Genomic DNA, 60,948 nt, shown 5'->3' with positions numbered 1-60,948 from the left:
TTAATATTTGTTCTTTGGAAGCCAGATACGCATGTGATAAAGATAAGTGTGTCGGGGCTGGGCTGGTGGCGTAATGGTTAAGTTCACATGCTCAGCTTCAGTTGCCTGGGGTTCGCAGGTTCGGATCCCAGGTGCAGATCTAGCATTGCTGGTCAGGCCACACTGTGGCAGCATCCCACATACAAAACAGAGGAAGATTGGCACATGTTAGCTCAGCGACAGTCTTCCTCAAGCAAAAAGAGGAAGATTGGCAATGGATATTAGCCCAGGGACAATCTTCCTCACCAAAAAGAAAAAAAGATAAGTGTGTGGACCATCAGGAGAATCATGGGAATCTGGGAGCCCAGGAAGGAGACCAATTCACAGTGTCCATCACCCTGGATTGTTCCAAGGGACCCAGTGGACTGTCCTGCCAAGGTCCTAGGGTGTGAGTCTGGACTGGAGAGCCCAGACTCTGGGAAATATAATGCTGAGAGAAAGGGAGTGGATGGGGAGATACAAGACCTCCTGTGGGTAGAGGGTGGGGTTTCCAGAAAGTCAGGAAGATTTGATAAGGCAGGGATCAGAGGATGGAGGTGCTCTGGCCGAGGAGACCAATCTGGAAGATGTGGAGGAGGATTAATAACTGAGGGCCACCCTGGAGGGGATCCCTCTAAGAGTGCAGTTTGCTGGGGGCTTTTTTCCCCATGGACCACAGGCTAGTTCTGTACAGTGAATGTTGTCAAATTCCTTCCCTCGCGGGTTGTCACCCTCTTAGGCTTCTCCCAACCTCTCAGTAAAGTCTCCTACAGCCAGCCCACTTGTATGGTGAAGAGTGGAAAGAAGCGAGGTTGACACAGCTGGAGGGAGGTGAGACCTGGTGGTTCACCTGGCCTCTGCCTAGGTGACCAAAGCTCCAATCATCCCGGATACAGTTAGCGGCAGGGGGAGTGATGTTCCCAGGAGCAGTGGACGTCAGTGGACCACGTGGATGTTGCTTACTAGAAGGGACATGGTTCCCCATGAAATCTGCAGCACCTAGACAGTACTCCGCACACAGGAGTGATTCAACAAATACTGGAATGATACTTTGTGGCCTATCTTCACCAAATACATATGAATATCTAATAAATACACAAAAAGATGCTCATAATCACTACTCACTAGAGAAATGAAAATTTAAACCATAATAAGCCATCATTACACACCCACCAGAATGACTGAACTTAAAAGGCCTGACATATTAGGGTTTGAAGGGATATGGAGAAACTGGAAATCCCATACGTTGCTGATGGGAATGACAAATGGTGTAGCTGCTTTGGGAACAGTATGGTAGTATCTTGTAAAGTTAAATATATTCTTACCAAACAACCCAGAAATTCCACTCCTGGGTATTTACCCAAGAGAAATGAACACTCATGTTCACACAAAGACCTGTATGTGAATGGTCTTGGTAGTGCTTTTCATAAATTATCAGAAACTGAAAGCAACCCAAATGTCCATCAACTGGTAAATGGATAAACAAATTATACTATGGAATACTGCTCAGCCACAAAAAGGAATGACATATCAATAGATGTAGCAACATGGATGAGTCTCAAAAATATAATAAGACAAAGAATTAAACAAAAAAGATTCTGTACTGTATGATTCCATTTATATGAAACTCTAGAAAAGGCAAAATTATAATGACAGAAACCAGATTTGCCTAGGGCTGGGGGAGGGGGAGGAAGAGATGCATTCCAAATGAGCAGGAGGAAATGTTTTAGGGTGCAGGAGCTGTTCTCTATCTTGATTGTGGTGGTGGCAACATAATTGTATATAATTATCAAAACGCATCAACCTTCACACCTAAAATGGGTGAATTTTATTGTATGTAAATAATCAAATACAAATTTTAGGTAAACGCCCCCCCCCCCCCACCTACATACATCATGGGCAAATTTATGAAAACCAATGATAAGAAGAAAATCTTGAAGGCAGCCAGACACACAGTAGACATAACAAAGATAAGAACCACAGCAGACTTCTCTTCAGAAACTACGTCCTACAGTGGCCAATGGAGGAAAACCTTTAAAGCACTGAAAGTGAAAAAGGTGGACCCAGAATTCTATAGTCAGTGAAACTATCTTTCAAATGTGAAGGTGCAGTAAAGACTCTCAGACAAAAAGTAACAGCATTCATTGTCAGCTGATCCGTGCAAAAAGAAATGGTAAAGGAAGTTCCTCAGATAGGAGAAGCACCATCTCAGATGGAAATTTGGATCTACACAAAGAATGACGAGCACTGAAAATGCTAAAAATAAATGTAAATAAAGGTTATAAAGGTATCCATTAGAAGACCTAAAGACAGGCCACAAAGCTTCCGGATTGCTAGAAGGATCTGCAACGAGCCTGTGCCTGGTGGATAGAGAACGACAGACACCTGGTATAACGACAGGGCGTGGCTTCGTCCTGGTGACAAAGCGCTGTCACGTTAACTCCCTGGGAGTTAGGGAGGCAGGCTGGCACATCACTATGCCAGCTTTATAGGAACAGACAAATGGAGTTATCTGCCCAAGAAACCGTATTAAGTAACAAACAGCATAGGACATTTTCTATTCTGTGTTTTTTGAGATAACTTAGTCCAGTCCCCTTGAAACCTGTGAAACGGGCAACGGTAATTTTGGGAGCCTGGAATCGTGGTCACCTGTAACACCGGGCGAACGTGCGCTGCTTGCCGAGGCTGTCGCGACGGTGGAGGGACACGGCGCTGTCCTTCAACCTGCAGGCTGAAGCCGCTCCTCCGCAGACCCGGCTTAGCGTGCGCGCGCAGCCGGCAGGCGGTGGGCGGGGCGCCGGGCGCGTCCGTTGCTAGGGCCGCGCCGCCCCGGCGACCGAGCGCCGCGGCCCCGCGCACGCGCCGTGGCGGACTCCGGTGCACTGTGGGATGGAAACCCGAGCGGCGCTTCGAGGCCGGAGCGGGCGGCGGCGGCGGGGCCGGAGGCGGCCGGGCGGCGGAGCTTAGGCTCGGCGGGCGGCGGGGCGCCGGCGGCGCCGTCATGAACGCCGCGGTGGTGAAGCGGACGCAGGAGGCTCTGGGGAAGGTGATCCGGAGGCCGCCGCTGACGGAGAAGCTGCTGAACAAGCCCCCGTTCCGCTACCTGCACGACATCATCACGGAGGTGGGCGCCCGGCCGAGGCCGGGGTGCGGGCCGGGGGTCGGGGCCCACGGTGGGGGTCGCGGCCGGGGTGTGGGCCGGGAGTTGGGGTCGAGGTGCGGACCGGGAGTTAGGGCCCACGGTGGGGGTCGGGGCCGGGGTGCGGGCCGGGGGTTCGGGCCCGGGTGCGAGTTTGGGGTCATGGTCGGGGTGCTGGCCGGGGGTCCGCGCCCAGGTGTGAGTCTGGGGTCAGGGTGCGGGCCGGGGTTCAGGGCCTAAGGTGTGGGTCAGGGCCCACTGTGGGGGTCGGGGTTGAGGTGCGGGTCCGGGATCCGGGCCCAGGTGGGGGCCGGGGCGTGGATGCGGACCAGGGGTTCGGGGCTGGAGATCGGGTTGGGGGCCGGGGGGTGGGGGCCCAGGTGCAAGTCGAGGTCGGGATCAGGGTTGGGCTCAGGGTCTGGCCTCGTGTTGCTATGCGCGGCGCCTGCCCGAGGAGCCGGGCCTTTGGCCTGGCCTGCAGCCTGGGGGAGGCGAGCGCTGGGCCCAATTCCGCGGTGCCTCTGCACGGAGTTCGTCGCCCTCACCCCTGGTCTCCCCTTCTCACCCATCCTCCTGGGCTGTCTTTTCCGGGAGTCTCCTGGCCCCTGAGGGAGCATTCTTTCTTTCCAGCTTACCCATGTATCTGTTAGAGCACATCTTGCATCCTGCCTGGCAGAGCTGTTTCTGAGATTTTTTTTTTCCTGCAGTGCCTAGCACATGGAAGGTGCTGAGAAATCCTGGAAGAATGAAATTATTCTTTTTTATACCCCACTCCCCCAAGTTTCCCTCTGCATTGCTCTGAAAAGTGGTCACTACATATTGGATACTTAATAAATACCTGTGGGTGAATTTATTGAAGGTGGTTGTAGGGGGACCTGAAAGGAAAAAACTGTAAAAGAGCAGGGTAATATTTGCTGATAAATGGCACAGCGTGCCTCCAGTCAGGGTTGATTGTCTAGAGCTTCTCCCTAGTGGATGGTGAATTCCTGAATGATGGATATGGTAACTCGTTTGTTGGCATATCCCAGGTGAGCTGCACTGGGTACCGTACACAGAAGGTGCACAACAAACATTCATTGTTGAATGGAATCTGTCAAGGCCCGGGTAACTCAGAGTGGCAGCGCCCATTTCCATGGTGCACCTTGTGGCGGGGGGAGAGTATTGAACTTGGGAACTTGGTCATGCTCTGTGGGAATTAGGAATCGGGTTGAATTTGCAGGTTTCCAAGGCTGCTAACCTCCCGCCATGTTGGTCCTCAAACTTTATTTCTTACTCTTTTCCACAGGTTGGGCATCTTACTCTTCCACAAACTTGGCTTTACTTGTTTCTCCCATCTTAACTTAGCTTATAGTGTCTCTTATAGTCGGCCTCTGTGCCGAAAACCCTAATAGTGCTTAAACTTCTCTGGAATCCCAGCCACATCCCAAGGGCTGTCTTGACTGGCCACTACCTCCTTCTGTGCTGGTCCAGCACTTACACCTGTCCTGGACAGTGTTTGAGGAAGGGACACGGCTGTGTGCTGCGTTACCTCAGCCCTGTGAAGTGGGCAGGTAGCATCCTCCAGCCCAGGAGAGAAGAAGTCACTTAGCCAGGATGTGAGCCTGGCTGACTGCGGCCTCACGCTTTTATTTTCTGTGTTAATCCTGCCTCCCCACTGAGACAGAGAGCTGGGAAGGAGGCTAGGGGACGTGCCCCATCCTGTGGGTCTTAGTGTGGCGCTGGGCTCATGGTGGCAGCTGTCCCCACCTCCTGGAACCACTCGTCTGCTCTTCTTCCACAGATTTTCCCTAATTTAATGCCCAAATTAATTTCTCTACCTGTGTAAAGATAAATATGTTAATTGTCACCACTTGATAGAGATATTAGAATGATTGACATCTCGGAAAGCATTTTTAGCTAATAGGTGAAGAGCCTCTATGAAAATTCTTACCTCCTCAAGCATTGTATTCAACTCACCATATCAATATTTTAGCTACACCTAAACTAATTCTGCCTCTTTTATAAATTGATGCATTGATCTTGTGACATTAATATCTCTTGTTTCTTAAAATTATTGCTCGCAATTTTAACTGCCGGCAAACTGGGAGAAGCTCACAAGAGACAAAATGAAAAGTTTCCAGGAATATTAAGTGCAGGATAATCTTAACATTCCACCCATCTTCTCAGGAAAAATAATAGCTCAGCTCTTAAGTAGTTTGATGAGGGATGAAAGGTAGCTTAAGTAACAGCTGGCTGTAGCTTGGTGTCAGGGAGGGAGCCTCATATGAGGGACGGACTGTTTATTTTTTTTTCCAAACATGTCTTGCGGTAATAAATATGGTCTGTATCCACCCAGGACACACACATAGACACATGTTCCTCCTTACTACGTATGGTGCAGTCTGATATTTATTTTTCTGTTTCATTTTTTAAAGAATGCTTTTTGCTACCCATTATGTTCATTTTACCATGACTTAGCGCATTTTGAAAAACTGTGGTCTGAGAGAACCCAGGGCCCTGGCCGTGTGTGGGGGTGGGAGCAGAACAGAAAATCACTACCCAAAAGCTCCTTTTAGGGGTCCTTGGGAGGTACGGGTGGACTGAGGAGAGAGCAGCACAAAAGTGATACTGCACACAGCGCCCCTCTGTCCCGGGAACTGAGCAGCACAGTGGGGAGAAGGTCCTTTCCGTCCAGCTTCAGGAAACCCAGGCCGAGAAGTTCCCTTTTTTCGAGGGTCCATTCTCTCCACTGAGCCTGGGCGACCCTTGTAAGACGCCATTCCCTGCTTTTGACCCTCTCAGGGCCTCCTCGTGGTCCTTAGGTTAAGTCTGTATTCCTAAATGGCTTCGAAGGCGCCCCGGGTCAGGCCCCTGCCTGACTCTGCCTCGGGCTCCTTCTGTCCCAACCTTCCTTTGATCGTGAACAGGACCCTCTTGGCCCTGGGCCTTGCGGGAACTGTTTGTTATCCTGGCACGTGCTTCCTAGGTACTGCCTCCTCCAACTCTCCTCCTGTCAGCCTCTGGTCTCCGTTTAGACAGGATTTCTTCTGGGAGGTGTTCCCTGACGCCCCTCGCCCTTCCACATTTGGATTAGGTCCTGAGCTGTGCTCCCTTAGTGCCCTGCGAGTCTTTATGACGTTGGCCTGTCCCCACAGCCCGGCGGGGTCTGCCTGGTACAAGGCCTCGCCCATGGTAGACACGCACGTGTTTGTGGAGTGAGTGAATGAATTAGATTCTGGGTGCGGACAGCTTCTGACGGCCCCGGAGTGTGGGGCTCGGTGGATGAGGCTGATGGAGAGGCTGTCCTGTGGGGTGCTGACCACGCCTTGCGTTATCTTTTGAAGGTGATTAGGATGACTGGTTTCATGAAGGGCCTCTACACGGATGCTGAGATGAAGTCTGATAATGTTAAGGTGGGTTTGGGGGGTTCCTCCCCTCACATTAATGAAGGTTTTTTTTTTTTTTAGCAGTATAGCTGTGTACTGTGGCATGTATCATTTATATGCTGATATATGATCGGAAGACAAGTGTGATTAATTTGTGAATTGCCGTATACCCTTATTTCATTTTCTCATTTTTGGCTACTTCATATCATGCTAATTATAGCCATTGAGAAATGGAAGTAGTGTTTCAAAGGTCCATGCTGGCCCGTGAACTAAAATTCAAAGCTTTAATGGATTGTTTTTGTTTTGTTAAAAAGAGTCAGTATTTCTAAATGTGGTGTACATCTAAAAATAGCTTTTTATATAAATAGGAACTGTGCTTGTTGAACATACTGAAGACAGTACAAACTCTTTCTGAAGAATTTTAATGCTTACTTTTTAAATGGAAATCTTTCAGGATAAAGATGCAAAAATTAGCTTCCTGCAGAAGGCCATAGACGTGGTGGTCTTGGTTTCAGGAGAGCCACTATTGGCAAAACCAGCGCGCATCGTGGCTGGGCATGAGCCCGAACGCACAAATGAGCTGCTCCAGAGGATTGGAAAGTGCTGTCTCAGCAAGGTAGTGCTGCGGCCCTGCAGCCTTAGATTCAGCAGAGCTGAACGACGAGCAGTGGGGGAGCAGCCTGAACGGAGTGGGACGGGTTTGAGGAGGGAGTTTCTGGCGGCGTGTGTGGAACGCTGCGCTTTGAATCTTATCCCGCCTGTTCTGGAGCCTCGGAGTTACAGGAGAAGTAATGTAAAACTGTGCGGTGAAACGGATAAGGGCATGTTAGGCACAAGTTCTACGAGCTTCACGTGCAAGGGAGGGAGCTCCACGGGCACTTTGCTCACGCCCAGGCCTCCACGCCCTGAATTCCTTCTCGTTTTGGGCCTCCATTCAGGCCAGGTGACTGTTTCCTGCCAGGGCCGGGGAGCTCCAGCCAGAGGTGCTGCTTTTCTTCTTCTGTGGGGCTCTGAGACGTCCCTGTTCTCTGCTTGCCTTCCCAGCCTCCGGGGTCGGCCTCCCTCCCTCCCTCTCTCCAGGCTGTTGTTTGCAGGGCTGTGCTGCCTGTTTCCCTTGTGCGGGGATTGAGACCCTTGCCGTGGGCTGGGAGCTTGGCCTCCCTGGCCTCATGGTCCAGCCCAGGCTGCGTTTGCCAGGACGCTGGAGGAGGTCTGCGTTTGGTGATGGGAGCAGATCATCCCCAGGGCCTGCCTTTGTGGGAACCGAGTAGCCCCCGAGGGGAGCGGAGTTGGACCTTTACCAAGAGCATAGCAGACACAGCCCTGTGTACCTCATGGGTTGTGGGCTGAGGGCTAACCTTTGATGTTATTAAAGTGGGAAAAGGTGGGTTTCTGCCTGGACAGTGGCAGTGGGGGTGCAGTGGGGAACCTCGCCCTGGTCTGTGTCCAGCCCTCAGGCTTGGAGACGCAGAAGCTGATTTTGCTAGTGCTCTGACCCCAGGCCCCACCCCTGCATCCTTCATGTTTCTCCTCTTTCTAAAAAAGAGACTCCTGTCTTGTCTGCTGAATCCTTTCCGGGCTTCCTGTTGCCTCAGGCACAGCCAGCGGCTCCGTGGCATGGCTCACGACCTGCTGCCACTTCCTCCCCTCTGGCTCATCTCTCTCCCACACCTGTACCCACACCACCCGGTCTCCTGCACGGGTTGTGCTCCCTCCTTCGTGCTGCTAGTTTCTCGGTGTGGAGCTGCTTCATCTGGCAGCAGTGTGGGATCAGCTGCTCTTCCCGGAGCCCTGACCTGTCCTCCCTCCCGGGCTGACTCGGTGCCTCTGTCGTGTTCCTGTGGCACACTGACGTTTAATCATTGTGTTTGGCCACCTCCCTCAGTACACAGCATGTCCTCCGCCTGTGGTCTAGCACCTGGTGTGTAACGGTTACTCTGTGCGTCCTTGTGGAATGAGTGAGTGTGTGAGGCAGGGGCGTTCCTGGTCGGGGGTGTTGAGGGGCTGTGGAGGGCGGGCCGGGGTGCCGCAGGAGGGGTTTGTGCATTTGGTGGGGCTGGAGTTAGATCACGCTTCAGGGCCATTTCAGTGCTGGGCCTCTGTGAGCCTCTGACAAGTGTGAGGCAGTTGTAGAGCTGTGGGGTCAGCTTTGCTGTCCTTGAACAGCACACACGTCCACACTAGACGGCTTGGGTAGAATTTAACCGGGTTCATTTAGCTTGGGTGGACTGCTATTAAGGACTGAAGTGTGGAGGTGATAGTTATAGGAGATGCTGTGCTTTGTGATAACATTTCCTTTTAATATTTTATCCTTTCGTTCATTGGATTTCATTGGTAGACAAAGAATCCATGTAGTGAGCTGTCTTTGAATGTCGACATTCGTATTTGTTACGTGTGCTGACCTCATTTTCACCTTCCTTTTCATTTCCTCACACTCGGCCAACAAGCTCTCCAGTGACGACGCGGTGAAGAGAGTGTTGGCTGGAGAGAAGGTGGATACGAAGGGAAGGATCTCGCTGACATCGAAATCTCAAGAATGGGACAATAAGAATGCGAGAGAAGAGCCCAAAGTTCATAAAGATAAAGAGGTGAATTGCAAGTTGCACGTATCTGAAGTGAGTCTTTTTGTAGTTCAGGTAAAGACATCTGTAAGTGATATTGTTGACTTTTGCTTTTTCAGGATAGAAGAAACTCTGAAATAAATGAGAGAAGTACAAGCAGAGATCGAAAACAGAAAGAAGAATTGAAAGAAGAAGGCAAACCAAGAGAAAAGGAAAGAGACAAGGAGAAGACCAAGGAGAATGACCGCGACAGACATAAAGATGCCGAGAGAGACAAGCACCGAGAGGGAGAGAGGGAGAGAACCAAGGCCAGGACCAAGCCAGAGAGAGACCGAGACAGAGACAGAGGCAACAGAGACCGGGACAAAGATGGGGACCGCGAGAGAGAGAGGAAGAACGAGGGAGGAAGGGAAAAGGAGAGATGGAGAGACCGGGAGAGAGAGCGCGAGCGAGACAAGGGCAGGGACAGGGACAAGGACAAGGACAGGCGGAGGGTGAGAAACGAGGAGCCTTCCAGGGACCCCGACAGGGAAAAGAGCAGAGAGCATGATAAACCGGAGAAAAAGGTAAAGTCCTGTTTGAAAACTTCTGCCTTTGACTTAGAGTTTTTCTCTAAAACGATTTTTGTCTTGATTGTAATACGATTAGGAAATTGATTTTCTTTATTGTTAAAGTTAATGACAAACTTGGATTCCTCGTAGAAACCCAAAGAGGTACCAGATTTGGCTGGGTGTTCTAAGATTGACTGCTTGTTACCTCTGGGCTGCAGGTGTGTGCATTCGGGTATCTTTCTGAAGACTTTGGAGCAGCCTACCTTAGCGTTGTGAGCAGTCTTTACAAGGCAGCCTCAGCTGTGTGTGGGTTCTTGGGGCCTGGGCGTGGCGGAATTTATTATGAATTAGGGCTACTTTCTAAGTCTTTTAGGCATTGGCAGATAAGTACAGTAAAACCTCAGTGTACTGAATTCGTATTTAATTAAAATTTCAGGTAAATTTAGGATTGGCCAGAAAATTTGTTTGGTTTCAGTATTTTCTAAAAGTGCAAGTTACTTTTGAGCTCTCTGTGGGTAATGTAGGTCTCCCGTTAGGGCTAGTGTTGCAGATGTTCATGGGGACATCGTATAATTGTCAGGCGTCCTGGAAAGGTTCTGCAACTCTTCTGGGCTCCAGCTGCTAGAAAGGAGGAAGCCGAGGTCTGGAAAGGTTCGCCCAGGATGGGTGGGCGGCCGTGAGGGGCAAGGCCTGAGCTGGTGCTTGTGGCCCTTTCCTCCTGAGATGGCCGTCTCCGTTTTTGGCATTGCATCTCAAGGGTGCTGTCCAGGGAGATGGGTGGGTCCGATGGGACTGACCCTGCGGGAGTCCTGGAATCTGGTCTTCGGTGGAAGTTGGTGTACGCTTGGTTTGGTTAGTAAGTGAGCTGGCGTTCTCCTGGGAGCCCGGGGTCCCCCACAGGCGCTCTGGAGTAGTGTGCCCTGTTGTAGATGTTCCCTGAAGAGTTTTAGAAATAACAAAGACATTCCCCATCTTTTGCCTTCTTTTGGAGGTCTAAGGAAAAGTGTTCTTCACTGGCCTGATTTTTCTGGGCCGCTAGCATATTCTGGTATATTTTACTGTGCACGAGGCGGTCCCTGAATGGGGTGACCTTCTCAGCTTCCAGAGTCTTCAGATCAAGTGTTCCTATGTTATGTTTACTGAAATTGCTGATGCTGTGACTGGTTTTTTAAATAGACAGTTCCAAGGAGAAATTTTTACAGGCTATATGGGACATGTTGGAGCCAAGTGCAAGGGATGGTTCTGTTTAAAAGTGTGTGAGACTGGGGTGAAGGGACCATGTTCCTGTGCAGAGCTGGTCCTTATTCGGCTGAAGTCGGATTTGTGTAGAGCTTTGGTGGTGGTTTTGCTTGCCGGCTCTTCTGTGTAGATCTGGGGTCCTTTATGGAGCGGGAGTCCAGGAAGCAGCATGCCGTCTCCCCAGGTGAGCAGCGCTGCCAGGTGGTGAGCTGTGGAACCTCCCAGAGAGCCGAGCACCTGGAGACGTCTGTCAGGGCAGCTCTGGCAGGCAGGGGGCTCAGTTCCAACCCAGGCTGTGCCAGACTCTCTTCACCCTCTGGGCGATCCCTTGAGGCGCCTCCGTTTGGTTTCTGCCTGGCGGAGACAATGATGGGACATTGTCAGCCTCCCTCTGGGTTTCTCTGAGGCAAAGGGGAGCCAGTGGGCGTGAAGGCGTCTGGAGTGGTGAGAGTGTGTCTCCGTGTGGCCTCAGGCCCACGTGGCCGTCTGGGGCTGGGTCTCCTGCCCTCTGCAGGCTGCTGCTCGCAGAGCCTGCAGCCAGGTGATTACCGCTGCTGCACTCTGGACCTTCGGAATTAAGTTCTGAGGACATTTAGTCCTGGAAATACTGAACAGGCGGCCTTGGCTTTTCAGTCTTCGCGGAGGGAAATCCGAGTGATTGCGTCTCTCCTGCTCCTTCTGTCAACATGTGTCTTCAGATTTGATTTAAGCTGGGAGATTTTTTTGAGGTGTTGATTTAATGTGTGTACAGTTTTCATGTAGTTTATGTTTTGAGCGTGCTTTCCTGACATAGGGTCCGAACACTTTGCTTAAAAAGAGCTGCTCCGTTTGAAGTTGCCCCACTGTCAGAAGACAAGGATGGGAGCAGTTTTTTCGTGGGTGTTGGAGGTTTCCATTGTCACTCCTCCCTCATTTCCGGAGTCCCTGTGTTTCACTGGAATGTTCGCAGGCAGTTTGGCCTCACACAGGGATCCGGTGTGTCCTGGGGACGCTGTTTCAGGCTGTTTCCTGAGAGGCGCTGCCTCTGACGCCCCTGCCGCCTGGTCTGCCCCCGCCGGGAGAGACCTTGGAAGGCCCTCGGGGTCCAGGCGCAAGACGGGCACAGGTCATCAGAGCTGGAGTGTGACGGGCGCCCTGTGGGAAGGGGGATCTTGTTGGTCACTGTCAGAGAAAACATCTTCATGTGTTTTTACATGCTACAGACTTGAATCATTCTACAATTTGAAGAAAAAATCTTTTTTTTTTGTAGTCATCAAGTTCAAGGGAGGTGTCTAAAAAGTTGACAGATGGCTCTTTTAAAGACTCCAAAGCTGAAACAGAGGTAAACTTTAAAAAATAACTTTCAGAGATGTAAACCCGTAGCTGTGTTGACATAGTCACTGCTGTGCCGTCGTCTTCTCCTGGGCCCCTGAGACGCGGGAGGAGAGTGTCGCTACCTCAGACTCACACGTAATAGGTCCGTATGTATTTTGTGGTGAAAGTAATGATGAAAAGCTGGTGGAATGGATGGGGGTGTTTATCCTGAGGTGTTCTGTGGTGGCCTCCTGGGATTCCTTATAGCTTTTTTTGACAAGCATGCTATGATGGTGTATGAAGGGACAGGGTGGTCACTGGGGAGAGGATGGAGGTGGCACTTAGGATGAGTGTGGGAGAGGATTAAGTCACCAGGCAGACAGGGAAAGGGAGGGCCAGCTGGAAGAACCCCTCCAAGCTCTGCCTGGCCTGTGCGGGACCCTGCAGTGGGTTTCCCATGGCTGGGGCTCATCATCCCCATGGCGGCCATCCTGGGGAGGTTAGATTCATCCCAACTTCGTAGTCCAATTCGCGTCTCAGAAAGCATATCCACGCAGCTGCAGGGAAGATGAACAAGGTGTGGAGTGGAGGCTGGGAGGCTGGTTTTGAGGCCGTTATGGCAGGTTGAGAGAGGTGGCGAGACAGGAGCTGTGCCAGTGGTGGGAGGGATGGGATGTGCTAATTTCTCTGATCTGTGCTCTCTTTAAACATAGTGTGTATGTTTTTACTCAGAGTTATTTACAAATGCATTGAAGTAATTGAGCGTATAGCAACAGAGGTTGAGTCCTCATAAACACACCCGATAAGACAGTGATTCTCAAAGCCTGGTCTGCGGATTGCTTACCTTTTAGGGCTGCACAAAAAGATGGAGTTCTAAATGCAGAGTGAGAGATGTCTCAGCTCCTTCCAGTTCTCTCTCGGGTCTCGGGTGCTCCGTTGTGCTGAGTCGGAATCAGTTCCCCTTTATTGTGGATGCTGCTGTTGCGGCTCCTGTGTGTTCTTCCCCAAGCAGAGCTTGAGTAATGAATCTGCTCATGGTGTTGATGTGTGATGCGTCAATTAATTTTTTTCATTCTCTTTTCTTTAAGACTGATATTTCCACTAGAGTATCCAAGACAGTGACAACAAAGACATCAAAGCGGCGATCCCAAAATTCAGTGGAAGGTACTGCAAAATTTACCGTATAAGTAGCTGAAAATATCGATATTAATTTTTTTGCCTTAATCATGGTATCTAGTAGGAAAGTATCAATGGCTAGACAGCAGATCTGCCATAGGGAGAATGAAGAAAGACCCTGTGACAATGATGAAGATATGTGGCTTTTACACACACGCACACACGGACACACATGCATATGCATGCATACATACATGTGTGAGCTCAGGACACTGGAGCGGAGGAGCACCTCTGTGCTGGAGATCCATGTTGCAAAAAAGGATGTGATCGAATTTAATTTTCCAGAAATATTTATCAGTCATCCCTGTTTCATTGACACTTGTCTTTTGAATTGGTAGGCAAAATTTAATCCTGATGCAGGGTGGCCATAAAGAACATCCTGCTCTAAGACAGATGATGTTTACGCATTTAAAAAATAGCAGAAATTATCATTGGGAATCAAGCTAGAATCTAAAAGCTGAAGCCGAAGCAAACAGGCCTAGCCTGGAGTTTGCCCAAGGATGGTTCCTCATTGTGACAGACCAATAAGTAGGGAAAAAAGGCCAGTCTGGTGCTGGAAAGTACTGCTGGAAGCTTTGAACTGAACAGTAAAATTAGTTTGAGGGAGCAGTGGTCATTCCTGAAAAGCCAGCCTCTTCCTAAAGTGTAAAAGCTAAAGAAGTGTGGCAAAATGTAATAGTTGGAATTTTTCATTTAGAAATTAAGCTTAAATGCTCAGTGTCCCTCTCTCACAATAATATGTGATACTTTAATGAACGTTTTTGTGCCAGAAACTTCTTCTCTCTTTGGGTGGCCTCTGTCGGGCAGGTTGCCAGGGGCCTTATTGCTGGCACAAAGGGCATGGATGTTTGCAGCTTTTGGCTGCAGTGCACCACTGACCGGACCCTCTACCCCACCCCTGCTCCAGGGTCTTAAAGGCGGGCTGATTTTGATAGATGAAAACCAAAAAATGCTCTCTCTTTGTAATTCCTGGTGAAATTGCACATTTTTTCACGTGTATTATTAATTTTATTGACTTCCGTGACGCGTCTGTTCCTTCCTCTGCCTGGCTCCTCATTGCCCTCATTGGAGCCTCAGCGTTCTTCTACCTAATTTGCACGAGCTCGCTGTACGTTAAGGACATCTGCCAATTTTTAAATAAGTGTTTGTTTCTTGCATTTTCCAGCTCATTTCTTCTAGTTGTTTGGTTTCTGACTTGCCTGGATGTTTACTTTTTGGGCACTGGAAGCTGCCGGTTCTTTCCTTGGAGTTTGTCCTGAGACGAAGATTGGTTTTATCACACATTTTATATTTAATCTTTTTGGTTATCTCTTATTTTAATTCATGGTGTAAGGCGAGGCTCTGACTTTGTTTTTGAGAATAGCTTGCCAGGTGCTCCAGGAGCGCGTGCTGACAGTACCCTTCCCTCCTGCTCTGTGATCCCCCGTATACCTTTTGTCCTCTGTGGTCTGTTTTTTTTGTTTTTATTTTTTACTTGCACTGTTTTCTGTTTGACTGCTAGTTTCCTGTTGTTCTTTTCAAAAAAGTTTTAAGCGATTTTATTGCTTGATTCTTCCAGATGTATTTGAAAACGACTTCATGAGTCAAAGAACCCAGCTCCCACAAGATGCGAACGTGGGAGGATGTAGCCGGGCTTGTGTTGAACTTACACTTTTGTTGTTTTGGGAGGATCGGGCCCCTCTAATCTCACGTTAGTGCAGGAAAGTGTGTGTGCACGTGCTAGGGCGTGTCTGTCAGTCAAGGGTTGTGTCATAGTTTGTTTGGTCTTTACTGTTTTTGGAAATGGTGTCTTTCTTCCCCTCGTTATTTTTTAGCGATTATTGTTGGTGTGTAGGAGCCTTGCTGATATTTGTACTGTATCTTAAATCTTGCCTTGTGTTGAATCCTAGCTCCTCCGTTGATATTTTGGATTTTCTAAGCTGACAGTCTTTTGTTCTTTTCTAACAACTCGGGATGTTTGCATCTGAGTTGACTGGTGAGCTTGCGCTTTAGGGCCCCTCTAGACAGCCTTCACGAGATTTTGTTATCAGAAATTTGCGAGCTTTGTGACATTAAGCTTTACTGAGCTGTTGACAGATTGGCGGATGCTTTTCTTCTCTGCCCACTACCCGGGGCGCTGATCTCCCCCCGGTCCTCACCCAACAAAGTTGGCGCTCCACCCTAACATTCAGGAAAGTCTCTGGCACCCAGGAGGTGCGCGGCACACAGGCGCTCTGTGTTCCACTCGAGGGGGTGAGCCTTGCATTTACTGGGGTGTGAGGCTATCACATTCCTTAGATGTATTTAGAATCTTAAATCCATTCTAGAATCCAAAGAGCGTTTTGCATAAGAATATGATAATTTTTGGTTATTTTTAAGTAGCGTATTATAGCAGAACTAATCATTTTGAGTTAGAGTGCACTTTAATTTCATTTGTTTGATGATATGCAGTATTACAAGTTAAGTTTAATACGTATTTTCCTTGTGCAATTTCATGTCAGGAAGAAGGGACTCTAGAACCAATGAAAATAGTCTTTCCCCTACGAAAAAACATAGCTCTTCCTACAGTGCGGCTAAGAGGGAGCGTGTGGTGACACAGCTCAGTGAGCCCCAGCAAGCCCCCATGGAGGCGGGCAGTGAATGTCTGGGCGCTGCACCTTGTGCTGCCTGGCCCCTTGCGTCCGTTTGTCATTGAACTGGTGGAGCTCTGTGGGTAGTGCAGCAGAGATGCGGCCCTGTATGAGGGGGGCCTGGGCTCTAGAGCACTGCCCTCTGGCTGGGGTGGAGCAGGGCAGGAGGGCACGTGGGCCCCGCCTGCCAGAGTGGCAGGGCTGCTGCAACTATGCGAGGTCACTCATGGGCTGATATGGTCCATTCGAGCCTTCCTTTCTTCATTCTGCAAGCGTCTGAGGAGTCCCTGCCCTCCTGGAGAACATCACATGGAGGGAGAAGGCAGAGAAGGAAGAGCACCCAGGGGTCTGCATCCATGGTAGTGAGCAGGGAGGGAAATGAAACCAAGAGAAGCGTGGGGGCCAGTGTGTGGACAGGGAGGGCCTCTGAGGAGGGTACCTCTGGGCAGAACGCTGACTGGATGAAGGAGGGCATGGAGGTGTCCAGGAATGGGCTGAGGTCCTGAGCTGGGGACAGGCTTGCCTGTTTGAGTGACAGGAAGCCTGGCGGTGAGGCTGGAGCAGAGAGAGGAAGTAATGGGAGGGGCTGTACGAATGGGCAGGTCTGAGTTGTGGGCCACGTCAGGCGTGTGTTTGATGTAGTAAGTGTGAGCAGAAGTCCTTGCAGGGGTTTAAGCAGGATAGGGACATGAGTTGACTTAGCTTTTAGAGACAGCCCCTTTTAAAACTGGAGAGGGGCAAGAGTGGAGGCTGGAGAGCATTTAGGCAGCTGTTGTGGCACCCAGGTGAGAGGCCGTGATGGCTGGGCCCTGAGTGTCACCGGTGAGAAGCCTGAGTGAAGGATATATTTGACAGGGGAGATGACAAATATGCTGATGGATTGGATGGCACTTGTTAGAAAGGACGGGAGTCAAAGATAAGATCAGTTTTGTGGTGGAGTCTGGGCACCTCCGTGCTGTCGTTTATCGAAGTGGGAGACCTTCGGGAGAAGCTGGTGCTGGCCTGGGTGGCAGCACCAGGACTTCTGTTTGAGACACAGGAACTTTGAGATGCCTGTGATACAGCCGAGTAAGAGTGTCGAGACAGCAGTAGGACGGGTAGGCCTGGAGTTCAGGGAGAGTTGAAGAAACGGGAGTCAAAAACGAAAAAATTGGGAATTGTTAGCAGGCACATGGTCTCTCCAGCCGTGGACCTTCATGCAGTAATGAATCTGGGGGATGGTGGAGATGAGGAAGGGCTTGGTGAGCGCTGGGTCCGCCAGGGTCGAGCATCAGAAGTGGTGAGGGAGGCTCCTGCGCAGGAGACAGGCCAGCAGGTCGGAGGAGAGTTTGGAGAGTGGGGTCCCGAAAGCCAAGGGCGGGAGTTCAGGCATTGGGCTTCCTGGAGGATGGAAATGGCCGTTGAGTTGATGAGACAGTGAGTTGGCGACCTTGGCATAAACCCCTATAAATCCCAACTAAAGCAACCAAACACGAAAGCCTTTGCAATCTTTTAATCTGTTGTTAACTATTTTATGTCAGGAAGAAAGGAAGATAATATTTCAGCTAAAATTTTAGACCCCATAGTGTCTGGATTAAATAATGAACCAGATCAGGAAACTACAACTTCAGAAATAGGTAAGAAAATACATTCTTTAGTTTAAATTCCTCATCTCTTTGGTCTGAAATATTTACTACTCAGTGTAGTTATGTTATTTTTTATCATTCTAACCACTTTGATGTTCATCAGGTTTGTTCCTGAGGATCACAAATGACTTAGGTTCTGCTTGCTTTAACTTGCTAAGTTATGTGGTAAAGAATAGAAACCCGGCTTTAAGTTAACCTGCACATGCCTTTTTATGTATAACTTATCTTCCATCTAAATCAAAATGCCTTCTTTATCTTGCTGTTGGGATTTTGTAAAACAATGTGCATAGTTAGAGAAATTATCTTTCCTTTCTCCATCTCACTCTGCTGTGTTCTTTTGAGAAAACGCTCCCCAGTAAAGCTTTTAAAGTGCTTGCTTACGGCCCTTTGGGGATTTGTTCCCATGGCTTGCCCATTTATGTTAGAGGCTGGCAGTGTGCCGTGCTGCGAACGTGTCCTCACCCTGCTGATGTGGAGCAATTAGATGTATAAATTCAGAATTTCAAATTGGGTATCCTTGATTAAATATCGGTAGCTGTAGTCTTTTGTGATTTAAATTAAATTCTTCAGAAATATTACAATTCTTGAGTGACATGTAAGGGAAACAGTAGCGTAAATCTCAACTCTAGGGAAACATAAAATTTTTCTAGGCTGAACTTGCCTTATATCTGCTTTTTAAAAATTCTCTGCCTGTAGCTAGAATCTTTCTCTGTGTACGTTTTTCCCTTTAAGACTTGAATTTCTAAGAGGAGGGATGTTTCAAGCATTCCCCTCCGTCACGGGTTCAGCAGGTACAGTGGAACAAGTGATCCGTGTTTATGTTATTCCAAGTAGGTCACCGTCTGTGATTTATCTGGGTCTTCAGCAGTGTAGGATGACAATAAAAGGTCGCTGAACTGGAGCAGAGTGATTTCTGACTGATGAAAACTCTTCACAATGGGCACGCATGTAGCAGTTCAGCCAATTTTGTGAGAGTGTATTTCATGTTGGCGGGAGCTTTTCTCAGCTGCAAGGTCCTTTGGGAGGGAAGCACCAGGCGGTCCCTGTACCGAAGGGGAGGAGAGTGGGCAGAGGTGGAAGTTTGAGCCGCAGATGGTCCTGTGCGGGCAGCTGGGCGGGCCCGTCCCAGACCAGTGGGCAGAGCTCTCATCTCTCCTGCTTACCTGCCGGCTGGCCTTGAGCAAGCCACAGGGCTGTGTTCTCTGAGCCACAGTGCCCCCATTGGTAGATGGGTGTGAAAATACCTGCCTGGAGAGTCAGTGAGATGATGTCCATAAAGTGGCTGGCTTGTCACAGGCGTCCCATCCATGACCTGCTTTATTGCAGATCTCTTTGGTTTATAGACAGCCCCAAACCAGGGTGAGAGAGTGCTCATTCTGAGAAAGTACAATGGATTTAAAATAGAAATAGTTATTTAGACATAAATCATCGCTGTGTAGATATTGTCTACAAGTGTGAAAATAATATAAGCTCCGTATTTAAAAAGCAGAAGGCACTCCAACAGCTGATTCTCTGTTGAGCGCTTTGCAGAGATTAGAACGAAGTCTGGCGCCACCTGGTGGCCGTGAGCAGAGTCCCGCACACTTGGTGTCCCCTCCTCTCCCCCTTGCGCCCTGCTGCAGCACACGCCCTGGGTCCCTGTCATCACTGTCACGCATGTCATCTTGCACTGGCAGTCCTTTCAGTTTTGGAATTCAGGCCTTTCTCACATGAGTATGATTTCCAGATTCCCCTTGGCTCTCAGCTCGTGCTTCAAGGAATAACTGGGCCCTGTTGTGCTGACTGATCCAGGCCCTGGCTGCCCGTGCCCGATGCCAGGACCTGACTGGCCTGTGTTTCCACGGGCATCAAAAGTGAATTCGTGGATTTTGTTTTTATCATTCTGCTTTTTCAGGTGGATTGAAGAATTCAACAAGGAATTTATCCATTTCGTCCCCCGCTCTGTCCTGTAATGCAGGCTGTCTGATAAGCCCGTCCCCCTTACAGCTGTTTGAGTTCCAAGTTTTCCTGGAATGTTACACTGTCCATACCTTTGTTTTGCTTGGTTTCCCTCACTTCATTTTGTCCCTCACTTCATTTTGTTTTATTGTTTAAACCTTTTTATTATGAAAAATACAGAAAAGTAGAAGGAATAGTATGCTTGACACCCATATACCTCTCACCTAGATTCAGTAGTTCTAACATTTTGTCATATTTGCTTCTTCTGTAGCGATATATTTTTATGAACTGTTTCAAAGTATATTAAAAACATCCTAATGCTTTACCTCTAAATACTTTACCATGCAGCTCAAAAAATAAAGATGTGCTCCTACGTAGCCATAAAATTATTGCAGGTAACAGATTATTGTTCCCCAATAACATCTAAAACCCAGGCTATATTGTAATTGTCTCAGAAATGTTATTTTTTTAAAACCAGGATCCAGTTAAGATTAACACATTGTATATTTTTTATTATTCTTTTTGTCTCTAACTTTTTGAACCTGGAGTAACACCCCCTTCTTGCCCTTTTATTCCAGCACATTGACCTTTTGGAGAGATGAGGTTGCTTGTCTTATAGAGCGTCCCTCCTTCTTTCTTTGTCTGCTTGTTTCCTTGTGGTGACATTTAACCTATGCCACCCCTCTGCCCCCTGCTCCTCCCCGTATTTCTGTTAGCTCTCAAGGGCTGGTTAGATCTGGGTTGAATGTGTTGCTTTGCCCTCACCCCAGCATGGGTGATGCTGTGCCCTTTATCTCATCTCCTATCAGGATACACATAAGTGTCTCTGCATCTCCTAATAGCATGCTGAGACTGGTCACTTGGCCAGCCAGATCCCCGCATTTGAAACCCTGGTTAGATATACTCAGTAACTCTGTGCAGCTAACGTTTGCACACAGCACTGGCAGGATGGCAAGTTGCTTGCTGCTGTGTTGTGGGCTGTGTGTCTGGTCAGCGAGTTTCGGGGGCAGTAATTGCCGTAGACCGGCCCACGGCCAAGTGCGGTGCTCCCTGCTTTGTGCACAGGGTCTCGTTTGACTCTTATGCTCGCTCCAACAGGGAGGGCGCGCTGTGGCTCAGAAGGGCAAGGAGCCCGCTCCAGGGTCAGCGCTTGGCAACCTTAAAACTTGGGAAGTCTTGATGCCAAGGCCCATGTCCTCACCTGCGAGGTTCCTTGTAATTCAGACAACAGCTTGTGCTACCTAATGCCCTGATTTTTTTTGGCCAATTCACAGTAATTTTAATTTTTTATTAGTGCATTATTTATTTTTTTAAAATTGTTCTTTGGCGAGCTGGTTAACCTGCCCCCTATGGTTGAGTCGATGGTGGTATTAGTAGTGACTGTATAGTCTGTTTTTATGTTCTTCCTGTGTGTGTGAATTTGGGGTTTAGTAAATCTTACTTAAGAAGACCACTAGAAATGTTCTCTGTAAGAGATCGTAAGTAATTGTCTACTTGAATCAGACGTTTAAGTCAGCGTCATTCTTATAGATTAAAAATTCTTCTTGGAAAATTACGTGTTATCTATTTTATGTAATTCTATTACATAAAATAAAGCAGTTCTTTGATATTTAATGACAGGTTGATTCTGATATAAATTATTTCTTTAAATAATTTTAAGAAATTTTAAGGTTGTGTTTCAGGAAAGGGAACATTTTTCTGATTTTGCTTTTGTCTTCTGGTTTCATTTTAGAGAGTGGGTGTCCTTTACTGATGGGTTAGTTTTCTACCCTGGGTCCTGCCGCAATTCAAAATCTGTTCCTTCAGCACCTCCCTGCCCCTACATTTGTTTTTAATAGAAAAGATGTTTTGTTTCTCAGGTGTTTGATATTTTTCCTAATGTGACAGACATTGACACATCAGTCAGTAACCAATAGACGAGTATTTGGGAGCTTTCAGCGTGTCCAGGGCTGTGCACTGTGCCAGAGATACTTTTCCTCTCTCCTGCTTTCCCGAAATCGCCACCTGTCTGCAGCTCCTCGACTCCTGGGCCTGGCTATCGTGGGGAGGCGAGTAGAGACCAGTAGTGTTGGGGTGGTTCTAGAAATGGCGGTAAAGAGGCCAGTCTGCTTTGGCTGTAGGGGCCCCCAGCCTCTGCCTGGGCTGAGGGCCCGGGGCCTGCTCACAGTCTGGGCGCCCCCCCGCCCCCCACCCTGCCCTCACGCCGGTCCCAGAGCCACACCTGGGAGGAACGTTCTTGGTGCACGTTCTCGAAAGCTGCCTTTGGTCAGTCCTTCATAAACTCGCAGTGTGGGAAAACATAGATAAGTAAGTGTGCTCTGTGTTAACGAAGCCATTGATGACCAGCCTGCCGTGTACACTCTTAATGACCCATTTTAAACTGTTTTATGTCAGGAACAAAAGAAGCTAATACTAACTCAGCTAGTGTTTCAGATGACAATTCAACTAGTCTGTGGCGTGACAGCATTGAGCCAGAACCCGCAGTGAAGCAGAAAGGTAAGAAGGACCGGCCCCCTCAGTCCTTTCCTGGTGAGGCAGACCGAGTGCTGCAGACGCCACGCCGGCTGTGCGGGCACCGCTCTTCTCAGAGGTGCCCCTTGGGTCTGCGACCACACAGACTCCAGTCCCTGTTCTTCATACGCTGGGACTGCACGTGGCGAATGACTCCCTTTGGCCTCTTTATGTAAACCGGAGTGGAACATTCTAGTCATTACTTGATAGCACCAGAGTCTGTCCTGTGTCGTGGTGTTCGTGCTGAGTGACATAAGCAGCAGCTTCCTGGCAGTGTCAGGAATGGCCCGGAAACAAGCTTCAGAGTGACTGCTTGGGAGTCCTGCAGGCCAAGCCACACTTTAAACAGCTCAGGATGTTGTCACTTCCACGATGTTTCTATCTGTAATGTTCTTTCAGTGTCATAAATTGTACCTCGGTGAGATTCTGCTTTTGGCATAATTTTTCCCAGCATTTAGAAAAAAACTATGGGGAAATACACATTGAGCATTTGTTTTTAAGGTCCTGGAGCTCCTGACAGGCCTGGGGGGTGCAGCACCTCATGGCATCGCAGGTCCTCCCTGGGAGTCAGGGCTTGTGCTGGCAGCAGCAGCGGGGCCAGGTGGGCGAGGGGACTGGGGCAGCAGGGGGTGTGCCAGGTGAGGGCTGACGTGTCGATTTGTTCAAACAGAAGATATTTGTTGAAGGCCTGTGTGTTAGGCCCTAAGGCAGTGAGTGCGTTAGTGGACAGAGGTTGGATTGGAAGGTGGCCCCGTGCCGTAAGGGGTGCTGGAGGTAGTCTGGGGTGGGATGGACTTTGCACCTGGGGTCAGGGAGAGCCTTCGGGCAGTGGGCGGGGCGGAGAGAGTGGGGTCACCTCGTGCCCAGCCTCATGACCACAGGAAGCGAGTGGTATTTTTAGGATGAGTGGCTTAATCATATTCAGATCATGTTAATTGGGCGGCTTGGCGAGTAGTCAAGAGGGGAGAGTGGCCTGGACTGTGGTAGGACAACAGGGAGTGGAGGAATGGACAGATTCTAGAGGTGCGGAGACAGCGAAGGGCCAAGCAGGCCCCGAACTTGGAGGGAAGGTCTGGACCCGAGATGACCTGTGAGGGTTGTTGGCGTTCAGACAGTGTTGAGAGCTCAGCTCTGGGTGGGTCACCTGGGCTGAGAGAGGGAAGGAGAGCCTGCCATGTCTGGGCCTTGGCCCTGGAATCTGGGGAGGAGGCCGAGCTGGTGAAGGGTTCTGAGGAGGAGAGCCCGAAGACGGGCGGGGAAAACCCGGAGGATCCGTGAGGAAGGAGCTGGAGGGGTGGGGGACCTGATCTCTGGAGGGGTGAAACCTGCTGTGTACACTCGCTGTTGGGGGATCGGCCTGTGGCTCAGTTGCCCCACCTGTAAGTAACCTTTCTCAGTTCAATGAGAACTCAGTGTTTCCCCAACGCCGAAGGCCTGGGTTTGAGGAAAGACCAGGGGTTTGGAGTCTAGGGCCCCTGGTTGCACAGCAGCTGTTCTGTGCTGGTCTCTTCCAAGTGTGTGCTCTAGGCTGCCCCTCACTGAGGAGAGGGTCTGCTGCTCCCTGCTCTGCTCCTAGGCAGCGCTCCATCCCAGGGTTGACCCTGAGCCCCCCATTGTCTTCACACCATCCTTCCAGTGGCACTGTCTGGAACCATGTTCTCCAGGCCCCTTTTACCTGCTGACCCTCAATCCTCTGTCCCCTGCCAATCCTGTTCTCTGTTGTGTCACCTCCAGGGTGGGCTGTGACCTCCAGGAGGCTCCCATGTTCCATACAAACAGGGTCCTATAGGGCCTCCCGGTTCTCATTGCCCCGTGAGCTTGGTGCCCCCTTTCCCCTAGAGCCGCCCTCCTAGGGCACCATTCCTGTAGCTCTCCGTAGTGTTCCATAGGCAACAGAAGGTTCTTAAAGTCCTCCTGTGGACAAGCTCAGGCGTCTGAGAAGTGCTTTTCACCCTGCGTTTGCATGTGCATCCTCAGAATGACCCAGGGCCCGATCTTCGTGGGTGTCATAACATGGTCCCGTCTGGAGGTGCGGCTGTGGTTGATGAGGGGCTGCACGGTGGCTGTGGCTAGTGTCTCTCTCCTGGCTGTCCCCTGGAGCCACGTAGCTTTGGCTTCTCTGCAAATCTGTTCATGCATTTTAAGAGTGTGACACAAAGATGATCCACCTGCGGTTTTGAGTCCACCCCCCTCCCCACCCCTACAAGTGCTTCCACTCATTTCCATAGGTCACGTTTGTCCCCAAAAAGCAGGATCCTGGGTGAAAAGTGGGGAGCTTGAGAAATGTTCTTATTGAGGAGCCTATGGAAAGAACACTTGGCGATGAGTCATGTGAGATGGGCTGTTGTTTGGTTACAGAGTCATCACGTGGCCCAGAGGGGTGTCCGCCAGGTTCCCTGCAGTCAGTCTTCCCGGATTCCTGGCTTCATCAGCTTCCGCCCCATCTGTCTGTCTCGTTCACCTCTGTGATACACTTTCTTCCCATCCCTGTTCCTGTTTTCGTGTCATAACATTTTGTGACTCAGTTTGGTTTGTTCTTTGTCTTTCTATCTTTGACAATGAAACGATGGCAGGAACTAGAGAAGAGGCTCTGAGGGGATGATCGTGTCCCTAGCAGACGTCCACAATGGCTGTTGCATGTTTTTCTCTAATCCAGTTCTGCTCGTTTAGCGTACTGAGGTTCACTGACACAAAAGTTGATTTTCTGATGTGCCTTTCTTATTTTTTTTTAGGCGACTCTCCTAGTGATGCAGGTAAGGAGTGGCCTTAAATATATGTGTTTCGTATAAATTGTGTACATGTGTATAGATATTAACACATCCTCTCAGATTTAGATTTTATAAATTGTGTTAGTGAAAGTAATTTAAGGAAACATAACTGTACCAATTTAAGATTTAATTTACATGTTTTATGTTTCAGAATCAGGAGGATACATTTCAGAATTTTTTCCAGAGTATAAAGTATATTTCCAGTATTCAGATTCTGATTTATTTTCACAATTTTCTAAGTATAAATAAAGTTCTTTTCTTTTAAATAGTGGAGTAAATTTAATTGTCTTAATAGCTTGGGCTTGTTATTTACTGATTAGATCTTTTTGTCAAAATGAAAAAACTTTGTTCAGATTATAAAAATAATATGGTACATGCACAAAGTAGGAAAATTTTTAAATGCAGAAAAGTATAAAGAAGAAAATGAAAAGCACTGGTAAATCCACTGCTCATAACTTAAGTTAACGTCCTTCCAGAACCACGTATATGTAATTATTAGGTATATTACCATACTCCATTAATTGTGTATTAAGATGATGACATTGTTTTATATAAGACTGTACCATAATTTACTAACATTACGTGTTGTTTGTCACTGTTAAAATGATGGTGTGTGAGCATCTTGACACATGTATGTTTATATATGTCCATTCTTTCCCCTAGTTATGTTTCCTTTAAGTTAAATTGCTGACTTGATTGACCTACCTTTTGAATCCACTTTCTTGAGAAGTTGGACTAGTTTGTATTTCCAGGGTTGGAGTGTACCCGTTTCCCCAAACCTTCACCAAATTTAGATATCAAATGACTGTTTTATCTTCATCGAAATGACAGATGAAAAAAGCTCACTTATATTTGCAATTATTTGCTGTTTTTTCACATATCTGTTAGTTGTTTGTGTTTCTTCTTTTGTGAATTGCTGATTGGGTTGTCATCCTTTCAGAAGGAGAAGTCGGACCTTCTGGCCAAGACAAGTCTGAGGTGTCCGAGAATCCCGAGGTCCCTAATGAGCCCTCATCCAGCCTCAGGTGTGTACCCTCTCATCCCCAGGTGGCCACTGTGGCCACGCACGCTGCCCTCTGTGCCTTCCTCAGTAGACTTAACGCTTGAGTTGAGTGATGGGAAATACTTGTACAAAGAAGCAAAAATCATGTATTTAGTTTTCCTGAACCTGAGGTGTAACTAACCACATGCAGAACATTTTAGAGATTTAGGGAAATTCATAATTATGGCTAAATCGTGTCATCTTTTGATTACTGATAGTTCTGTTACTACTTTTTGTACCTTAAAATTAATGAAAATATAAGATAAAAGATGGATACTTTTAAACTTGTCAGGTTGGTGGAATGTTCTTAATATCCTGCAGACTGTGTCCTACCCAGCCTGTTGATGGGGGCCTGGAAATTAGTGTTAACATTAACCTGCGTCTTTTTTTGGTCCCCTTTGAAATGTACGAGTGTTTTATCTCCCTGCTTTGGTTTTCCCATATTTGAATTTAGAAGAATGCCTCGGCCTGGGAGTGCGAGACCAGCGCCCCCCCGAGTGAAACGACAGGAGAGCGTGGAGGTGCTCACGACAGACAGGTGGGGCCCTCGTCATCGCGCAGGGCTGGGAGGTGCCCGTGCTGAGAGGTGGGGCAGAGAAGGCAGCAGGTGGTGCTGGGAAGACTTGCTGTCGAGGAAAAGACAGACCAGGTTAGGCCCTGACCTCAGACCGCACGCCAGCCTCACGTTTCAGATGGGTGAGAGAGGAAAACACGTGTATTCGTGCATGTACAACTAAGTCTTCACAATACCCGCGGAAGTGTATTTCTCTGATCTCTAGGTAGAGGATTTTCTAGGCATGAAAACAATGAGGGGAAAAATAGGAAAAAAAGATTTAAAGGCTTAATTGCACAAAAATTAAAAACAAAATATTGTCAGAAACTCATAAACAGTATAAAGACAGGCCACCGATAGGCCTTTTAAAAGTTTTACAAATCTACCTGTGGAGTAAAGTCCAAAAAAATCAAAGCAAAAAAAATAGAAAAATAAAAAGAGGCTGTATCGGAGTGGGTTTCAGATAGAACAGGAGGCTGGAATTGGATACAAGTGTAGACATGTTTTTTGAGTTTTGTTGCAAAGGGAAGCAAAGGAATGAGACAGTAGGCAGTGGGAAGGACAGTGTCAAGGGAAGTTATATTTTTTGTTTGTAAGATGAGAGAACTGGCACATTCTTCTGGTGATGGCAGTGATCCAGTGGAGAGGGGGGACTGGTGATGTGGGAGGGGCAGGATGTGGCGGGAATTGTTGGACAGAGTCCCTGAGTGGGCGAGGGGACATGGAGGGGTGGGCCTTAGAGACAACCGAGGAGAGCAGTGTGTGGGTGAAATTCTGGAAAGTTCTCTCTGGTGCTTCCTTTTTCTTAGGAGCCAAGAGTGAGTCTGGGGAAGGAGGAGCAGGAGGTCAGAGGAGAGAGAAGACGGGAAGCCATTCTCCACCAGAGTGGGCTGGTGGACGGACTGGAGCAGAAATTCTCAGCCAGGGGCCACTCCCACCCCCAGGGGATGCTGGGGACACTGGGGCCATGTCTGGAGACGTTTTGTAGCATCGTGACTGGGGAGGAAGTAGAGGGAAGGTTCTTGGCATCTAGTTGTGGGATTGGGGCTAGGGATGCTGCTAAACATCCTACAGTGCCGGGGGCAGCCCCACCACAGAGAATGATCCAGCCCAGAGGTCCACAGTGCGGCATGCAGAGGCTGGCCTGGAGGAGCAGGCTTGATTGCTGGATACGTCAGGCGCACGTGGTGTCAAGCGACAGGAGTCAGTGGGCTGTGGACTTAGTTCTCCAGCCATGGTCAGCTGCACAGTGCAGGCGCCAGGTGGGCAAGGGGTTGGGAAGAATAGGGTACTTGGATTGGAGATTGAGGGCTTGCCGTCAGCAGCAGTGACAAGGTGTGACCCTGGGAGTGTGACTGAGTGATGGATGCAGGAGAACTCAGGGACCCCAGAGCTGAAGGTTTGTGAAAGATCATTTCTCAGTACTCGCAATCCTCGAGAGTTGAGACAGGAGCAGTGTCGGCGGAAGCAGCAGGGAGCCAGGAGTGCAGGGGTGGGGCCTGGGACTGGCAGATGGAGGCAACAACGACGGGGTTGAGGGTGAGAGCTCTGGTTCTCTGAGTATCTCTGACAACATGAGATTCAGAATTGGCAGACTTTTGGGGGAGAATGACCTGGAAGCCACAGTAAGCATAGGGAAGACCCTCCCTCTGGGCCTGGCATAGGAGGGTAGTCTTGTCTGTGGGCTGCAGGGAGGCACATCTTCCCTGGGGGCAGACAGGTGGTGGTGGGACGTTAGAGACCGAGGGTGAGGATGGAGGGGGTTTGCGGCTGAGGGAGGACACGTGGCAGAGTGTCTGGAGTTGGGGAGCAGTGGATGTGGGCCATGGTGGGGGTGTACAGAGAGAGTAAGAGACAAAGGAGAAGATGAGATTGGTCCTGGTGGAGGCAAGACGGGCAGTTGTGAGGGTCGGACGGGCCCTGGTGATCAAGTTGAGGACGTTTGGGAGAAGCGGGCATTGTTTCGAGAGCTCATACTCAGGTGCACCGATTCCCTCTTGACCTCGTGCATTGCACTGAAACAAGGGAGAAGTTTGGGTGTGTGTGTGTGTGTGTGTGTGTGCGCGCGTTTGCATGCATGTGTGTGTATACATGTGTGCATGTGTGCTAGAGTGATAGGGAGTGGGGGAGCGGCAAGGGTGTTCAATAGAGCATGGCTGTGTTAAGTTGGTAGGGAAGGAGTAGTGGCAGGAGGGACTGACAGGGAGCCGTGGCATGTTTGGGTCTGGGGCCTGTGGTGGAGGTGCAGGTGTGGTGGGAGAAATGCCTGAGCAGAGGTGGTCTGTGGTGGGGTGACTGTAGGTGGGATGTTCCTGTGTGTGACCACTGGAGGCGTGAGAGAGCCCTTGGATGGAGGCAGTCACCTGGGAGGACCAGGTCAGGGCTCTTGGGCATTGGACTGGCTCAGAGTGATGGCAGGGCCTGGGGGAGAGGAGGTGCATAACTGGGGGTGCTGGGCAGGTTGAAAGGTCAGGGGCAGCAACTAGGAGCCAAATGAGGGGCCTCGAGGAGGCTGCTCTGTTCCCATGTGAGACTGAGGAGCGCAAGTCTGGGGTGGCCCTGGCCAGCGGGGCCCCTGGTGCCCCCCCTGCCCTGAGGTTTTTGACTTGGGGGAATAGGCTGTTCCATGTGAGGGACTGCAGGTGGGGGGCTGGTCTGCCAGAGAGCCTGGCCAGGGGAGAGGGGGGCTCCAAGGGTGATGGTTAGGTAGAGGGCACAGCAAGGCGGGGACTGGGTATGGCCCTGGGGGCTGGACATCACTGGGGTGGGGAGCTGGCAGAGGGTAGTGCTCACAGGGACCCAGGCCTGAGGGGCTTCATTGAGGACACTGTTTCCAGACTTCACCTCTGCTTCCGCCTGTGTTTTGTGATGTTCTAGAGATGGTTGGTGGCCACACTCTCACGTTACCTCAGGCCCGGTTCCAGACGCATGGGGTTGATGAAAATGTGTGAGCGACATAGCATTTCTAATTTAATCTAATTTCTTTTTATTTAGGACAGGGAGTGGTAAAACCGTCTCAAATGTGATTATAGATTCGCAGAATTCTGACAATGAGGAAGATGATCAGTTTGTGGTGGAGGCTGCCCCCCAGCTCTCTGAGATGTCAGAACTTGAAATGGTGGGTTAACCAGAGTGTGTGTGTTTATAATTACACTTGGACCACATTGGCATTAATCCTCCAGCATTGATTTATGTAGCATAGTTTTCCTCTAAGGTTTCCATTAGTTCTGTACCCTGTTTAACTTTGTCCTTCCTTTGATGAGATCCATGAAAGCATGATTTTGAGAGTTCAGCAAACCTGACCCTCCTTTTTTCCTCTTTCCTTTCCGGCTCAGGTACAAGCGGTGGAGGTGGAGGAAGATGAGAAGCACGGTGAGTACTGGGTGTGTGCACGTCTGTGTCTGCTCTGTGCATGTGCTTTCAGAGGATCCAACACAAATGAGCCCGGTCTGCCCCGTTTTGGTCTGGGGTCTGAATGGCAGTAAACAGGATGCCATGGGCATGATTGCCTGTAGGTGGAGGTTTTATTATGGGAGATGGTGGATGCTGCTACCCGTCCTTAGAGGACTGGGGAGGGCACGCATGACCCAGGAGACCAGCTGTACGCGCTTACGCAGATGGCTCCTTTTCTTACCCGTCCACTTAGATTTGGGATTGGATGACCTCAAGTCATTCCCAAAACGACAGTTCTGTCATATTATTTGTTTTCTCCCCAAGCACAGTGTCTTCTTTTTTTCCAACATTTGTAAAGGCAGACAGAATAGTGTGATGAAGCCCCTGTACCCGATACGCAGCTTCAACAGTGATGGACTCATCTCGTTCTGTCTAAGCCCCCAGGCTGTGTCCCCTCCTCCAGACTGTCTTCAAGCCCTGGACCACTCAGTCCTTCTGCAAACGTGTATGCACCTCTGAAAGATGAGGGCTCTTTTTAAAAACATAACCATAATTCTATTGTTGTATATAAAAAAGCAATAATTCTTTAATATCTTCAAGCCTTTTATTTCCAGTTGTTCTGTATATTTTTTCTGCTTTGTTTGAGTCAGAAGCCAAGTAAGGACCCTGCATTGCCGTCCACTCGCTTGACTCTCAAGTCTCTCTTACCTGGAGGTCCGCCTGCCCCCTTTCCCTGTAATTTATTTGTTGGAGAAGCTGGTCGGCTGTCCTTCAGAGTTTCTCACTGTTGGGTGTTGCTTATTAACCCCAGTGTTAAGGTGTTTTTTTTTTTTTTTTTTAATAGCTTTCATTTTTTTTTTTTTTTAAAGATTTTATTTTTTTCCTCTTTCTCCCCAAAGCCCCCCGGTACATAGTTGTATATTCTTCGTCGTGGGTCCTTCTAGTTGTGGCATGTGGGACGCTGCCTCAGCGTGGTTTGATGAGCAGTACCATGTCCACGCCCAGGATTCGAACCAACGAAACACTGGGCCGCCTGCAGCGGAGTGCGCGAACTTAACCACTCGGCCACGGGGCCAGCCCCTAAGGTGTTTTTTTTTTTGTAAGGAAGGCTCGCCCTGAGCTAATGTCTGCACCAGTCTTCCTCTGTTTTTCGTATGTGGGATGCCTCCACAGCATGGCTGACAAGTGGAGCAGGCCTGCACCTGGGATCCGAACCCGTGAACCTGGGTGGCCAAAGCGGAGCACGTGGAACTTTACCCACTTGGCCCCAGGGCCGGCCGGGAGGTTTTTTCACACATGCCTCTGTTGCTGTAAATTGGTTCTAGAGAGTTGGTGAAGTTCAAGTGTTTTGGGCAAGAATGCCTCGTGGGTGGTGTTGGTTCTTTGTCGCGTCTGCCGTGTCTCTGCTCACCGTGTCAGCCTGGGTGGGTTATTCACTGAGGGTTGGAGTGGCGATGCTCTCTGCCGGCCTCCGTCTTCCTGCTGCTTTACTGGGGAGCTCCATGGTGCGAGCTCTTCCTTCTCAGGGGCCTGACCAGCCCACAGCGCAGAGCCTGTGGAAAACGCAGCCCCGACGCTCCATGCCGTCCCTTTATTGATCACTTGTCACAGTAGTGACTTTGTTCCTGACACCTGTGAGAGTTGACTAATGAGGGCTTCTGTGTTTTTTTGTTGTTTTGATATCTATATGAAGTCATGGTTTTGTTTGTTTTCTTTTGTTTTATACACTTGATTGTTTCATTTCAGCCCCTCTCAGTTTTTCCTGTCAATGTTCAAATTTCCCCATGTTTGACCTGTGGGGCCTGTCCAAGTTGTCTTCCAGAGGCATTTTGACTCATCCCGGTAGACTTTGCAGCTTCCTTGTTTTCCAGGCTGACAAGATGTTTCAGGCTCACTTTGTATATTTCCTGCCCTGTATCTGAAATCCTCCGTTTCTCCAGGGAGCCTGGCTGTGCATTGCTGCTTGGTTGGTCATTGTTTTTAGGGCTTTTCTTTTATTTTTTTAATAAGAAAATATGTCCTGAGTTCATATTGGTATTTCCACTTCAGCTTTACGATTGTAGGATTTTCCCTAAGTTCTTTGATTTTATACAAGCATCTCTATCTCACACTGAAAATCCTGGCTCCTGGCCCCAGCTGCTTGTTTGCTCTATCCCACAGTGTGTGCACACAGCAATTTTAGGGCACCACCTCCTGATATTAACAAGCGTGGTCACTGAAAACACTTCAGGACTTTTTCGGTCGGTCTGTTTGTTTGTTCTTAGCGTATATCCCACTAAGGATGTCAGCCAATTACTCTCTTTTAAAGTTATGAAATAATTCTTCTCCATTAGGCGATGCTTGCCAATTAGGTTTATTAGTTTCATTTTGGTTTCAGTTTTTAGGCATTGAAAGTTTTGATTTAATTTTGTTTTCTTTCTGTAAAATATTCACATTTCCAAGGTCAATGGTATGTTTAGAGATATGAGGCTTCGATCCCTGCCTTCTCCACCCGTTACTCTCCCCCCCCGTAGGTAACAGTAAAAAATATGACTTCTACTTCCATTTAAAAAAAATATGTAAGTAAGTGTGTATGTATCAATATCTGTACTTCTCCATCTTTCTTTTTACCTTGACAGCAAATGCTGGTGTTCATTCCATAGCAATGTAGAGAAACAGTCTCCCTTCCTGTTTGTAGCTGCATCACCCTCCACTGTGTGGATGCACCAGAGTTTATTCAGCCAGTTTCATATTGATGGGTAAAACAATATTTTAAAGAAAGTGATTTTTCATATTATATTTAGCCCATGAGTAATCCCCTTTTTTTAAAGAAGTTGATGACACTTGCCCCAATATAAAAGAAGTATTAGTACTTAGAAGCGATTCTGTCTCTTGTAGACTATTTATCACATAAAGATTATTTGAAGCTGTTTTCAATGTAGAAAGAGGAAGAATAAGAACTTGATTTTCTTCCCATCCCTCCACCCATTTAGACCATAGTAGTTTTTTAGGGCAGAGAATAACTTTAACATAAAACCACTGATTTTCAACAGGAGGACTTGTCAAAAAAATTCTGGAGACGAAGAAAGATTATGAGAAGTTGCAGCAGCCACCCAAACCTGGAGAGAAGGTAACGGAATGGTTTCTGTGGACACTGGTGTCTCAGCAGTCTGCTTTACACATTCACACTTTTGAGATGACAGGCATCTTTCAAATATGTGATTATCATATTTAAAAGTCCCCGAGCTGGCCGGCCCCCTTCTTGGGAGGATAGAAAATTCAGGGCTTTTTCAGTGTGATGTTGCCTCCTGGACCCCATCCGGTCCTGCCCTGGGTGGAGCAGCGGCCTGGCTTAGGGGCTCAGGAGTCGGGGCCAGAGGCCTGTTCCCTGACCCCACAGCTGTCCCCATCCCACCTCGTCCATCCCTTCTCCCTGCCTGCAGAGTGGGCAGGCTGGCGCCTGGCCCGGCTGATTGCACGGTAAGAGAGGGGGAAGTCCTCAAGCCTGGCTTTCAGATACGGTGCTGTTTGGCCTCCCAGCAGCCTTCCTTACAGCTGTGGCATGTGGTTTCGTTGGGTCCCATGGCCTCCCGCCAGCCACTGCCCTTGGGCATGTTACCTGGGGTGATTACCTGCAGGCCAGGTAGTGTGCCCCAAATGCCACAGCAAGATTTCTGTTATAGCTGCTTTTATAAAAAAGAATAAATCTTCATTTATTGTTTTAATAACAGAAAGAAGTTTCTTGGATGATCAGTTAGCAGCAGCAGCCAGCAATTTCAATAAGTTTTATACCCCCCCTCCTTGAACTAATGGTTATTTGTTTTAGATAATTCTGCTTAAAATGTCCTGGTTTGTCAGAAGACCTGGCCTGAAATAGCCCACGAGGAGAACTGTGTGGTCGAGCCCAGCGTTAGAGGGAGCCCTTGTACAGCAGCAGCAGGACCGCAGTGTTGCCCAGGCCCTACTCACGCTGACGGCCTGCTGTTTGCTCTTCTGAAAGAGAAAGCTCTCTGCGTCTGTTGTCTATTGCTGTGGAATTTTAATATGTCTTGGTCCTTTCACATGCCTGAGGAGTTGTCCCGGGGTCCCTGGCGAGCTCTGTGCCTCCAGGCTGTTAGTGTAGGTACCCTTTGAAGCTTCAGTTGGTTTGAATTTTATAGCCGTGTTTTTTATGCAGAGCACACTGGGCCTGTGTTTCAAAGTTTCCTCTGAAGGGTAAATTTCAGAGTAGTGGATCTTTTGACTTTAGAAGATAAAGGGAAACATGTCCTGGTTTGGTGGACGTTTGCTGCTTTAAAACAGTAAATGTTTCAGAGTCATGGGTGGCGTGTTGACGGTTGAGTAGGGAACCCTCAGCGGGCTCCTCGCCCCGTTTTCTCTAGTGTGTTCGCGAACATCAGATTTCATGTAGCTTATTAAATGTCTTCTAAAAACATCTTCATTAGGTTTTTTAAAATAGAAGAAATTAAAATGCACAGGAGCAGTCCTTTCTGTCTGTGCAGCAGTCCCGTTCTCCCTAGGGCCACTGCTCAGGTGCGTTCGGCGTGGCCCTCGCTTCCACTTCTGTTTGGCGCTGTTGTGTGAGTCCTTATGTTGTCCTGTTGGTGTGTTTTGCACGCTGCTTTCTTCAGGCAGCGTTGTGTTCCTGAAACTCTCCCCGTTTTGGTAGCTGTAGGTGTGGTTGGTTCGTTTTAGTTGACTGGTGTTCCATTATTTGTTTACTGATCCCTTCACTGGGTTAGGGTCCTTCAGCCTCTCACTGTTGTGGGCAGTCTTTCGCAGTGCTTCCCTGGGCTCCTCTGTGCGTCTCCTGGCACACAGGAGCCACTGGCTCTGAGCAGTGGTCAGCCAGCGTGCGCCAGAAGGGCCAGGCAGTCAGCGTTTCAGGCCTGTGAGCCGCGCAGTCTTTGCTGCAGCTTCTCAACGTGCCGACCTAGCCTGAAAGCAGCGTAGCATAGACAACAGTCGACGAGTGTGCGTGACTGTTCTGGTAAAACTTCCTTCACGACAGCAGGACCTGGCCTGGGACTGTTGTTTGCAGCCCTGGTAAGTGTCTGTGCCCAGACTTAGAGGTGCGTGCAGAGCTTCCATTTCACCAGGTGCTGCCAGATTACCCCTCATGGTGGCCGTGCCGCTGTACTCTCCGGGTGGGGGGGGGGTCTGTCTCCACACAGCTGTGCCAGCCAAAGTCAACACGGTGAACATTCCCATTGCCCTCAAAAGTGGCCTGTGCCCTTCGGAATCCACCCCCTCCTCTCCCCATCCCTCCCCCGCCAAGTTCCCCGCAACCACTCGTCTGCTTTTTGTCCCTGAGCTTTGGTTTGCATGTCCTGGAATTGTCTGTGGGTGGCATCGTGTGGTGTGCACTCTGTTTCAGTCTGGCTGCTTTCATGTGTCGTCATTCCTGGCATCCCTGTTGCAGCCCGTGTCAACAGTGGGTTCCCTTTTACTGCTGAGCGGTAGGCGTCGTATGGATATACCACGGCGTGTTTACCTGTTCACGGGCTAGTGACCCTTGCGTTGTTTCTGACACTATTACGTATGAAGCTGTGGTGCACGTTCGTGTGCAAGCCTTCGTGTGAACAAACGCTGTCCTTCCTTTGGGCAGATACTCAGGAGCGGGGCTGCTGGGCCCTTTGTAAGCGTGTGTTTACTTTTCATGAAACTGCCAAACTCGGTTCCATCGTGGGTGTACCGTTTTACCTTCCAGCCAGCGGGGTGTGAGAGTTCCAGTTCCTCCATGTTCTCATCAACACTTGGGATGGTTCGGCGATTTAATTTTTTGTGGTTTTAATTTGCATTTCCGTAGTGGTTAATGATGATTTTGTCTCTGTTGCTGATTTTCCTCCTCTTACTGTTTTCTTTGTATTGAAGTCTTAATGTTGCTGCCTTTTCTCTTCTCGCAAACGAGTCCTTTCTGTTTGTTTTACCAAGTCAGTTTCTCTAGTGGGTATATTCCATTTTTCTGTTTCTTTTTGAGTTTCTTTTGGTAATAAATATTCGAATGTCAGGATTAGGTTTACTTGTGAGTGAAGGAAAGATCTAAAGCAGTAGTGGCTTAAAGGAGGTAGAAAGTGCTTCAACTTCTGAGTCAGAGTCTGGAGGTGGCACTGACCCAGAGGCCTTCTGCCTCATTCTTCCACACGCGTGACCTCTGTGCCTCAGGGCACTGCATGGGCCAGAAAGGCTGCCCCAGTTCCAGCCTTCAGGACTGCATTCCAGACAGCAGGAAGGAGGAAAAGGGAAGAAGGAGAAGGGCACATCCCTTCTCTTTTAGGCCATTTATTGGAAATTGTGTATACCACTTCCACTTACGTTATATTGACCCCATCTTTGTCACTAAGGGGACCATGAAGTGAAATCTTTGTTCCAGGCATCAGTTTGCTTAGCTGAGAATAAAGGCTTCCATTAATACAGACTAGAACTTGCCAGATTTTCTCACTGCCTGGCACACTCAGAAAATGATGGTATTTGGAAGGCGCGTGGGCAAGTGGAGGAGGCTGCCTGCCTGGCTAGGAGCCAAGGGTTTCTGGATCAGCACAGCTACCACATATGGGCAGCACACGGTGCGGGAAGCTCTGCTGTCAGAGGGGATCAGAACTGGGGGCTGACGAGCAGTCTGCTCCACAGTGTTTCTCTAGGAAATTGTTGATTTCATTCACCTTTTACAAAGTCATGGCAGGGGATGTTTCAAGTATACTTCTATGATTTAAAAAATGTGCCTATAGTTTTCCTTTCTTCCCAGAAATTTTGTGTCTTTTTTTTCTTTGTTGAGAGTTTGAAAAAACTATTGAAATGGACACCCTCTAGCAAAGAATCAACTTTTGATTTTGTAGATGTCACTGTTATTTTCATTTCATTGATGTCTATGCTTTATTTTTCCTCTTAATTTCTTTGTTTACTTTTTCTGGCCTCAGGTTAAACATGTAGCTCATTTATTTTTAGTTTTTGTCATTTTAAACATAAATATATTTAAGACTATACATCTCCCTTTAAGCTTTATCCTTGAATTTTAAATTCCTTAAATATTAAATTAATATTAATATTAAAAATTCCTTGAGTCGTAATAGGAATTACTTTGTTGTTATTTCTTCCTTAACACATGGACTGTTTAGGTCTGATTTTTAGCTTTCAAACATGAGAGTTTTTAAAGTCTTTTTATTGACAATATCTAATATAATTGCATGTTCAAAAATATGGTCTGTATGATATCGATTATTTGGAATCGAGACCTTCTTCATGGCCTAGTTTGTGGTCGGTTTTCATAACTGTTTCAGATTGCTTGCAGAGCGTGTCTGCTTTCTGTGTTTTGGTCCAGGCTCCGATGCACCCATGCTGATTTCATGGGGAGGCAACTGTGAGAGTGTGTACCTCTCAAAGCACGTGGCCTGTGTCTGTGTATCATTATTGTCGATTCATATGTTAACCATAATATGAATCTCTTACCTTTTCTCCGTCATTCAAAAATTCAAATAGTAGATGTTTTCTCTGCTTTGACATAAATTATAGTAAGCCCTTAGTTTCTATACTTTGTATTTTTTTTTGAGGGAGCATTTTTTTCAATGCTGAGGAAATACATATTTGTAATCTGGGCATCTCTCCAGCCTGTCTTTGAAGTTTAGTGGGAAGAAAAGCCATTTCTTATTGTACTAATAGACTTGAATAATACATTATAGAATAAATATGTGAATCAGATTGCTGGGAGCATTTTCCTCATTATCCTGACTTATTTGCTCTCTTTTCAAGAGGAAATATAAACTCTTTAATAGTAAGATATTAGTCCATGCCAGCAATTTTTCCTTCAGATTTATGATTTAAGTTTTTGAAAAACAACCAGAAAAGCAGTTTTATTACAGTGTTTCTTATGCTTTAAAAATACTTGCTTTTTAAACTTTATAGATGAAGATGCTTTAGAGTAATAGCCAGCGATTTCAAAGATGGTTCACTTAAAGGGCCCCTTAAATATTTCTCCCTCCTGCTTCTTCAGTCTCCTGCTGCGTCATCTTCTCTTTCTCTTTTCTTTTTTTTCATTTTGTATCTGTTCTAACTGAATGTAAATTTTGGATGCTTTTTCTTTTCACTCGAATCCTTTATTTGAAAATAGACTCAGAGTGTCTCTCTTTGTAGACTTCTTTCTCTTTCAGTTCGCTTGAAGTTTCTGTGGTTTTGCTCTCATCACTGTCTCGCTCAGGTGAACTGAGTGCCCGAGACCACTCGTCTCTTCAGATGAGAAGTTGAGTCTGTCGCACGTGTGCTTTCACTGCCCTCCCGAAGGAAGGCTGTGAGAAGGGTCTAAAGCAGCACCGGCTGTGCACAGGGATCGGGGGTGACTGTCTTAAAGAAGCGTTTACTTGGAAATAGAAGAACTTGTGTCTTAACACCTCTTGACCGATAAAACGACCTCCTCATAAACGTGTCACATTAGAATTAAGTAGTACGTAGCAAATAGTGGTTAGCTAATTCTTACATGAAAGTCCGGGATTTCAGTCTTCTCCTTTACTTTGGCGATCTGAATAGATCTTAAAGTTACTTCTTATTTTGGTAGCTAGATGGTGCAGTTTCGTCACAAATACTTTAAAACCTGTTAGAAAAATGCTATTCAGAATCCCCACTTAACTGAAATTCTGCACCCAGTAGAAGTATTTTTAGTTTGGATGTTTGTGGTCCTAGTATTATTGGATGTTCTGCTAGGAATATTATTTCCACTTAAATTGCTGTGAAAAAAATAAAAGGGAACACATGCTGTACTATTTCCTCACAGAGAGACTTTAAGAGCTAAAGTTATTTATGGGAGTTACTGAAATTGATTTTAATCATGAGAAGTTATGGATTTGGGTTTTTTTTTTTTTTTTTTTTAAGGAATAAGGTGATAGTTTTATGTTCCCAGGTAATGCAGTGTCTTCCAGTGTGCAGGCTTGGGATTTTAGGTTTTGGATATAAAATTAAATTGCCAACCCCAAATTATCATGTAAAAATCAGATACCAACAGTATCACTTAAAAATATTTACAGAGATATGCCCTGATATATTATAGACCATGAAAATGGTATGGAAATGGCTAAACAGTACATGTGTGTGAACTTTGTGAAGGTAATTATGAGGAAATAGGACTTCTCTGTATAGATGAAGTTCATGATACAGATAAAGTAACAGAGGACTTTACCTGAAGAAAATAGATATTTGACTTAAGAAAATTGCATTCTTAAAACGTGATTGGCTATAGTCTTACATACGTTTCCAAACTGAATGGTCATCATCTTCTGAGTAACGTCTGTACTCAGTGAATGATAATGTGATGAGTAAGGATTTTATTTTTACTCAAAATGTCGATTTAAACTTCATATCATATTATATCTGTCACTTCTCTAGATTTTAGTTAAGGCTCAATAAGTCATTTTGGCCTTCATTCCATCAATACCTTGTTCTTTGTTTTTCATAAAAAATCTCTTCAGTTTGATTGATTGACAGCCTGAGTCTGTAGGTGTAAATTCAGTTACCCGGAGTATAGACGCTGGTGTTTAAATATATTCACTGTGACGCATCAATGAATGTAAGAGGGAGCAATGTTATATTAGCCACAGGATAAAAATCAGTACGAATTCAGATTGAATTTAGTCAAATTGGCTGTAAAAAGTGGGTGAAGCTCAGGGGACAGAAGTGTAGGAGTTTGTCTGGAGAGCAGCGAGTAGGAAAATGAAGGGGCCGTCCTCACACGCTGCAGGAGCTCTGCTGCCCGGCGGCTGTGGGCTCATCGACCGGGAGGCACGATGCGCGGCTACTGACTGAAGAGTCACTCTCACTAGTTTGAAGAGGTGTGAGGACTTTAGAAACTGCCCGGTGAGGCATCATGAAATTGTTAGAAAGGAAAAAAAGGAACATTAGAAATCGGGGCTCACAAGAGGAGGCTGACAGATGATCTGCTGAGCCCACGGGGCGGCTGGGCCTGCCTAGGCTCTGCGCTGGCGCCCGTCTGCCTCGCTCCTCCTCTGCACGGGGCAGCATCGCCGGGCTGGGTCCTCAGCTGTGCCTGCTTTCCCAGGTGGCCCAGGGTTCCACAGCGACAGCAGTCAGGACGGCCGTGCAGCTCTAGTCTCTGGGCCACGTTTCCCCGGCACCACCTCCCGGAATCTCCCCGCAGCCCGGAGGCCCTGCTGCGGAAATGGAGGGTCGTGGTGGGGGGTGGTGGTCTGAGTACCGTGCCGCGGTCTCACACCCCGGGCCTGGGTCCTAGCTCTTCTCTGGCTTCTGAGTACAGGATCCTAACACGGGAGGGTGCGCAGGCTGCATGAGGACAGCAGGCGCATCTCACATTCACAGGATCCCCACGCGTTGCAGGACCCACAGCCCATCACGTGTGGAGCAGGCGCCTGGTTGAATTCCCTCGGCTTTAGGTCCAGCGGCTTGTTTCCAGAACTGTTGTAATCCTGAAATTCCCTATTTCTGTGGCTTCACTTTAAACAAAGAAATGTATTTCCTGGTAACTTTTTTTCTTAGTCTTAGCTATTTTTGTCCTTTCTAAAACACACCCATTTGTGCTGTTTTAAGTGGGAAACACTTTCATTTTGTTTTTGTAGTCTCCATCTCCTCATTGTTCCTGTCAGTCTGCTTCCAGCGAAGCACTGTTGCCGGAGGAACGGGACGTGGTTAAACGAATTAGGTTTTCTTGGGTTTTAATTTATTCTCAGTAAAACGGGCTCAGAAGGGACTGAGATGGATGAAACAATGGCACACCTTTGTTACTTTTCTCTGGGCTATGGGTTGTAAGGGGTATTTTAAAGAAAACTGAAACTTTGGCATTAAAATACTTTGATTTCCTACTTGCAGCAGCAGGGCAGGTATAGTTTTTCACACCGGAGCACTGTCAAGGTTTTCTGCTCAAAATCTCCAAACCCTTCCTTCTGGCAGAAGACCCCTCCCTGCCAGGCAGGACCCCTTCAGTGACTAATAAAGACCTTGGTAATCCTTGTCACAGAGGCCAGGACTTGTGACATGTCAGGGTTTTGCTACATAAGCTTTCAACTTGAGGGTATATACGTACCTCCTCTATTGGAAAAAAAGATGTTCAAGTAGAAATGTGTTTATTTTAGACATTAACTTATTTATAAATATAGTCGTGAGTCACTTAACAATGGGGATATGTTCTGAGAAGTGCATCATTAGGTGATTTCTTTGTTGTGCGAACATCGCAGACTGTGCTTACGCAACCTAGATGGTGTGGCCTGCTGCACACTAGGCTACGGGGTACTGATCATATGGGACCACCGTCACGTATGTGGTCCGTCGTTGACCAGACGTTGTGTGGCACAAGACTGTAAAATGCACTGTGTCTTAGTACTCCTACACGGACACTCCATGTTACAAACAACATGTATTATAAAAGTTTTATTTGTTGGGTTTTGAAACTCAGGATTAATTTCCATTTATCAATATTTTGGGTACTGATTAGGTTTCCAGATAGCTTAAAAAAGCTTTATTGTACTATAAGTAGAGTTCATTTGCAGTGAAAAATAATAGAAAATAATGTAATAGTGGCAACTAAACAAAGCAAATTAAGTAAATACTTTTAAACAACTTTAAAAGCTATGTTTTTTTAAAGATTGGCACCTGAGCTAACAACTGTTGCCAATCTTTTTTTTTTCTTCTCCCCAAAGCCTCCCAGTACATAGTTGTATATTCTAGTTGTGGGTCCTCCTAGTTGTGGCATGTGGGACACCGCCTCAGCATGGCCTGATGGGTGGTGCCGTGTCCGCGCCAGGGATCCGAACCGGTGAAACCTCAGGCCGCTGAAGCAGAGCATGTGAACTTAACCACTCGGCCACAGGGCCGACCCCTAAAAGCTATTTTTGAAGAAAAGCAGATTTATTAGCAGGTCAAACATTTAAAATTGTGAGGGGCACTTTTGAGAACTTTCAGATCTTCAGTGATTCCAGATTGTGACATTTAAGGTAGAAATGGAGCCTGTTTCCTGTCCCCCTTTCAGAGTCTGTCCCGCTCTGCTCCTCTTCAGTGCACTCTTGGTTCAGTGTTCTGACCTCAGGTCGGGGAGGCCACTCGGATCCTGGGGAAGGAGACTTCTCCGATTGCCTGTCCTGGGGGTGGCAGCAGAATCATAACGTGCCCAGTGTTGGGTGAGCTTCCGTTAGGTCCCGAGCCCTGGGCCACACACCTGGGTATGTTGCTGCAGTTAATTCCTGCAGTAATCTTACACTTAGAGAAAACTCACAGGTACAATACAGAGACGTTTTTCCCCTTGTACTGTTTGAGAACAAATTGCCGACATCACTCTTGAGTACTGAGTAATTCCTACAACTGGGGACATTCCACATCCCTGCACCAGGACCACACGAACTAGGAAATGGCCACTGCAACATTGTTACCATCTAATCCTGCCCTGCCTGAGTTTCCCCAGCCCTCACTGCGGCCTCTGAGCACTTGACAAGCGGCTGGTCTGAGCTGAAACTACTGTAAGTGAAAACAGACAATGGATTTCGAAGACTTAGAGGGAAAACGAGAATATAAAATATCTCATTAGTAATTTTTATGTTGACTACATGTTGAAACAATGTTTTAGATATATTGAATTAAAGTTTATTGAAATGAATTTTACCTTTTTTTTTACTTTTTGAATGAAACTAGTAGAAAATGTGAAATTATGTATGTGACTCACAGGCTTCTGTTGGGCAGCATTGGCATGGACAAGCTGAATTAAAACTGAGCATTAAAACCAGTTAAGCAAATAGAATTCTAGTCATAGGTCCTTCTGGTTCTGCTATGTGGGACGCTTCCTCAGCATGGCTTGATCAGTGGTGCCAGGTCCACGCCCAGGATCCAAACTGGCGAAACCCTGGGCCACTGAAGTGAAATGTGTGAACTTAACCACTCAGCCGCAGGGTGTCCGTAAGTCTGTGTCTTTTGATTGGAGAATTTAATCCATTTACATTTAGAGTAATTATTGATAGGTGAGGACTTACTAACCATCTTATTGTTATCTGGCTATTTTGTAGGTCCCCTGGTTCCTGTCTTTTTTCTCTGTCTTCTTTTGTGAATTGATGATTTTTCCATAGTGATATGGTTGGATTCCCTTCTCTTTATCTTTTGTGAATTTACCAGAGGTTTTGGTCTGTGGTTACCATGAGGCTTACACATGTCATCGTATAGATGTAATAGTTTGTTTTATACTGGTGGCAGCTTAACTTCAGTTGCATACAACAACTCTACCCTTTTACTCCCCCTTTGTATGTTTTTGATGTCACAGTTCACCTCTTTTTATATTGTGTATTCATTAATAAATTATGGTAGCTAAAGTTGTTAATACTTTTGTCCTTTAACCTTTATACTAGAGTTAAGCGGTTAACACCACGCCATATTACAATAGTATCAGAGTATTTTGAATTTGACTGTATACTTACCTTTACCAGTGTGTTGTATATTTTCATCTGTCTTCATGCTGCTAATTAGCATCCTTTAATTTCAGCCTGCAGAACTCCTTTCGGCACTGCTTGTAAGGCAGGTGCAGTGGCTTCTGTCTGTCTGGGAGAGTCTTTCTCTCTCCTCCATCTCTGAAGGAGAGCTTTGCAGGGTAGAGGGTTCTTGGGTGGCACTTTTTTTCTTTCAGCACTTCGAGTACATCATCCTGCTGTCTCCTGGCCTGGAAGGTTTCCGCTGAGAAATCTACTCTTAGCCTTATGTGGATTCCCTTGTAAGGGACAAACTGCTTTTCTCTTGCTGCTTTTATGATTCTTTCTTTCTCCTTGATTTTTGACGATTTTAGTATCGTGTGTCTTGGAGATCTCCTTAAGTTGAGTTTGTTTGGTGAACTATGAGCTTCATGAACTTGGATATCCGAATCTCTCCCCAGATTTGGGAAGTTTTTAGCCATTCTTTCTTTCTTCTTCTTCTTTTTTTTTGGTAAGGAATATTGGCCCTGAGCTAACATCTCTTGCCAGTCTTTCTCTTTTTGCTTTAGGAAGATTGTCACTGAGCTAACATCTGTGCCCATCTTCCTCTATTTTATGTGGGATGCTGCCACAGTGTGGCTTGATGAGCGGTGTATAGGTCTGTGCCCAGAACCTGAACCTGTGCACCCTGGGCTGCTGAAGCGGAGCATGTGAACCCAACCACTATGCCACCAGGCTGCCCCAGCCATTATTTCTTTAAATAAGCTTTCTGCTCCCTTTTCCGTCTCTTCTTCTGGAACGCCAGTAATTCACATATCACTTGTCTGTCCCTTAGGTCACATAGGCTTTCTTCCCTCTTTTTCATTCTTTCTTCCCTCCGACAGGTGATTTCAAAGGTCTTGTCTTCTATTTCACAGATTCTTTCCCCTGCTTGATCCATTCTGTTGTTGGTGCTCTCTAGATGCATTTTTCATTTCATTCATTGTCTTCTTCAGCTCCAGAATTTCTGTTTGGTTCTTTTTATGATTTCTGTCTCCTATTTAAGCTCATTTTTTTCATGTATTATTTTCCTGATTTGTTGAATTGTTTCTCTGTGCTCGCTTATAGCTCATTGACCTCCCTTAAAAGTTCTTTTGAATTCTTCACTGGGTGAATAGCAGAGCCTGCTGTCTTTGGGGTTGGTTCCTGGAAGACTGTTGTGGTCCCTTGGTGGGGTCACGTTCCTTTGATTTTTTCATGCTCCTTGAGGTTTTGTGTTGCTGTCTTCACACTTGAAGTGGTGGTCATCTGCTCCAGTCTTCACTGACTGACTTGGGAGAGAAACGCCTTCCATCGGCCCTGCTAGGGATTCTGAGTCTTTCTCAGGCCTTCTGTGCTTACCCCCGCTCCACACTTCTTGTTCCCTCTTGTGGCAGAATTCCTAAGCTCGCGTGCCTTCTCTTTGTCCCGCAGTACGCCAGGCCGGGTGCTCACAGCCTCCCTTGTGCTTCCCCGAGGCCAGAGCGGAGCTCAAATTTGTGGTCTCTCCCTGGCCTGCAGATTTGAGTTGGCTTTCTTCACGTGCTCACAAGCCGTCTGTCACAGCTCGTTCTCGCTGCTGTCAGGAGTGCGCTCAGAGAGCCTGCCAAAGTTGGGGGTGTGGGTGAGGCGTGCTGAGTGCTGGGTACCTGTGAGTGAGGCGTCCCCAGCCTCAGGTTGGGGGTGTGTGGGTGAGGCATGCTGAGCACTGGGTACCCGTGAGCGAGGCATCCCCAGCCTCAGGTTGGGGGATGTGGGTGAGGCGTGCTGAGCGCCGGGTACCTGTGAGCGAGGCGTCCCCAGCCTCAGGTTGGGGGGTGTGGGTGAGGCGTGCTGAGTGCTGGGGTACCTGTGAGCGAGGCGTCCCCAGCCTCAGGTTGGGGGTGTGTGTGGGTGAGGAGTGCTGAGTGCTGGGGTACCCGTGAGTGAGGCGTCCCCAGCAGCTTGTAGGTGGATTTCTTGATGGAGTCCCCAGTGCAGATAGTGTCCCTTTGATGCCCTCCGAGAGTCCTGTGTGCTGCTCTCCCAGCCAGTCCCCAGTCATGCAGCACAAGACTCAGTCCTCTGAATGGAGCGCGAGAGAGATGGGCCTCTTTGGCAGCATCCCGCTCAGCTGGGAAGCCGGGTGCTCACTCACAAACTCTCACTTTCTCCTGTGGGAGAAGTCATGGGCCAGGATCTCTCGTGGCCCTATGCTGTGCCACCTTAGGGGATGGGAGACATGGGTAAAGTCAAACTCTTCCTCTTCTGCTCTCCCATGCGTCCAGACTCGTATGTTTTTGTTCCAGTGACGTGCTGGAACTTCCCACTGGAAACCTGGCTGCCCACAGAGGCTCTGATCTGCGGGCGACGGTCTAAGGCAGTGTTCTCCAGAAGCTCCTGGAGTCTGGCGCTCAGTGCCTGCAGATTCCAGCGTGTCAGCTGCCCTGCAGTGGATTCTCCCCTCCTCGGCTCAGTGGCACCCTCGTGCTCTGTGCCACGGTGTGAAGATTGTCCCCACGCAGAGCGCTGGGGCGAGGCGGGCCTGGACTCCTGAGTGTCTCTTCTCTGAGGCTCTCGGTCGTATGCTGCCTGAGAACAGTTGCTTCTGATATTTTGTTCTTTCTTACGGTTGTTTCCTAGTTTGGTTCCAGTTTTTCCATTCTGGCCAGACCCTACTTAGTGTATTTTAAAAGAATTACAGAATCCTAAAAATCTGTATCTAGAATAGATTTTAGGGATTTAAACAAAGATAAAGAAATATAAGAACAAAAGTTTATGGTTAGGAATTACTAATCTTACATTTTTTTCTAAAGCATATATTTTATTTTATAATTGATAGTGAAATAGAATATATTCTAGGGTTGAGAACTCTATTCTCTGTTAGATAAATATATTTTTGCTTATTTCCTTTCATCGTCAGTGTTTATTCTTCATTTGTGCTGCCAGGAAAGAGTCCAGGAATTGAATTTCAGTTAAAAAAATTCAAGTCAGTTGTTGGAGCACCCTTTAAACGTGTCTTACTTATCTTGCATTGAACCAAGAAATTATTCTTGAATCAAATAAAATCACTAGTAAGTGTGTTCTCTTAAGAATAAACAGCACATATAAAACTCGACATCTGTAACAACTAAAAACTTGTAGTGAACTAGGACTAGAAAGATACTTCCTTACCACGAGAGAGTACCTGCTCGAGCAGTCAGCGACCTGCACAGCCGTGAGTGGCTGCAGGCGTCTCCACCAAATTCAGGAACAAGGGTGTGAAACGTAACCGTTTGGATATTCTGGAGGTTCTAGCTGGTGCAAAAAGGAATGAGGTTTAATTCTGGGAGGAAGGAGCCAGGATCATCACGATTTGGAGATGACAGCAGTCTACTAAGTAAATCATCCCCCTGCAAAGTTAACCGTTAGAAAAACATTTGTAAGATGGCCAGGAACAAAATAAACATAGGAGAGTCAGTGTTTTCCCTATATGTCAGCAATAGTTGGAAACAATGAGTGTAATGTTCCCCTCCAGAACTGGAAACAAAAATGTAACTTAGCAAGGCATGCATTTATCATGAAATTTATAGTAACTGTATTGAGAAGCCACAGGATTTTACCAGGAAGTGTAAAAGGTCTGGAAAAAGTTGAGAGAGACATTGTGTTTCTGGATAGGAAACTCAATATTATAGAGACATCATTTCCCTCAAGTTAATTTATAAATTTAATGCAATTCCAGTAAATACTCAATGGATGTTTTGGAACTTGGCAAAGAGCATTCTGACATTCTTATGGAGAATAAATAGATGGACTAGCCTTTCATAAAAATGTTTGAAAGGGTCGGGTTAAGGCCAGTGATGTCATATTCTTAACTTACATTCAGCCGAGTAGAGAAGGGGTCGTTTTAGCTGAGACTTTGAGAGCTGCGTTTCCTGTTGCCCGCTTGCTCTGTTCATGTTGGTTTGATCACCTCTGTGTGATAGGATGATTTTTTAAATATTTCCATTTTAAGATCAGTCAGAAGGGCAAATGTAAAGATGTGTCTTCTCTATTCTGTGCGTTGACCTTTTGCTTCAGCCACAGTGACCCACTGAGTCTCAGGCCAGGCCTCCGGACTCTCACTTTGTGCCGACTTCCCAGAGTTCCTCGTTCCTCTGCAGGGACACTAATGTTTGCAGAAGCGGCTAACATTGCATGATATTTTGCTCTGTACCAGGTGCTGGAAGGTGCCTTATTCATTTCTCCTCCTGTAGAAGCTTACCAATGGGTTATTCTTGGTTTAGACAATAATAATTACAACAATCGCTAACATTTATGGAGCACTTACTGTGACTAAGGAATCGCATATGTCACTTTGCTTAATATTCACAGTATTTCTGAGATAGGTGTTATCCCCATTCTCTAGGTTAGGAAACTGAGGCACAGAAGTTATCTTGTCCAGGATTACGTGGACAGTAAGTCGCAGAGGTAGGATGTCACCCCAGATCTGTGTGGCCCCAGCCTGGGCAGTTAACCTCCCGTGCATAGCTTCTCATACACTAGAGCTTTCTGAAGGCTTCCTGCTCGTGTCTCTTTCTTACCTGCAGTTGCTGCAACGAGCAGATTTTATCCCCTGGGAGGTTTTCCTGGCGGCACGTTGCAGTGGCCGTTTTCTGTCTGCTGCCCATGGAGGAGTTTAGTGGTTGTTACCTGCAGCTGTCAGATGGCAGGAACAAACAGGAGCTCGTGCTCTCTTATACATGTAGAAATAAAATATTGGTTTATGAAAAATATTTGATGTAAATTCCTACGGTCATTTTGGAAAACTGTTTGACATCATGTCACAAAGTTGAAGGTCTATGTACCCTTTGACCCAGTGGTGCCACTTGTCATTGCATATCCCGGAGAATCCTGTGCTTGTTTGTGCTGGGATGTGTATAAGGTTATTCAGAGCTGTGTTGTTCGTAATAGTTCCAGACCAAAAGAACCCAAATGTCCATCAGCAGTAGAGTGGATGAATAGATCATAACATATTCATATAATGAAATACCGCTCAGTGATGCAAATGAACAGAGTACACGTGCTTGTAACTGCATGCTTCATTTTTAAACATGGTGCTGAGCAAAAGAGGCATGCACACGGGTGTGGACTGCGTGATTCCATTTGTCCTGTACCAGTGAGACCAGCAGGCAGGTAACACACAGCAGAGCTGCGTACAGACAGACCCGGGACTTGATCACCACGGAGGGCAGCCTGTGGTGACGTCGGGCTTCGGGGACCCTGGCGGGGTTTGCTTTCCTGACCCAGGGAAAGGCTGCAGGTGTCACCTTATCGTTTTGTTCCACCGTACATTTACGTTGTCTGTGCTTTCTGTACGTACGTAAAAAGGTTAAAGTATTTGATTACAGACTGTTTTACTGTGCGTGCAGGGGATGTGGTCGGACCCACATGAGCGATGAAGGTGTGGTTGTCACAGAAGGTGGTGATGGAATGAGCACTCGGAATAGTTGCTGTGTTGGTCTCTGCTTTTCTCTTGTGACTGGGATGCAGGCGTTCCTCAGTTTGTGAGGAAAAGGAGCTTTTGACAGGTTGGATAGAGATCAGTGTCTGAGGTCGCGTCACAGTCTGTTGTTTAGAGCAAATGCTTACATTCTCATTTATTATCCCTCCCCTCAGTGGATCGGCCTTTGTTTGTTGGGTTTGCTTGATATGGGGGAGCGCTCTCCTCAGGCGTGTGCGACCCTCAGGTGCAGCCGCAGGGTGGAGAGCAGGCGCGGATGCCACCAGCCCTCCCGTGGACCCCAGGCCCTGCTTCGAGAAGGCTTCCGGCAGCATGTGAGGGTCAGGCTTCTAAGTACTTTAGAAAGAGTACTTTCTTCTGAAGCATTGCAGTTGAAATTTAAAAAAGCAAATCTCTCAGGTCAATGGTTTTTATTCGTATGCCCTAAATGATTGTAAATTTAAAAATAACCATAAACACAAATGCCCACATTTCTGGGGACAAGTGTGTGTGTGGTAAATGCAAATAATTTTAAGTCCCAAAAGTAACTATTCACTTGAAAAATCTTGAAAAATCACTTTTCCTAAAGCACGTGTGTGAAGTGGCCGGCTGAGTGCTGGAACACTTAGCCGGGGCCTTCCTGCCAGAAAGCAGCTGAGTAAACAGTCCGCAGCCGGCGGGAGGCAGGCAGCCAGGGCGAGGCAGGAGGACACAGGAGGGTGGATGTGTGTCCCCGTGAAACACACACGCTGCCACCTCTCTGTGTCACCTGCAGAAACTGACCTGTGGCAAGGGTGCCACAGACAGGTGCTGCGGCTGTGCTGCGAGGCTCGGAGCAGACCCCTGAGTGTCAGGGAAGCCGGCCGAGGCCTTGTTCGTGGTTGTGGGTCGTTTATATGCGTGGAGTGGAGACGGGGAAGGAGTGTGTCAGTGAGGAGGATCTGTGAGTTTCTGATGGAGGAACGTGTCTGCCCGAAGCTGACATAACACCGTGGCGGTGGGTGCTGACAATGTGTAAGCATATTTCTGGTGTGCGGCAAGGTCACTGCGAACACGCGGCCTCGGCCTCTTGGTCAATCACGCCCGCACAGAGAGCCCCCCCGGCCCAGCTCCTGGGGCTGCTCGTTTCCTCTCCTGATCAGGCCGACGTTTACTGAGGGTTTACCATGCGAGGCGCTGGGCCCACTGAGTCTCACCTGCAGGTAAGTAGTATTTCCATGCCGCTGTGAGGGAGCCCAGGTACAGGGCGGTCAGGGCGCGCTGCAGGCTGGCGTGGGGAGGCGGGGAGCTCCGGCGGCCCTGAGTCCTGCCTGCGACACCCGCGCCCTCAGCTCGCGCGTCCCCACGAGGCCGCTGCGCTCTCGCTCCTCTTAGGTGGTATTTTGTGTAATGATCCTGTTTCATTATTTTTTGCTCTTTTGTTTTAAAAAATTAAGCATACTTCCTGTGACTAATTCCTGGGTGGTGAGTATGGTGGTAGATCCTCAGATTTTACTGTGCATATTCAAAGTCTATAAAACGCAGGTTTATAATGGTTATGTTTGTCTGCAAAGTTCTGATATCGCTCTGTGGGCTCCATATAAATCAGTCTATCGTCAGGGGCTGTGCTTTTTAAAGCACATAATCACGGCGTGACTTATCCACCCTGCCCCGCTGACTTCAGTGCAAGTTTGAGAAGTGCCAGAATTTTGATGTTTGCAGCAATAATAAAAGCCTCTGCTGACTGTCATAACCCCAGCCCAAATGTGTCCTGTTTTACATTCTTAACCTCTTAAAAGTAAAGTTATAAACTTTAAGGTTATAAACTTTAAGGTTAGTGTTCCAAATTCTGCTTGGTTCTGTGATACAGAAACCTGCAGGGTTTGACAAGGTGACCTAAAGCAGGAGGGACCTGGCCAGGTGACCCCTAATGTCCTCGTCCACATTGTGACTAAGACTTTTATGCATATCAGTCTCCCATCCTGAGTTCTGTGCCCTAAACAGTTCCATGTTGGAGTCAACACGATGCCAGATATGTGGGAATTACTCACTAGTCACTATCAGTGGGTTTAAATAGAGTTTTAAATTTCTCAACTAAGCCAGTGAGGGATTTACTAATCGGTATATAATAAAGACAACACTTTTTTTCTTGGGAAGTAGTTTACTATCGTATCAAATTCATTTTAGCCATTTAGCATTTTAATTTAAAGGCATTTCTATAGCTGCTACCTTTTTTCTTTAATGAAACGTATTTTGACATACCTGTAGAAATAACAGAGAGAGACCCACTGTGCCCTTTACTCAGTTTCCCCACTGATAACATCTTGTTAGCACACTCTCTCACCCAGGATGCCGACCTTGACACGGTCAAGACACAGAACTTGCCATCCACACAAGGAAGCCTCCTATTGCCCTTTGGTAACTACACCCACGCTGCCTGCCCCCACCCCTGCCCCAGCCCTGGCAACCACGAATCCGCTCTCCATTTCTATAGTTTTGTCATTTCGAGAATGTTATGTAAATGGAATCACACAGCACGTAACTTTTTGAGATTGACTTCTTTCACTCAGCGTACCTCTCGGAGATCAGCTGTTGTGTGAATTGACAGTTCATTCCTTTTTATTGCTGAGTAGTAGTCCATGGCATGGATGTAGCACAGTTTATTTAACTATTCCCCCACTGAAGGGCATCTGAGTTGTTTCCAGTTTTTGGCTACTTTGAATAAAGTAAAGAGAGTTCTAAACGTTGCTTGTCAAAGAGCCCTAGAACTCCTGGCCAAAATTCAGTAAAGTTCTCCACTCTCCTCTGGGTCCTCACCTCCTTCACCTCCTGCTGTATGAGGCCTCCCACCCCCCTCCCTGACCCTGCACCAGTGATGCCCACCGAGGGCCCCGGGCCTCCGTAACCTCCAGACTCAGTCCAGCTCCGTCCAGCCCTCAGCAGCCTGCCCGCCCCCCACCCCCCCCCACCCCCGCCGGGTGCTGTGGGCCCCACCCTCCTTCCGCAGATTCCAACCCTTCACTCCCACATCACCAGTTTGCCTCTTCTCGTTCGGTTCCTTTCCTCCCTTCACCTGGCAAGCTGGGTTTCAGTCACCTGAGAGGGAAAGGTCGTGCCTTCAAGGAGTGATATGCAGAGTCAGGTCCGCTTTCTGCCGGACCGTGGGGAAAATCATCAGTGTCCTGAAGCTTTTATAACAATAACTACGAGAAGTTTCTGGTCAGTTGGGAAGAAAAATCTTACCGGATAGAAATTTGCCCCTCAGACTGCCTTCCAGGACAGACCCTCAGTGGTCTTACATGCTCACACAGTGCCTGGCACCTCAGGGCTACTGCTGGCCCAAGCCTCAGGTTCACAGAAGTGGCAGGACGTCACGTAGCCTGGTGGGCCCCGAGCCAGCACTGTCCCCACTCCCGTGCCTTTCTGCCCCTTGCAAGGCCCGTTCTGCCTGAGTGAGGATGTTGCTCTCTCTTCGTGTTTTCCCCACTGGCTGCAGGAGAAATTGCTTGTCTTTGAGTCGGCGTGGAAGAAGGAGAAGGACGTTGTTTCCAAGGAGATAGAGAAGCTGCGTGCGTCCATCCAGACCCTGTGCAAGAGTGCGCTCCCCCTGGGGAAGATCATGGACTACATCCAGGAGGACGTGGACGCCATGCAGAACGAGCTGCAACTGTGGCACAGCGAGAACAAGCAGCACGCCGAGGCCCTGCAGAAGGAGCAGAGGTGGGCGGGCGGGCGGGCGGCCCTGCATCTGCCAGAGCCCAGGTGGACTCTCCCCGGGAACCAGCACCTCCCTCCCCTGCTCCCTGAAGGAGAGGTGTCCCCGCTTCGTCCTCTCGTGGCGTGCGTTTTTGCAGCAGCTGGAAAGTTTAGGAGTTAATGTTCACGCGCGAGGTAGATGTCGACGTTCACAAGAGACGGGGAACTTTGCAGGTTGGACACTGTCTTTCCACGTGTCTTATCAAAACCCCCAAAGTTTGTAACCCTTCATAATTTGAAAGTGTTTAAATTTTTTATTCTAAAAGAAATGCTGGGGAGGCCATTTTGAAATTGCAACTGTAAAAGAAATATAATAGCCACTAAAAAGAGATTTATTGAAAGGAAGTGTTTGAAATTCTGTATTTATAATTAGTGAATCTGGAATGCGTGTAACTACTCAACTGTTAAGTGTTTTTTCAGAAAACACTTAATTTGACTCAGTCTATAAGGTCATATCATAAAAAGCTGTATTATAACGAAATCCTACTCTTTATTATTAGCCTGCTTATTCTTAGAAAGTCCCTTTCATTTTAACGTTACAACAAGAAAGAAACTAGAAAGACACAGGGAACTTTCGGTGCCTGTTCTAGCACACTGATTGGTTAGCACTTCGTACATTTGATTTGAGGTATTGAAAGTGCCGTTCTAGATGTTTCTTCCTTACAAAACCTGATTTTACTTTGTGGTAGGATGATTGGAGACTCACTCTTTCTTTGTTTTCTGTTTTATGTTGTATTTTTACGTTTAAAAAAACCTAAAGGGAAAGGTTACCTCTGACCTCGGCTTTCCCAAGTGTGTTCTAGACTTTTCCCGGTATTTTCCCACAACTCCAAGGCCTCCTGTCACGTCCTGAGCAAGTGAGTCGAGGGGCCTCAGCGGGATGCCCTTGAGGCCGGGCGAGCCTGTCCCGGAGGTCAGGGCTTGTCCTGCGAGGAAGGTGGGGACCTGTCGGCCATCCAGGTGGAGACTCATGATGTCGATGGGCCTTGCTGCTCACCTCCCGCCGTCCCCAGGGCTCCCTGCGACATCGCTAATTTAAGGACGTTAAGAAATATTAGCCTCCTTTGTATAAATTTCATCTTCGACTTCTCTTTTGGTCGTGGAGGGGGTTGTGAAAATAAGAAATAGATTTTTCCTAGGTGATGTTTTTGCCCCTTTTATGTCATTATCGCAGTACATTCATGCTTTTACCCTTTTTCTTTGGGTGCAATGAGTAAATCACTTTTGTCATCTTTGCTTAATTAAGAAGCAAATTGAGAGCGAGACGAGGTGTTTACGAGCCGCTGGTTTTGTTTCCGTCAGCGTCACAGACTGCGCTGTGGAGCCCCTGAAGGCTGAGCTGGCGGAGCTGGAGCAGCTGATCAGAGACCAGCAGGACAAGATCTGTGCCGTGAAGGCCGCCATCCTGAGGAACGAAGAGAAGATCCAGAGGATGGTGCGCAGCGTCACTCTGAGTTCCAGGCGGTGAGCGCTCGCAAGTCTCAGACTGAAGTCCTCCTCAGCTTGAAAACAGGAAGACGGAGCATCGTTACTCTTGACACTTCAGTTTGCAAAGAACGGACAGTTTACAATGTTGTCCAACTAATTTCCAGAGCTTTAAAACTTTAGGCGCATTCACTGTATAAAGACCGTGTTTTCTTATCTTCTTCCAGCTAGAATACTTGCTAGTTATAAATAGCTCTTCAAAACGCCCGTGTGCGGACTTTCTTTGGAAGCCTGTTGTGTGTCTCTGCAGGAGCCCGCTATGTTGAGTTCTGAGCAGACCTGTCCAGCAGGGGAGTGGCGTTGGCACGCCAGGGCCACAGGAGTCCTTGGGTTCAGTCTTTATGTCTGTTGGCAGGACCTGTGTGCGTCAAGCCTGAGTGAAGGGAGACTGAACTTTTGATAGGCACTTTTTAAACAGATGAGGCCTGAGAATGAATGAATTCATTTTTACCTCATTTCCACTTGAAAAGGGTTAATTTAGCCCGTGTCTTTATAAGGTACGTGTGAACTTTTTTTAACGTCTTTGTAATTGCATATACTTCTTTGGGTAATTTTCTTTTTGGTCCCTATTATCTTTTGCTTGTGTTTCTACTGTTAGAAAAGGAGGTTTCAGTGTGACCTTCATGCACGTCGTCTGCCCATGAGATTGTCACGGGCTGTATCCTCACTTTCTTCAGCGTTTTGTCCCTTGGTTTCCCCACGTGAATACTCGAGTAGCTCCACAGGGCTCCTTGTTCTCTTTAAAGAGGGGCTTGCTCTCCAGGGCGTGGGCACCACTCCCTTGCCTTCGCCTGCTCTCGAGCCCTGTGTGCCTGGGAGAGTCAGCGCAGGAAGATGCAGAAGACGACCGACAAGGATGCGCTAATGTGCAAAGTGTTTTTGCTGTTACCGTTTTTTGGAAATTGTTTTTTAAAAGAAAAAGTTTTTTTAAAACATGGTTTATATTTAGTTTTTCATTTACATATAATATTGTACATACTGAATACTTCTACTTGTGTATAAAGGATCTCACTGTTTGGGGACATACTTACGGGTCTGAAGGTCTGGGTTCTGATACTTTTATTTCTAGATATTGTATGTATTATGTAAACCAAGGAATGCCATTTGAAATGTTAGAATGGCCTGAGAAAGTTTTGTTTCTCTAAATGAGTAGCGCAGATGGCACAGTTAAGCTTTTCTTAATGTAATTTCCAAAATAAGTTCTTTACTAAGTTAGTTCTATGATTTTCTAAGCTGAGTAAGTTCCAGATCAGATTGTTGAGATCTGCCATTTGAGACGTCGGTCCTTTTCTCCTTTCTGTGGTGCACCATGCAATTCTGTGGATCAGGTTATACTAAGTACGTTATTGGAGAAGGTGGGGCGTGTTAGTTAACTGGTCCTTCCTGTACTTATAATCTCTGTTCTGCTGAGTCGAATGGCTTAGCCACAACCCTGAATGGACCCTGTTTTGCTTCAAGTTAAGATGTCTGCCTTTTATGAATTTGTATATTTGACTAGAATTTTTGTGTTGCAAAAAATTGCCTACCTTATATGTGAGTAAAATTTTGTATGAAGTAGTCTGTTAAATTGTATCGAAAAATTTATTTTTCTTTTATACATAAATCATTAAAAATAATCACATTTTTTTTATAAGTGTATGGGTTGTGCAATTCAGTTCACACCTGGAAAAAAATTCATAAGCATTTGGATTTTTAAGTTTTCAAATGTGTGTGTTTTGTTTTTCTTCGAAGAAAGTTCAGGGAAATTTATCTTTTCATTCATATTGTGACACTTATCCCTTTTCAGTATAAATTGAAGTTTTATAAGACAGGTAAGCACTTAGCAGAAATTCTAAGATCATTCGTGAAGTTAGAGAAAGCCTCTGCATGTGATTATTACTGTATCTTATCAACGAATTAAATCCTGATGTTATTTATTATTTTGATAAAATACACAAATGAGATTTTAAATGTTTTCCTCTCCTCTGGTTGATAAGTTTTCAGGAAGTACTGGCCTCGTACTTCAGAAATTTTAATTTAAAAGTTGAGCCGACACTAATTTATATTCAAAAGAAATGCGTAAACCTTTGGAAAAAACGATTCAAGACTAGAGTTTGAGCTTTCTACTTTGATGTTCATACCTCTTTTTCTTTTCAATAAGCAACTTAAAAAAATAATACTGACTGAAATCTGTGGAGAGAGATGGTGCCATTTAGTGGCGCTGAGTGCGATTTAGGGTTTCGGGTGGTCTGGAATTCTCTTCAGCGTGTTGCCAAGCGCCCTGAAGTAGTCCTGGACTTCCTGCCAAGCGGCCCTGAACTGGCCGGGGTTTGTCTTCGGTTGACGTGCACAGTGTCATGGTGCACAAGGGAAAGGACAGAGGGCAGGGCCGATACAGTTGTGGAATAAATGGATTGTGTCAGTGGTCACCAGCTTAGGATGACCATTTTGCTTGCACTTCTGCAAGAATCGGCTTCAAAATGAGGCTGGGCCCAGCAAGATCGCGTGCGCAGGAGTGCCTGCCATCCAGGAAAAAATTCCACACTGACCTGGACTCTGCTCCCAGCCCTGGAATCTTCTGCCCACACCCAAAGTTGCAGAGAGCCAATCACTTGTTCATCGTACCCCTGAGCAGCCCGCCACAGCCTCCTCTGAACAGCTCCCGGGCTGGGTCTGAGGGAGAAAAGCAGGAGGGTGAGATGGAAGCTTCACGAGCTGCTGAGGCAGGCCTGGGGGAGCCGCACAGGCTCCTCGCTGAGCTGCCAGGCTGCCGCTGGCCTCTGAGTTTACCTCCATCCTACAAAGCACTTCCTTCATAGAAAGGTTTTATATTTTTGTAAAAGGTGTTTGAATAAGTAGAGGTTATGCAAGCTTTGCAAGCTTTTTTGCTTGTTACGTGTGTTTTCATAAAGGGGGATTGAGGACTTTTTCTTTAATTCAGCTAGAGAAAAGAAATTCAAATAGCTTTTTTAAACTATAAAACTTGGGTTTTTCTCTCTTTTTTTTGGTGAGGAAGATTAGCCCTGAGCTGACATCTGTGCCAGTCTTCCTCTATTTTGTATGTGGGACGCTGCCACAGCGTGGCTTGGCGAGTGGTGGGTAGGTCTGCACCTGGGATCCGAACCTGTGAACCCCAGGCCACCAAACTGGAGCATGTGACCTTAACCGCTATGCCACCAGGCCGGCCCCTAAAACTAATTTTTAAGTCCATGTTTAGAGCTGAGTTCCACATTGATTATCAGCTTCTTAGACCAAGCAAATTGGTCTTTCCGGAGAGAAAGTGGGGTTCAGAAGAAAGTCAAGTCCATAAATTAGAAGGAGGCTGTGCCGGTCAGCCAAGGAAGACTCAGGGCCTGGCCAATGAGTGTGGTGAAAACACGCGCTCCTCTTCCAAGGTTCCCCGGCAGCCACGGCCCCACTCACAGGTGACAGTAGCGCTCCCCCAGCTGCCAGCGCAGCACGCAGCACCCCCACCCCCTTGAGGTCCCTTTGTCATTGCTACAGCGCTTCCAGTCAGCTGGGAAGACGAGCTTCTAGTCGTGGATTATCACTTAAGTTCACTGCATCCGTTCTGTTCTTCTCTGCACTCCCAAGTTCCCCGTCCTGTTCTCAGAAAAAGCTTTCAACGTTGCGATTGCCGTGATGCAGCAAGTCATAAAACTCGTTTGCCGTTTAAAATCCATGGCAAAGGGGCCAGCCCGGTGGTGCAGTGGTTAAGATCGCACGTTCTGCTTTGGCGGCCCAGGATTTGCCGGTTCAGATCCCGGGTACGAACATGGTACCGCTTGTCAAGCCACGCTGTGGTAGGCATCCCACACATAAAGTGGAGGAGGGTGGGCACAGATGTTACTCAGGGCCAGTCTTCCTCAGCGAAAAGAGGAGGATTGGCGGCAGTTAGCTCAGGCGTAATCTTCCTCAAAAAAAAAAAAAAAATTCCACGTCAAAGCCAGTATTTTGCTAGATGATCACAGCTGTGTACGTGGAGGCTCACCTCTTGCTAGACATGCTGTGAACACCGTGCACGCGGTCCTTATTGTCCCTGCTCCCCCATGCTGGGTGGGTGCTGTTGCTCCTCTGCTCAGAAGGGTGGTCCCGTCCTGATCTGCCCAGAACAGTTGCTGCCGGGCCTTTTCTCGAGGCCTCCCATCCTCCACTAGGGTCCTGGTTGGACAGTAGACGACCTGGGCCCTCTCCGTATTTGAGCTGCCATGACTGGTGGCGTGTGGCGGGGAAGGGACAGCAAGGCCGCTCTGAGCAGGAGGAGAGCCTGTGGGGGCCACCGTCGCTGCCGCCCACCACACAGTGTCTTTGCCCATGAACTTACTAAGCCAGATCACGCAGTGTGTATAATGCGTCTAGACATCTGACAAGGTTTCTGCTCCCTTGGGGACGAGATGTGTCAGTGTGTCCTGGATTCGCGACTGTTGAAAGACCTCACCACAGAGGCTCCTGTCTGAACAGGTATGAAGGGAACCCTGGGCGGGCCTGTTCCCCTGGACATCATCACCAACGATTCGGGGGACGCTGTAGGAAGTGCGTCTGTCGTTTGCAACTGGCGTGAGTGTGACTGGGCAGGACGAATACACTGAAGAATTGACTCAGGACAGGGAAACGTCGAGCTGTGGGCTGGCCCTGACTTGGGGAAGAGCAGCAGGAGGAGCGCTCACTGTGTGTGTGTCCAGGCTGGCACTGCTATAATGACATGACAGGGGATGTGTGGCCATGGTGAAGGCACCGTGGGAACCTCCCAGAGGTCCCTGACGAAGCCGGGCACTGGCCTCAGAGCCGTGAGACCTTAGGAGGTGCCTGTGGAGACAAGGCCCGGCTGGCCCCACACATGGTGGTGGCACTGAGTCACATTCCCACAAGAGCCTGCGTGACCCATGACAATATTATGTGTAAATGCTGTTTTTGATAGAAAATCACCCCTCCTGGTATCGTGCGTCAGTGTCCTGAACATCCCAAGTTTCTGTGTGTGGCGTAACTATAATTTTAAAAATGTGGTTTCTATCTTCATTCCTTTATACTTGAAGTGCTTTTTTCTTTGAATAGGTAATATATTAACATAGGTCAGTAACCAAAAGGACACAAAAGGGCCACACTGAGCCATCTCCCTCCCTCCCCTCCCTGTCGACTGGGTTTCTTCTTGTCCCTGTAGGCAGCCATTTTTATTAGATTCGCCTTCATCTGTTTCTTTAGGGGACTACAAGCAAATCTGAATACATTCTTCTATATCCCACAACACAGTATCACAAAGGGTAGTGTGCTGTATACTCCGTGCATTGCTTTGCAAAATGTACCCAGTACAGGGAGACCTCGCCCTGTCGGTCCCTAGAGGTCATCCCCATTCGCTGCACGCTGCTCGGCATGGCCCCGGGGGACGTGCCTGGCTCGGCTGGCCCAGCTTCCTACTGCTGGACTTGAGGGGTTTCCAGCCTTCTGCTGGTGCATCCTTTCTCACGTGTGCAGGAGTGTCTGCGGGATGGACGCTGGGGAGCGAGGTCGCTGGCTTGTTGGGGAAACATGTTGTGATGGGGGTGGATGCAGCGAGGGGCTGGCTGCGGGGCTGTGCGGTTTCGTTCTCCCACCAGTGAGCGTACGAGCCGAGCGTGCCCCTTTCCCCATGGCCTCTCCAACAGTGCATTTATTGCCACACTTGTGGATTGTTGCCACTCTGATAGGTGAGAAAGGGGATCTCAGTGAGGTTTTAATTTGCACTTCTCTTCTGAGTGAGTTGGAGCATCTCCTGATTTGGGCTTAAGGGTCTTTTCTTTCTTTCTGTGGACTGACTGTTAGATCATTTGCCCTTTATTCCACTGGGCTCTCGGTCTTTTTCTTCTGGATTTATTTCTAGAAGCTCTTTGTGTCTTGAGTTGCAAATACTAGTTTCCAGTTGGCCTTTGACCTTGTTTATGCCCGCCCCCCCCTGCCCCAGGCTCCACCTAATAATGCTGAACAAATCCTAGTAGGCATCATCCTTGTTTGATAACCCACTCGATGGCTGGAGCTTTCCGTGTGCTGCTTCTGAGCGCAGTGGCGACTGCTGCTGTGACGTCTTTGTCCTGCTGCGAACATAGTCTTCTGTTCCTGGCTCACAGAGAACTTGGAGCAGGAACGGATGTCGCATGGCTCTTCTCTGTCGCGGAGACGGCATCTTTTTCTCATTTGGCCTCAGGATGTGCTGTGCTACTTACCCAACATTCAAATATGCCACATGCGTACATTCCATCCTACTAGACCAGGATGGGTGTTTCTGTTGACATATTGATTAGCTCTGTTTCTTGTGCATTGTTCCACCATTTCTTGCCACCAGATGCTTGTAGCCCCGCAGTGGAAGGTGTGGCACCCTCTGTTGTTGACTGACCCCTGTCTCTCTGGGCTCTGTCCCAGGGGTGTGGCCTCCTCAGTGCTCCTGTCCCTCCCTGGGCTGTAGCTGTGGGCCCCCCCCCCCACATTCCTGCAGGGCCCTCGGGCTGACGGTGCCTGTCTCTGCCACGCAGGCTGTCGTTTGTCCCAATGTGGGAGCATTAGGGAGAAGGCTCCAGCTGGAGTTGTGCGCCTCTCAGGGCTGCCCCCTTCCCCAGGTCTACAGCACGAGGGCCCCTTGGCTAAAACTTTGTCCACTGTCTTCTGAGAGGGTCTGGAGAACACCCACGACAAGGCGCAGACCCCGCACCATGGCCCCCAGTGCTTCGCATCCTCCATCCTTGCCTCTAGGCTCTGGGCCAGGTGGTTGTCCTGTGGCTTCAGCTCGCAGCTCAAGAAGAGGCTCAGATTGTGCAGCGTTCCCCCTCATGAGAGTGAGTCCTGAGTGGAAGGCGGACGTCCCCCTTTCCCACTCCTGAAGCCCGTCTCCTGGGTCTTCATCCAAACTGTGGCTCGAAAGGCCCTTGACAGGCTTGGAAGTCAAAAGTTGGACCCAGCACTTGACTTCTTTTTCATCACTGGGCTCTGTGTCCCGTTCCTGGATCATGTCCTATATTTTTGAAGCACAAACAAGGTTTATTATCAACAAGGAAGGGCAGATGGGTGTGGGTTTCAGGCGTGAAAAGCCAGGAGCTGAGGCCTGGCCGGCGGCATGCCAACCCATGGCGTGCATTTCACAGCCCGGCCAGCCAGGCCTCCTGTCCCTAC

The 60,948-nt window shown here is 47.8% G+C and overlaps 1 protein-coding gene across 6 annotated transcripts; it reads left to right on the top strand.

The window, feature by feature from the left end:
- The first annotated feature begins 2,858 nt into the window (after positions 1 to 2,858).
- On the top strand, positions 2,859 to 55,468 carry TRAF3IP1 (TRAF3 interacting protein 1). 6 transcript variants are annotated; one of them, XM_044751271.2, is made up of 17 exons: positions 2,890 to 3,142; positions 6,481 to 6,549; positions 6,977 to 7,138; positions 8,970 to 9,110; positions 9,203 to 9,649; positions 12,123 to 12,194; positions 13,255 to 13,330; positions 17,472 to 17,567; positions 21,909 to 22,010; positions 24,758 to 24,778; positions 25,734 to 25,818; positions 26,290 to 26,373; positions 29,383 to 29,506; positions 29,724 to 29,760; positions 32,814 to 32,890; positions 52,091 to 52,314; positions 53,653 to 55,468. In XM_044751271.2, exons 1-17 carry the CDS (start codon positions 3,020 to 3,022, stop codon positions 53,816 to 53,818), a joined length of 2,106 nt encoding a protein of 701 aa, XP_044607206.1. In that variant the 5' UTR covers positions 2,890 to 3,019; the 3' UTR covers positions 53,819 to 55,468. The 6 variants fall into 6 exon arrangements, with proteins under 6 accessions (XP_044607209.1, XP_044607206.1, XP_070345353.1 ...); XM_044751274.2 differs by lacking the exon at positions 17,472 to 17,567 and having other exon boundaries at positions 2,859 to 3,142; XM_070489252.1 differs by lacking the exon at positions 17,472 to 17,567 and having other exon boundaries at positions 26,293 to 26,373.
- The last annotated feature ends 5,480 nt before the right edge of the window (positions 55,469 to 60,948 follow it).

This window comes from Equus asinus, chromosome 19 (assembly GCF_041296235.1).
Source record: "Equus asinus isolate D_3611 breed Donkey chromosome 19, EquAss-T2T_v2, whole genome shotgun sequence".
NCBI classification, from domain to species: domain Eukaryota; kingdom Metazoa; phylum Chordata; class Mammalia; order Perissodactyla; family Equidae; genus Equus; species Equus asinus.
This window is presented reverse-complemented; position numbering and strand designations above follow the sequence as displayed.

What these genes read in the sequence shown, in the direction of transcription:
- TRAF3IP1 (XM_044751271.2), top strand. Translation starts at nt 3,020, where the DNA reads ATGAACGCCGCGGTGGTGAAGCGGACGCAGGAGGCTCTGGGGAAGGTG. An exon ending in ACTCCAAAGCTGAAACAGAG is followed by an intron (nt 12,195 to 13,254) that starts GTAAACTTTAAA and finishes CTTTTCTTTAAG; the next exon opens with ACTGATATTTCCACTAGAGT. An exon ending in CGACTCTCCTAGTGATGCAG is followed by an intron (nt 24,779 to 25,733) that starts GTAAGGAGTGGC and finishes TCATCCTTTCAG; the next exon opens with AAGGAGAAGTCGGACCTTCT.